Source organism: Chionomys nivalis, chromosome 3, assembly GCF_950005125.1.
Source record: "Chionomys nivalis chromosome 3, mChiNiv1.1, whole genome shotgun sequence".
NCBI classification, from domain to species: domain Eukaryota; kingdom Metazoa; phylum Chordata; class Mammalia; order Rodentia; family Cricetidae; genus Chionomys; species Chionomys nivalis.
Genome location: NC_080088.1, coordinates 94,997,207 through 95,064,640, shown reverse-complemented (window position 1 = coordinate 95,064,640; position 67,434 = coordinate 94,997,207). Strand labels below are relative to the sequence as shown.

The 67,434-nt window shown below is 47.7% G+C and overlaps 7 protein-coding genes across 9 annotated transcripts in view; 4 read left to right on the top strand and 3 right to left on the bottom strand.

The window, feature by feature from the left end:
• Znf3 (zinc finger protein 3) overlaps positions 1 to 11,206 on the bottom strand; it is a 13,677-nt gene extending 2,471 nt beyond the window's left edge. The window contains exons 1-5 of one of the 2 annotated variants that reach the window (XM_057763527.1): positions 11,094 to 11,206; positions 7,552 to 7,678; positions 5,267 to 5,358; positions 4,507 to 4,633; positions 1 to 1,253 (exon numbers count right to left, since the gene is read on the bottom strand). The exon at positions 1 to 1,253 is cut by the window's left edge and continues 2,471 nt beyond it. In XM_057763527.1, the coding sequence (XP_057619510.1) occupies positions 184 to 1,253; positions 4,507 to 4,633; positions 5,267 to 5,358; positions 7,552 to 7,606 (1,344 nt within the window). In that variant the 5' untranslated portion in view covers positions 7,607 to 7,678; positions 11,094 to 11,206 and the 3' untranslated portion in view covers positions 1 to 183. Of the gene's footprint in view, positions 1,254 to 4,506; positions 4,634 to 5,266; positions 5,359 to 7,551; positions 7,679 to 8,848; positions 10,005 to 11,093 lie in introns of those variants that run through there. The other variant, XM_057763526.1, reaches the window with a different exon arrangement.
• A 10,370-nt stretch (positions 11,207 to 21,576) lies between these two features.
• Cops6 (COP9 signalosome subunit 6) lies at positions 21,577 to 24,565 on the top strand. The gene is made up of 10 exons (XM_057763454.1): positions 21,577 to 21,682; positions 21,890 to 22,012; positions 22,204 to 22,335; positions 22,688 to 22,776; positions 22,870 to 22,932; positions 23,301 to 23,348; positions 23,681 to 23,795; positions 23,874 to 23,966; positions 24,062 to 24,162; positions 24,295 to 24,565. Exons 1-10 carry the CDS (start codon positions 21,619 to 21,621, stop codon positions 24,433 to 24,435), a joined length of 969 nt encoding a protein of 322 aa, XP_057619437.1. The 5' UTR covers positions 21,577 to 21,618; the 3' UTR covers positions 24,436 to 24,565.
• Positions 24,566 to 25,318: 753 nt separating this feature from the next.
• Positions 25,319 to 32,888, bottom strand: Mcm7 (minichromosome maintenance complex component 7). Its single transcript, XM_057763450.1, has 15 exons — positions 32,735 to 32,888; positions 31,374 to 31,453; positions 30,557 to 30,721; positions 30,347 to 30,471; positions 30,094 to 30,274; positions 29,695 to 29,832; positions 29,240 to 29,389; positions 28,943 to 29,057; positions 28,726 to 28,857; positions 28,408 to 28,491; positions 27,906 to 28,299; positions 27,546 to 27,629; positions 26,720 to 26,888; positions 25,852 to 25,961; positions 25,319 to 25,671 (listed from the first exon to the last, which is right to left on the bottom strand). The coding sequence occupies exons 1-15, from the start codon at positions 32,763 to 32,765 to the stop codon at positions 25,470 to 25,472; spliced, it is 2,160 nt and encodes a 719-aa protein (XP_057619433.1). The 5' UTR covers positions 32,766 to 32,888; the 3' UTR covers positions 25,319 to 25,469.
• Positions 32,889 to 32,994: 106 nt separating this feature from the next.
• Positions 32,995 to 38,695, top strand: Ap4m1 (adaptor related protein complex 4 subunit mu 1). 2 transcript variants are annotated; one of them, XM_057763452.1, is made up of 15 exons: positions 32,995 to 33,259; positions 33,351 to 33,439; positions 33,813 to 33,919; positions 33,999 to 34,095; positions 35,164 to 35,274; positions 35,358 to 35,438; positions 36,102 to 36,164; positions 36,247 to 36,313; positions 36,403 to 36,456; positions 36,563 to 36,669; positions 36,766 to 36,860; positions 37,154 to 37,198; positions 37,955 to 38,005; positions 38,101 to 38,212; positions 38,304 to 38,695. In XM_057763452.1, exons 1-15 carry the CDS (start codon positions 33,202 to 33,204, stop codon positions 38,526 to 38,528), a joined length of 1,362 nt encoding a protein of 453 aa, XP_057619435.1. In that variant the 5' UTR covers positions 32,995 to 33,201; the 3' UTR covers positions 38,529 to 38,695. The 2 variants fall into 2 exon arrangements, with proteins under 2 accessions (XP_057619435.1, XP_057619436.1); XM_057763453.1 differs by lacking the exons at positions 32,995 to 33,259; positions 33,351 to 33,439 and adding an exon at positions 33,636 to 33,652.
• Positions 38,693 to 47,581, bottom strand: Taf6 (TATA-box binding protein associated factor 6). Its single transcript, XM_057763451.1, has 15 exons — positions 47,534 to 47,581; positions 44,424 to 44,639; positions 44,106 to 44,192; positions 43,839 to 43,992; positions 43,592 to 43,648; positions 43,363 to 43,482; positions 42,651 to 42,796; positions 42,471 to 42,548; positions 42,271 to 42,372; positions 41,976 to 42,158; positions 41,187 to 41,261; positions 40,958 to 41,083; positions 39,853 to 40,026; positions 39,482 to 39,679; positions 38,693 to 39,232 (listed from the first exon to the last, which is right to left on the bottom strand). Exons 2-15 carry the CDS (start codon positions 44,577 to 44,579, stop codon positions 38,852 to 38,854), a joined length of 2,037 nt encoding a protein of 678 aa, XP_057619434.1. The 5' UTR covers positions 44,580 to 44,639; positions 47,534 to 47,581; the 3' UTR covers positions 38,693 to 38,851.
• Positions 47,582 to 47,920: 339 nt separating this feature from the next.
• Positions 47,921 to 54,832, top strand: Cnpy4 (canopy FGF signaling regulator 4). Its single transcript, XM_057765242.1, has 6 exons — positions 47,921 to 48,112; positions 51,390 to 51,516; positions 51,607 to 51,703; positions 52,568 to 52,690; positions 53,528 to 53,645; positions 53,729 to 54,832. Exons 1-6 carry the CDS (start codon positions 47,977 to 47,979, stop codon positions 53,866 to 53,868), a joined length of 741 nt encoding a protein of 246 aa, XP_057621225.1. The 5' UTR covers positions 47,921 to 47,976; the 3' UTR covers positions 53,869 to 54,832.
• Positions 54,833 to 55,310: 478 nt separating this feature from the next.
• Mblac1 (metallo-beta-lactamase domain containing 1) lies at positions 55,311 to 56,488 on the top strand. The gene has a single exon (XM_057765495.1). The coding sequence runs from the start codon at positions 55,380 to 55,382 to the stop codon at positions 56,160 to 56,162; it is 783 nt and encodes a 260-aa protein (XP_057621478.1). The 5' UTR covers positions 55,311 to 55,379; the 3' UTR covers positions 56,163 to 56,488.
• Positions 56,489 to 67,434: the final 10,946 nt, after the last annotated feature.

Below are 67,434 nucleotides of genomic sequence, written 5' to 3'. Positions count from 1 at the left end.
TTTTTCAAGACTGGTATCCACTCCTGGGAAATCTTGCTCATCACTGTGCCAGGATGTTTTTCCCAATCTGCCCCACTCTGAGTGAAAGGTTTGAGAAGGGAAACATCCTAAATTGGTGCTATTTATAAAGTAAGGCAAGAGCTCTTTAGACTCAGGAAGTGAGGAAAATGGTATATGGCTCTCTCATGTGGAGTCTCTGATGTTTAATTCAGCAGAAACCCTGAGGGAATTTCTGCTTACACCCATTACACTCAAAGGCTTCTCTCCAGTGTGAATCCTCTGATGGCGAACAAGAGCTGAGCTATACCTGAAGGCTTTCCCACACTCGCTACATTCATAGGGATTTTCCCCTGTGTGGATCCTTTGATGCTGAATAAGGCCTGAACTGTAGGTAAACTTCCCCCCACATTCCATACATTCATAGGGCTTCTCTCCAGTGTGGATTCTCTGGTGCTGATAGAGGTGTGAGCTCTGGCTGAAGGCCTTCCCACACTCATTACATTCATAGGGTTTTTCTCCAGTATGGATTCTCTGATGATGGATAAGGGTGGAACTCCGGCTGAAAGCCTTCCCACATTCGTTGCAAGCATAGGGCTTCTCACCAGTGTGGATTCTCTGATGGTGAGTAAGAGTGGAGCTCCAACTGAATGTTTTTCCACATTCATTACATTCATAAGGTTTCTCCCCAGTGTGGATCCTCTGATGTAGAACGAGAGCAGAGCTACAACTGAAGGTCTTCCCACAATCTTTACATTCATAAGGTTTCTCTCCAGTGTGGATTCTCTGGTGCTGAATAAGATGTGCGCTCTGGCTGAAGGCCTTTCCACATTCACTACATTCATAGGGCTTTTCCCCAGTGTGAATTCTCTGATGTTGAATAAGGTCTGAAGTTCGATTAAAACTCTTGTTACATTCATCACACTTATGGGGTCTGTGTCCCACGGGAAATCTCCGGTGTGAAATGAGGTTGGAATTGACAGTGAAGCTGTTCCCGAACTCATTATACTTGTCATTTCTTTGTCCCATATGGGTGAGCTTTTCCTCAGCTGTCGCTTGGTGGAACTCCTGTATTTTCCTATTCAGTCTTCCAACAGAGGAGTTCCCTAGCTGTCTCTTCAGACTGACTTCTTGTTCATAGGCTTCTCCAAACTTAAGACCCTGAGAACCATCCGTTTGGAACTGTCCCAACATCATCTCATGTGACCCCATGCCTTCAGAGATTACTTGGTCATTTCCAGTTTTAGATTCACAATCTAGCACAATAAAAAAAAAAAATCAAGTGTCATATGTTATTTGTGAGAAAAAGAATAAAAGTCAGAGAACAAGATAATCATGTGTCTGACATTTATAGTGCTAAAAGCACATGTCCCTTTGCTGGCCTGAAGAAAGGCCTTCCAACCTGTATGTATAACTAAAGCAAAGTAGGGCAAATGGGAAAAGGAACAAGGGAGAAAGAATATCAGGGAGAAAAGACGTGAATCCAGAGGAAGTCAAGGATGTGCTGGGGATGGAAGGAGATAGGCTACTTTGTTGGGAATAAAATCTAGGTAAGGGAGGCTGAAGAGTTGGCTCAGAGGTTAAGAGTACTTGTTGCCCTTGCAGAGGGCACAGGTTTGAGTTCCACTGCCCACATGGAGGCTCACAACTGTCTGTAACTGTAGTTCCAGGAGATTCAGTGCTCTCCTCTGACCTTTAGAGGCACCAGGATCACATGTGGTACACACATACATGTAAGCAAAACATTCATACACATAAAAGAATAAAATAAAACAAACCTAGGTAAGAAAGACTTGTTACTTAATAAAGCGCCAAAGTCTTCAGACAGGTCAGAGGCTGTGGACGTGTCTGGGAAGATGGCGAGAAGAAAAGGAGGAGGAGGATGGTGAAGTAATGAGTCTAAGAATGACAGGAAACTGAAGGGGGTGACATGTGTCTATTAATTGCAGCACACAGTAGGCTGAAGCAGAAAGACCATGAGTTTGAGACCAGCCTGAGCTACATAGGAGACACAATCCAAAAAAGGGGAAGAAGCCTGATAGGTGGAGCAAGTGTATAAGGAGCTTAACGGACAGCTGAAGAGAAAGGCGGGAAAAACACAAGGAGCAGAGGACAGACTAAGAAACCCCCAGGTGAGAACTAACCTGTCTGTAGTCCAACCCTGTATACCACCAAAAAAGACAAAACAGCTTTAGCCCAGCTCTGGGCTGTAGACCAGGAAGGTGATGTTATGTTGTAGACTATGTATATAAATAATCTCCATGTCTGCATTCTCATTTTCACTATTTACGGAGTTCCTACAGGAAACTCTAGGCATGGAGGATGATTCCACTTGGATCCATGTAGTATTTTTAGTTTGTCAGTATTTTGTAAAACAGGCAGGGTAAGGACACACTCGAACAGACTCCTCCCCTTCCCCCCAAAAGCCTTCTCTTTTCTCAGACCCCTCAGTTCTCATTCCAGCCAAGAGACTGTGGCAGGACTCAGAAAGAAGAACCCACTCACAGGCACAGACATGGCCATACTAAGTGTTCCCTGAGCACAAACCTAGCCCCCAGGTCTGCAGGCGACAGAAGGAAATGTATTGGGACATCTCAACTGGCAGTTAGGAAGATACCCTGGTACTGCCTGGAAAAAATGTTCTCACTGAAAGTGAGGTAAGAGGCAAGTAACTAACCCGAAGCATTAAGAAGGTAATTTCTACTTAAAACAAGTAATTGATTTTGTATGTTTATTCTGAAACAGGGTCTCAATATGTAGCCCTGGCTGTCTGTTCTGGAACTCACTTTGTAGACCCAGCTGGCCTTGAACTAACAGAGCTCTACCAGCTTCTGCCTCCCAAATGCTGGGACTAAAGGTGTATACATTTCCTTTAAAAAGTGTGTATATGTGTGTGTGTGTGTGTGTGTGTGTGTGTGCGCGTGTGTGTGTGTTACTGGTGGTGGTTTTTGAACCCCCTGCTGTCGCTGTTAGGAACTGAACTGTAGCCCTTTTAACTCCTGAGCCAGCTCTCCATCACCAAAACAACACATTTCTGTACATGGTACATAAGCTCCTAAACAAAAAAGTAGACCCCTCGAGTAACCCAACAGAGACAGGAAGAGTAGCGAGCTCTAGAATGTTCACTTAGACACAGAGCACCGCCTTCCATGTTCAGGAATCCCAACATATTATCCTTCAGAAAAGACCCCGAAGGATTAACATATTAAGTCCTAAAATTAGATGGCTAGAGCACCAGGATTGGTGTTAATAGGGCAGGGGCTCAGCAGCACTAGAGTAGCTGACGTGCAAGGATTACAGAGCTTAAGGCCATCCTGGGGCTACCGAATGGGTTCCAGGCCAGCACAGGGAGTGTGAAACCCGGTCTCAGACAGACAGACAGACAGACAGAGAGAGTTCTCCAAAGACATAAATAAAAAGAAACAACACTGGAGCTTAAGCTTTGTCATTCACAAGTTCTATCACCATGCAAAAAGTGTCTAAGTTTGCTTGATTGTTTGAGGTTGGGTCTCATGCAGCCTAGTGTGGTCTCAAACCCATAGTGAATATGTAATAACTGGTCGGCCTGCCTCTACTTCTCAAGAGCTGAGATTACAGGTATATGCCACCATTATATGCTTACCATGCCCAACTGGCTTCTAAGGATCTTTTTGTTTATTTCTTTTCCATATATGTGTTTTGCCTACATGTATATATGTGTATCACATGCATGTCTGGTGTCTGTGGAGGCTAGAAAAGGTCATCAGATTCCTAGGAACTGGGACTACAGACAGTTGTGAGCTGTTGTGTGGGTGCAGGGAATAGAGCACAGATTCCCTGGAAGAGCAGCCAGTGCTCTTAACCACGCAGCTGCCTCTCTAGCTCTGCTTCTGTACTTCCTGACCTCATGTTTCACGCCTATAAAATGAGGCTAATACTAACCACCTCAACTATGCGGCGACTCAACTATGAAGTTAAATGCATGGATATCTGTGAAATCTCCTTAGAAGAAGCAAGTTATGCTATAAATGTGAGTTATCATTCTTTTGTTTTTGTTTTTTCGAGACAGGGTTTCTGTGTAGCTTTGGAGCCTGTCCTGGAACTAGCTCTGTAGACCAGGCTGACCTCAAACTCACAGAGATCCGCCTGCCTCCCGAGTGCTGGGATTAAAGGCGTGCACCACCACTGCCCAGCTGGCACACGGCTTTAATCCCAGCACTCAGTAGACAGAGGCAGGCAGATCTCTGTTGAGTTTGAGGCCAGCCTGGTCTACAAAATGAGTTCTAGGACAGGCTACAAAGCTACACAGAGAAACCCTGTCTCAAAAGAAAACAAAACAAAATAGTAGTGTAGTGTGGGGGCTGTTGCTGTAGCGCGGTGGTAAAACACCTGCTTAGCGTACACAAAGCTGGGACTTTGATCCTCAGCACCGCCATGAGAAAAAGAGTATGGCTTTCATGAAAGCAGAGACTAGCAAACCCCGAAGCCTAGAGAAAGTAGATGTTGTGTTGAGAAGGCCCAGGTCCTTACCCAGTGAGAACACATTCCCATAATTCTCCAGCATCACATCCCTGTAGAGGTCCCTTTGTGCAGGTTCCAAACGTTTCCACTCTTTCCAGATGAAGTAGACAGCTACATCCTCAAATGTCACCAACTCCTGAAACAGTCATGTGGCCATAAATGCAATTTCATGGCAAGGGTCAGGACTGGCAGCACCAAAGAGCCACCAGCATGGGTTGAGTAATACCTCTTTGGGATGTGGACAGGTCTGAGCAATGCCAACATGAGCATCCAAAACAGGGTACATTACTGAAAGTACAGTGATGAGTGTAACTGCCTTCCAAGAGTCCATAATGGAAATAACTTTTTTATTAACGTGTATTTATTTGGGGAGGGTACTACTGCACACATATGGAGGTCAGAGGACAATCTGTGACAGTCAGTCCTCCCCTTCCAACACGTGGATCCCAGAGACTGAACCCAATTGGCAGGGTTAGCAGCAAGCACCATTTTTATTTGTTTTTCCAGACAGGGTCTCTGTGTAGCTCTAGCTGTCCTGGAACTCACTTTGTAGACCAGGCTGGCCTTGAACTCACAAAGATCCCCCTTCCTCTGTCTTCTGAGTACTGTGATTAAAGGCATGCACCACCACTGCCCGGCTGGCCGCACAAATCTTTATCCACTGAGTCATCTCACTGGACCCAGAACCAGTTTTAAGAATTAGAGTTTAGGGCACTAAAGGATACGTCACAGAACAAGAAGGAAAAGAATGAAGGGAAGCATGGCTTACCTGGGACTTGGCCTTCAGAAGTGCAGCAGCCAACACCTCATGTCCCAGGCTGTCCTTGTCAGGAAAGGAAGGGACTTCTGAAGAAGAAAGAGCTGAAGGACAATACCAGGGTCAGGAATCAATCTGCCTGCTTTCTGACCCAAGGTCACACGCCTAAAAACAACCACTCAGTCTCTGCTTTTATGAAAGCCATACTCTTTTTCTCATGGCGGTGCTGAGGATCAAAGTCCCAGCTTTGTGCATGCTAAGCAGGTGTTTTACCACCGCGCTACACCAGCAGCCACAGCGCTACAGCAGCAGCCACCGCGCTACACCAGCAGCCACCGCGCCACAGCAGCAGCCACCGCGCCACAGCAGCAGCCACAGCGCTACAGCAGCAGCCACAGCGCTACAGCAACAGCCACCGCGCCACAGCAGCAGCCACCGCGCTACACCAGCAGCCACTAGGACTGCTCATGCCTGCTCTTCAAGCGCAGCCAGGAACCAGTTCCGTCCTCATTCTCCTTGCGCTAACACAAACTCTCATAGGAGATCTCAGGCAGAGGAAAATAAGCAGCTTCCCTTAAGCCCTGACAGAAACACAACACCCACACCTCTTTCTTTGTCCAAAGACCAAACACACACACACACACGAGACAGAAATGTTTCCTAGCTCTGCACTTGACTACATACCTTTCCCCATCAGCCATAAGTTTTGTGCTTGTCTCTCAGGGTCTAGCCCACTACACATAACTAGATTTGACAAAACAGATTCTAAAAGCTTTTTCCTAGTAAACATGGAAACAGCCATTCAGGTTGAATGCTGTAGCTGTTAGCTCAGTGCTTAGTGCTTACCTAGCAAATGTGTGACCCTGGGTTCCATTCCCAGGAGGTACCCTGTAAGTCCTATTCCCACACAGCTTTCTAATGGTCAGGGAATTTTTGTGTAGGAATGTCTGTGGGAGGGTGGGTGCATACAAGCCACAGTGCACATGTGGCGGTCAGGGGACAACCTCAAGTGTCAGTCCCTGCCTTCCACCTTGTGAGACTGGACATTTTGTTGTTTTTCTGCTCCATGTGCTATACTAGCTGGCCTATGGCTTCTGGGGCTTTCCCTATCTCTAGCTCCCACCTCACCATAGGAATGCTGGGATTACAGACATTCTTACTATACATCTGGTTTCATGTAGGTTCTGGGAATTCAAGCTCGTTCTCATGCTTCCGTGGAAAGATCTTTTACCCACTGAGCCATCTCTCCAACCCCACAACTCTTTAATGTTTGAAAAAAAAAGCATGAAAACATAACGAAACCCAATAAATATCCTATATAATTACTGTCGATAATACAAAACATTCTGGGCAGGTAGACGGCTCAATGGGTAAAGGCACTGGAACAAAGCCTGACTACCTGAGTTTGATGCCCACCAGAAGCTCACATGGTGGAAGGAGAGAACCAGCTCCAGAGGTTGCCGACTCACCTCTGTCTGCATAGACTTCGGTGCACGGTGGCATACATGTCTATATGCATAACACACAAAATAAATAAACTTAATTTTTTTTTTAAAAAAAAAAGATACTTCAATAAAAGTTTGTTTTGGTTTGGGTGTGGTGCCACATGCCTTTAATCCTGGCACCCCAGGGGCAGAAGCAGGTAGATCTCTGGGAGTTCCAGGATAGCCTGGTCTACAAAGAAAGTCCTTGGTCATCCAGGGCTGCAGTGAGACCCTGTCTCAACACACACACACACACACACACACACACACACACACGAGGCAGGGCATGGTAACAGATATCTGTTTAAACCCAACACTCCAGATACATGTGAAGAATATAGAAAATTCAAGGCCAGCCTGGGCTACATAATGAGACCCTGTCTCAAAAGACAAACAAGAATACCAAGTGTGGTGGCCCACACCTTTAATCCCAGCATTCAGTATGCCAGGCAGCTGGATCTGTGAGGTTCAGACCAACCTAGTGTACATAGTAAATTTCTGGTCAGTCATGGCAACAAAGAGAGGGGCTGGAGAGATGGCTCAGAGGTTAAGATCACTGACTGTTCTTCCAAAGGTCCTGAGTTCAATTCCCAGCAACCACATGGTGGCTCACAACCATCTGTAATGAGATCTGATGCCCTCTTCTGGCCTGCAGGTGTATATGCAGACAGAATACTGTATACATAATAAATAATAAAACATCAAAAAAACAAAAAACAAAGAGAGACCCTGTCTCAAAGGAAAACAAAAAAACAAGCAAGTAAGCAGCAGAAAAAGACGAGAACAACCCTGTTTCCCAAGCCCACATCTTACCACTCTCCAGCAGGGGTGGAGGTTCCTGAGATGCAAGGTCAGCCTGAGTTTCCATAGGTAGAGTGAAATGTTCTGGTTGCTGCCCTCCCAGGTGTAGACGCAGCAGGAAGCAGGTTCTAAAGGAGCACTGCAGAGGCAAAAAGCCCACAGCTGAATTTTAAAAATGCCTCCTGACTTCAGATAGGGAATCGCAGCTCAATACACAGGAATCATGAGAGGAAACACAGAACTGCTCTCTCAGATCCCTGTGGATATGGACATGTCTGTGATGCGACCACACAAGGAATCCTGATTTCCAAATTTTGCCCCACCCACCCAGCACTTTGAGTGATAACTATTGGAGAGGGGGGGATGTCGTTCACCAGAATGAGATCTCCGACCTTGAGCCAGGTATGGTGGCAGGCACCTGTAACGCCAGCACTTGGAAGATGGGAGGGAAAGGATCAGGAGTTCAAGGCCAACCTGTGCTGTAAGAAACCTTATCTTGCTGGGCAGTAGTGGTACAGATCTTTAATCCCAGCACTTGGGAGGCAGAGGCAGATCTCTGTGAGTTCAAGGACAGTCTAGTCTACAGAGTGGGCTTCAGGGCAGCTAAGGCTACGCAGAGAAAACCTGTCTCGAAAGAAAGAAAGAAAGAAAGGAAGGAAGGAAGGAAGGAAGGAAGGAAGGAAGGAAGGAAGGAAAGAAAGAAAAAGAAAGAAAGAAAGAAAGAAAGAAAGAAAGAAAGAAAGAAAGAAAGAAAGAAAGAAAAGAAGCCTGATCTTGGGACTAGAGAGGTGACTCAGTGGTTAAGAGCACTTGCTGCTCTTCCTGAAGACCTCAGTTTGATTCCCACCATCCACACTGCAACTCACAGCATCTGGAACTCCAGTTCCAGGAAACCCAATGCCTTCTTCAGGACTTTGAAGGCATCAGGCACATACATGGTGCAGAGACATATATGCAGGCAAAACAGCACGCACATAATATAAAAGTAACTACTACACACCTCTTTTTTTTTTTTAAATCAGATATCATAGCCCTTTATGAGATTCTGTCTCACAAAACACACAAGGGACTAGATGGTCAGTGGGTAAGAGCACTGGCTGCTTCCAGAGGACCCAGGGTTTGATTTCTAGCACTCACGTGGTGGCTCACAACCATCAGTAACTCCAGTCCCGAGGGATTTGACGCCCTCTTTTGGCCTCTGGAGACACTGCATGCACATGGTATACAGACATACACACAGGCAAAACACCCATTCACATAAAAAAACAAAACAGGGTTGGAGAGATGGCTCAGCAATTAAGAGCATTACCTGCTCTTCCAAAGGTCCTGAGTTCAATTCCCAGAAATCACATGGTGGCTCACAACCATCTGTAATGAGGTCTGGTGCCCTCTTCTGGCCTTCAGGCATACACACAGACAGAACATTATATACATAATAAGTAAATATTAAAAAAATTAATAAATAAAAAACCCAGACCAATCTGGCAACACTATGAGACCCCATCGCAAAAAAGACAAAAACAACAAAATTATCTCCTTTTAAAAAGACAAATCAAAATTATCTCCTTTTAAAAAGGCAAATGAGTCAGGTGGTAGTGGTGGCACATGCCTTTAATTCTGGCACACGAAAGGCAGTGGCAGGCAGATCTCTAAATTTGAGGCCAGCCTGGTCTACAGAGCAAGTTTCAGGACAGCCCTGTCTGGGGCTTGGTAAAGATCAACAACTTGACATAGGTGGCACAGGCCTGAAATCCCCAGCACCTGAGAGACTGAGACAGGATTGTGAGCTCCAACCCAGCCCCTCTCTCCAAGAAACACACACACACACACACACACACACACACACACACACACGCTCTGCAAGGCTGACTCCAAAGTAAAAGGCAAGCTGGCATGGTGAACCCATGCCTTTGATCCCAACACTTGGGAGGCCGACTTTAAGGTCAGCCTGGTCTTACGTAGGAGTTGAAGGACAGCCAGGGCTTTGTACAGAGATCCTATCTCCAAAAACAACAAACATCAGAGTAAAAGGCAATGTTCTCCATTCAAGGCTGGGTTAATTGAAGCTGAAACTCAAAGGCATACTGTTGAGGACAAATCCCCAGTGTCTAAGTCAGTAAACAATGTTTCTCATAGAAACTCTGGTGCTCCTGCCATCTGGGTGTGGGCAGAGCCGTTCCCCTGCCATGTTGCCAACTCCACTCCCTCAAGCTGCTCAGCCAACCAAGAAAGACACATGACAGTGAGGACAGGTCAAGAGAAGCCTCCCTTCCAGGATCCATTCTTCTAAGAACTTAATCCCTGTAAGAGTAATGTAGCAAAGCAAATTTGGCACCTTTTGTTCTGCTCCTGGGGTTTTATTTATTTTTGGTCTTTTCTAACTGGGTAAGACCTCATGGCATATACCCCATACTAGCTTGGAACTCACTGTATCATACAGGCTGGCCTCGAAATTATATTCCTAATCCTGCTTCATTTGCATCTGTGCTGGGATTACAGGTGTGAGCCAGCAAGCTTCACTAATTGCAGGAAATTCATTTTAGGTTAGCAGTTTCCCAATGGGCGGGGGTGTCAAACGACCGTTTCACAGGGGTCGCCTAAGACCATCAGAAAACACAGGTGTTTACATTACAATTCATAACAGTAGCAAAATTACAGTTATGAAATAGCAACAAAAGTAACTGTCTGGTCGGGGTTTACCACATCATGAGGAACTGCATTAGAAGGTCGCTGCTTTAGGTGATACCAGTCCTGTATGATTAAGGGAGCAAAATGGAAAAAAAAAAAATCACGTGAAGTTTATTTCTAATATAGATGCTTAAGAGGTATGGAGGGAAAAGGATATATTCTAATAACTACCAATGAAGACCATCACATGTCTTTTCATTGCGCCCTAGGGAGCTGACAGGAACTGAACGTTCTGTGTACCCGATCTAGGTTCTTAGTGTCTTAGTCAGCCAATGCACTGGACATACTCAGCCACTTTCTGCAGGGAGTCTGCTCCAGCGTTGTACAGCTTTCCCAGGAAAGAGTATCAGGCAGTAAACTAAAACCTACCTACAGGACATTAGGTCTTGGTGAGATCCCCGCAGGATCTTTCCGAGGACCTGAGTTCGCACCTCCTACCAAGCCCTAGTTGTCAACTGCGACACAGAACTACTCTCACTCTCCAACCCAGCAGAGGGAAAACAAACTTCCTTCTCCTGTCCCAGCACAGAAAACGGTGCACTGAGAGTACCAAGTTCGGAAGGCTGGCTGTCATCAGCTGTTTTAAAGAGAGGGACCTCTTGCAGCGACGCTGGGAATTTCAAACACTGGGGCTGGCGGTGGAGGACACGAGCAGACCCGGAGTCCCAATCCGCGACACGCGGGAACCCGCTGCGCTCGTGGAGCCGGGGTTGCGGAGCTGGACAGCGGCCGCGGGGGCAAGGAGTGCCCGGGGACCCCACGGAGCCGGGCCGGGGACCCCGCGGGCCGCAGAGGCGTGAACACCAACCCCCTTCCCGGCGACCACACTTCCGCCTCACCGCGAGTCCCGAAGACGACCCACTCACCCTGGGGACAGGGACGTAAGACTTAGGGGCCGGACACGGACCAGGCCCTGTTGGAACCTGTCACAGACCCACACAACCGAGAACAGAACAAAGAACGGAAGTTGCCCCTCCCCCTTTCGTTTCCGGGTCGTCCTTCTTCACCACCCACTACAACCCCCGTGAACCAAACGCCCATTTGATCTCTCTAGGAAAGTGGGAGGTCTTCGTCTCTGATGGTTCGCTCACTCTCAGAGGACTGGAGTAGGGGAAAAACCAGTGTCCCCGACGGCGTCACCTGCTGGCCAGGTCGGGAAGGGACGATGAGCAGGTGGAAGAAGCTGGAGGCCCTGGGAATTCAGGGCACAAGTTCCTTGGCACAGAGTCCCGCGGCTCTGGGAGAAGGTCCAGTAAGTAGAGACCAGTGAACACCATCACGCAAACCTCCACAGCAAATATAAGAATCTGCTTGAAGCCGGGCGGTGGTGGCGCACGCCTTTAATCCCAGCACTCGGGAGGCAGAGGCAGGCGGATCTCTGTGAGGCTGAGGCCAGCCTGGTCTACAGCGTGAGTTCCAGGATAGGCTCTTAACGGTACAAAGAAATCCTGTCTCAAAAACAAAACAACAAAACAAAAACCAAAAACAAAACAACACGAAAAACAACAACAAAAAATGTACATCATGAACTGAAGGATTAGCTCAGTTTTTAAATTGTTATTTGTTTTGTTTTTCGAGACAGGGTTTCCCTGTATAGCTTCGGAACCTGTCCTGGAGCTCACTCCACAGACCAGGCTGGCCTCAAACTCACAGATCTACCTGGCTCTGCCTCTCGAGTACTGGAATTAAATGTGTGCCACCACCACTCGGCTAACACAGATTTTTAAAAGATCTGTCTGCCTGTCTATCAAGTTTTTCGAGACAGGATTTTCTCTGTAGCTTTGGAGCCTGTCCTGGAACTCGCTTTGTAGACCAGACTGGCCTTGAACTCACAGAGATCCACCTGTCTGACTCCTGAGTACTGGGATTAAAGGCCTGCGCCCCCACCGCCCGGCTAAAGATTTATTTTTTTCAGTATGTTTTCCCTGTTTGTATGTATGTACACCTGATGTAGGTGTAGGTCAGATGAGATCAACACATCTGGAACTGGAGTCACAGACAGTTGTGATTGGCCATATGCGTGCTGGGAATTGAACCTGATCCTCTGGAAGAGCAGTCAGTGCTCTTAACTGCTAAACCATCTTTCCAGCCCTTAGCTTTGCTTTTAGAATGCTTGCCTAACCTGGCTAAAGCCCTGGGTTCCATCCACAGCACTGCACAAACCAGACAAGATGTCACAGGACTGCATTCCTAGCATCTGGGAGGTGGTTGCAGGAAGATCAGGAATTTAAGATCATTCTTCAGTACATAATGAGTTCAAAGCCAGCCAGGGCTGCATGAGAGGTCTCACTTAAATAATAATTGATTTTGCACTTACTAACCTGGCCTGGGGTACACACCTATAATCCCAGTGCTTTAGAGGCTGAAATGGAAGGACAGCCAAGAGTTTGAGGCCAGCCCAGATTGCAGAATAAAACTCCATCTCAAAACAAACAATAATAATTACATTATTAACATGCACATATTTATAATGAGCTTCCTGTAAAGTCTCACATTTGGGTTCAAGTGGAATACTGAGACAGATTATGGTTCGGAGTAAATGGTTTATTGGAAGCGTTGTTAATGCTACAGAAACTGTGTGGTAGTTCACAGATTCCAGGCCCAGGAGACTAACAGGAGTGAGGAGTGGTGTTCCATCTTGCAAGTTCCAGGGCAGCAGGCAGTCCCATTCCATGTAACTAATGAACAGTCAATACTACCTGCTTGAGGACAGAGAGATGACTTGATGGTGAGGAGCACATACTGCTGTTCCAGAGGACTGGAGTTCGTTTCCCAGTACGCGTAACTGTAGGCTCACAATCACCTATAACCTCAGCCTCAAGGGAAGGAGAAAAGGTATGGCTCTTCAGCTAATGTGTGTCCATCATATGAGAAGTGACACCTGTCACCACTGATTACTAGAGATTGGTGCACTTCCTTAGGGAAGTGAGGATTACAGGGCGGTGCATGCCATTTCTTTTCATAGCTGCCGTGAGGTTGGAGAAAGAGGTCCTGCCAGGCAGCATGGCCTGACTAGTCCCAAGCCCAAGCCTAACATTTTAAAATAAAATCTTTTAGCTAACTAATTAATCTGTTAGTTGATTAGTTAATAATTAGTACTACTCTGGCTGACCTGGAACTTGCTCTGTGGACCAGGCTGGCCTGGAACTCACAAAGATCCTTCTGCTTCTGCCTCCCAAGTGCTGGGATTAAAGGTACGCGCTACCATGCCTGACTCAAACAAAATCTTTGTTTGACATAAGATGCTCTCCCTGGGCGAGCGTGATGGCTCAGGGAACGGAAGCTTTCGGGTGGTGCGTAACTGCAGTTGTCAGCTTCGTGAGAACGGGAGGCTGTAGCTGGAATGTTCTTTGGGCCAAATAAAGACACAGAGATTTATTATTAATTCTGAACGCTTGGACTTAGTTTAGGCTATCCCACCGGCTCTTTTAACTTAATTTAATAAGTTTCTATTAATCTATATTTTGGCTTGGGGCTTTTTACCTTTCATTCTGTATGTCCTGCTTTCTCCGTGTCTGGTGTCTTCCTGCCATCTCATTTTCTTTTTCTTTTAGCCTAAATTCCTCCTCCTCCTTACTTTTCCTGACTGGAAGTTCTGTCTATATCTCCTCCCTTGCTGTTGCCATTCAGGCAATTATTAGATCAATCAGGTGCCTTAGGCAGGCAAGGTAAAACAGCAACACATCTGTACATAGTTAAACAAATATTAAGCAACATTTCTCCCTTTTGTCTAAATAAAAAGAAAGGTTTTAGCTTTAACATAGTAAGACTATATACAATAAGAACAATTATCAAGTAAGAATTACACTTACATGGGGCTGGAGGGTGGCTCAGAGGTTAAGAGCACTGACTGCTCTTCCAGTGGTCCTGAGTTCAATTCCCATCAGCTACATGGTGACTCACAGACATCTGTAATGAGATCCAGTGCCCTTTTCTGGCATACAGACATGCAAGCAGACAGAACACTATACATAATAAATATATAAAAATTTTAGCCGGGCGGTGGTGGCGCACATCTTTAATCCCAGCACTCGGGAGGCAGAGGCAGGCAGATCTCTGGGAGTTCAAGGCCAGCCTGGTCTACAAGAGCTAGTTCCAGGACAGGCACCAAAGCTGCAGAGAAACCCTGTCTCGAAAAAAAAAAATTTAAAGATTTATTTATTTATCATGGATACAGTGTTCTGCCTACATGTACACCTTCAGGGCAGAAAAGGGCACCAGATCTCTTTATAGATGATTGTGAGCCACCATGTGGTTGCTGGGGATTGAACTCAGGACCTTTGGGAGAGTAGCCAGTGTTCTTAACTGCTGAGCCATCTCTTCAGCCCAAATATATAAATCTTAAAAAAAAAAAAAAGATTACACTTACAATATTCAGTTCATTTACATTTGGCAAATTCAGAGAAAATACTCCATTATCTGTCCTATCTTGGTGAATCCAAAGTCGTGTACCTAACTTACTTCCCACTGTAGCTTCTATTACCAACTCAAAATTATCTTTTTAGACCTCAAACCATTTTCTTAGATAAACAATATAAGCTTTTATGTTTCTCAACCTTATAAACTTTACATCTCTTTTATTTTTCTGAATTTGGTAACCAGAAAAACTGTAACTATCTCATCTTTACCTCCATCAGGGACCAGAGAAGGATATAATATTACCTGAGTAAACAAGAAATGCAGAGCAAGCAACTTCCAAAACTATAGAAATGACAGAGACATCTGCCTCCCTGGACAGTCACCCAAGGTTCCTCTGTACCATTGGAGCATCCCATCCACCTTCAGCCTATGGGCCTAGAATATCTGATGGACCTTTCTGTGAAACAGGAATTTTGAAGGACTGTTATACCTTGTCTTGGCAAAGTTTGGCAATCTTTTTCCTTTGTGTCCTGCTTGTCCAGTTTGTACAGCACACTGTTAGCAGTTGCCACAATGAAAGCGAACTACATATGGAGGTTCTTCAACACCCATCATCCTTTAATGAAGTAAATTGGTATAGCCAGGCCGGGCGGTGGTGGAGCATGCCTTTAATCCCAGCACTCGGGAGGCAGAGGCAGGCAGATCTCTGTGAGTTCGAGACCAGCCTGGTCTACAAGAGCTAGTTCCAAGACAGGCTCCAAAACCACAGAGAAACCCTGTCTCGAAAAAAAAAAATTGGTATAGTCAGGAGCAGACATCACTCACTGTCATAAAAATCTTAAGTTATTAAACATCTTAAATGCCATATTTAAAGGCTCTGAAACATTTGAAGATCATCTATCTATATAAAAATATTTCTGTTTAACCTTGAAAACATACCTAGCATGACTACAAGTTTGATTGTCATAAGTGATGTAGTCAGAGACTGCACGTTCATTACCTGGCCTCCTAAACTTGAATAATCACAGAGAAACTATATTAAGGGGTTGGAGAGATGGCTCAGTGGTTAAGAGCACTGTCTTCTCTTCCAGAGGTCCTGAGTTCAATTCCCAGCAACCACATGGTAGCTCCAAACCATCTGTAAGGAGATCTGGCGCCCTCCTCTGGCGTGTGGGTATAAATGGAGGCAGAAAGTTGTATACATAATAAATATTAAAATCTTAAAAAAAAAAGAAACTATATTAATTACAATACTGTTTGGCCGATGGTTCAGGCATATTCCTAACTAGCTTTTACATCTTAAACTAACCCATTTCTATTAGTCTATTTGCTACATGGCCATAGCATTACCTCATTTTCTACATGTCTTGTTTCCTTGGCAACTGGCTGGTATCGGCTTGACTCCACCTAGTCTCTCTATCCCTATCTCTGTTTAGATTTCCCTCCTGGTATTACTCTGCTAAGCCATTGGTCAAAACAGCTTTATTCATCAACAAATAAAAGCAACATATATACAGGACATCCCATATTATGGTGACTAATTACTAACCCGCATTTCTTTATTATCCTAAATAGTTTGTAATAATAACTTTCAAGGACTAGAAGTTTACAAATAAAATTACATTGTTAAATGAGCTGCATAGGTCCAATACCTTAAACAAGAGTAGCAATGTATGTGCAGTATATTCTAGCTAAGAAAAAAAACCCTTCATTTTGTATATGTACAAAAATCATACCAATGTAAAATATTTGAGATGAATAGTTGTCCTTTTATCCTATATTTCTATATCCCCATTAAATGATGACAAACATTTATAATCCACCAAATGATCAAAAACCACCCACCCCACTTGTTGGGAATGTGGGCCTTATGTTCTCTAGATGGCTTCCTGTTGTATGGGGGCAACAGCATCTCCAGAGGACCCTGAGAAAACTGAGATAATGGTCAAGTTCCAAGAATACTAGCTATAACAATTGTTGCCCAGTCTCTGTGTAATGGGAAAGTACAAAACTTTTTATTTTTTTATTTTTGAGACAGGGTTTCTCCGTACCTTTTGGTTCCTGTCCTGGAACAGCTCTTGTAGACCAGGCTGGCCTCGAACTCACAAAGATCCGCCTGCCTCTGCCTCCCGAGTGCTGGGATTAAAGGCGTGTGCCACCACCGCCCGGCTCGGGAAAGTACAAAACTTATCTGAAGTCCTGGCTAGAATAGTCTGTGAGCCTGGACCATCTCAACTGGCAGCCTTGAAGCTGTTCTGAATGCAGAACCCCAAGGAAACTGCACAGAGGCACTCTGAAAGTCTGGGTCACCTGGACCACTCATTTTCATTGGTGGCTGGTCCCCTTGCTCTGAAAACACAGGAACTGCCAGGCGGTGGTGGCACACGCCTTTAATCCCAGCACTCGGGAGGCAGAGGCAGGCAGATCTCTGTGAGTTCGAGGCCAGCCTGGTCTACAAGAGCTGTTCCAGGACAGGAACCAAAAAGCTATGGAGAAACCCTGTCTCGAAAATCCAAAAAAAAAAAAAAAAAAAAAAAAAAAAAAAATGAAAACACACGAACTTTGGACGTATATATCTGCATTAACACAAATATGGACTATGCATTGTTAAGTCAACCAAAGATACTTTTTTGTTTTATATATTTGAACAGGTTAAAAGAGCTCTGTCAACTTTATAAGTTTGTTTGGACTGTATAACCAAACTTTTCTGTCCATGCCATATGAAAGAATGGCATGTAAAATAACAAGTCATAAGGACTCTCTAATCAACAAGATTTATCATGTCTCATCCAGTCTCGAGAGGAAGTTTATTCTAAGTCCTAGTTGAGTGATCAAGGTCCAGGAACACAGATTTAGGTTACCCCAAATTCCATGTTCCCACATGGAAGCAGTTTCATGTAATGTTCTAGTTGGACAGAACAATGAAAGTCACACATTATGGCCAATTAAAAATACATTGATGGGTACATTAGAGAGAGGACTACAGCAAGCTGTAGCAAGCTTTTCTATAGGCCTCAGAGGCTATCTGATGCTATTCTTAGCTTTTGGGATTGTGGCATCTTGTAGAATATTATGTGTTTCATTTGTTTATATTGTGGAATATTTGTTTAATGATGCAAAGATATGTTCCATTCTTTTATGTTGCATTTCTTAACTCTGTGAAGCTGTGTTACTTTGCCCGTCTAAAACAACTGACGGTCTAATAAAGAGCTGAACGGTCAATAGCGAGGCAGGAGAAAGGACAGGCGGGGTTGGCAGGCAGAATAAAGAGGAGAACTCTGGAGGAGAGGAAGCAGCAGCAAGAGAGAACAAGGAGAGATGTCAGTTACAGAGCAAGCCACAAAGAAAGAAGTAAAGAGAGCAGGGAAGTGATGGTGCAGGCCTTTAATCCCAGCACTGGGGAGGTTGAGGCAGGTGGATCTCTGTGAGTTCAAGGCCAACCTGGACTACAAGAGCTAGTTCCAGGACAGGTTCCAAAGCTACAGAGAAACCCGGTCTTGAAAAATCAAAAACAAAAAAACAAAAAAAAAAGAAGAAGAAGAAAAAGAAGAAAGGTATACAGAAATAAAGATAAAAGCCCAGAGGCAAAAGATAGATGGGATAATTTAAGATAAGAAAGGCTGGTTAGAAACAAGCCAAGCTAAAGCTGGGCATTTATAAATAAGAATAAGCCTCTGAGTACATTTATTTGGAAGCTAGGTGAAGGGCCCTGAAAAGAGACAAAGAGTTAAAACAACATCAACAAAAAAAAGCAAAAATAAAAAAAAACCCTACAGTGTCATGCCTGTGTGTAAGTGAGTATTCACACACACAGTCAAATAAATAATAAAAGGTTCTCCTATACATACATACTAAAATCTGAAAAATTCATTATGAGACAGATGCAGGGGACCCAGTTCTCCTTGGGTCCTACACTGGTGTTAAGCATTGTTAAAATAGTGCTAAATTGCTGTTAGTGTTAACTTTTCTTTGACTTGCTTTTCTTTTTTTTTAATATTTTTTTAAAATTCATTTTACATTCCAAACAAGGTTCTCCCTCCTATCCCTTCCCCTGCCCTCCCCTCCCCTCCAGCCCAATCTCAACCCACTCCTCCCAACAGGTATGGCCTCCCATGGGGAGTCGACACAGTTTGGTACATTAATTTGGGGCAGAACCAAGCCCCTAAAAACTTCCCAATGTTTATTTTCCTGTAAGTAACCAAAGCCATAGGGAATAGGACAATTTAACTCTCTAATTAGCATCTATTGTACTCCTTCCCCTTACTGCCCAGGCTGCCCTGGGCAAAGGATTATCCACCTCACAGTTAGCCAGATTGCTTTATACCAGCATTAGCTGTCTGGGACACTCAACAGAGGTTGAGAAAGGTGTGTAAAGATTGCAGCTGCTTTCCCAAGCTTCTGAAGACTTAGCCCCACTTGTGTGTTTGACAGTTGCCACCAGTTAGTTTGCTGCCCTAGGTCCCAAAGAACCTGCAGTCCTTTCCACCTTGACAGGAAGGCAGAAGGACTACTGTGAATTAGTACAAACTCAGATTGATCAAAAGACCCCCTTCAGTGGCTGTGATTGGTAAACAAATGACTATGATGGCCCAACATGAATGGCTGGGCCAAATACTCTTCCTTGGCTATATAAGCAGGCTGCTTAGCCTTACTTAATGGTCCAACTAGGATGTACACTTGTCTTAGTCCCTGTTCTATTGCTGTGAAGAGACATCATGACCAAGGCAACGCTTATAAAAAGAAAACATTTAGTTGAGGTCTTGCTTACAGTTTTAGGTCTGTGAGGAGGGTAATTTTAAAATAGAGAGGCTTGTGTTAAGACTCTGCACAGTCTAAGGCATGAACTGTAGATGACTCCTCTGTTTTGAGAACCCTGCCAGTTCTCAGGATTGAGAACAGGGAGTGTTTTTTGTTTTAAGATAGAGGTCTGTTGCTGCGATTCGCGTCCTTGACAACTGGCCAATGTCTGGGAGTGGACGTGCATAGTGGACCAGGTGTTTGGACGATTGCCGATGACTGGGCAATGAGCCCCCCTTGTTCCTGAGGCTTAAAAACTTGCCTCGGAATGCCTCTATCTGCTGCTGTTTCAACCCGGGAGAGACAGGCAGTCAGACGAATGTAAGCCTGTTCCCGTGATGTTGTACTGGTGATGCGTACTTCCATGTTGTTCCCGTGATGTGTAAGCCTGTTCACGTGATGTTTACTGGGATGTGTATTTCCATGTTGTTCCCGTGATGTGTAAGCCTGTTCACGTGATGTTTACTGGGATGTGTATTTCCATGTTGTTCCGGGGCCTAGTGGTAAATTCCCGGGTGAAGCCCCCTCTCTTGGGGGCTTCCCACTCTTCTTTGTTTCAATTAAGCTTCCTTGTAGAATAAATCTCTCCTTATTAACTAATTTCATGGCTTGTGGAAGTTCTTTCTCACGGATCAAACTGAAATAAAAGTCTGTGCACAGCAAAGTGGCTGAAATCATTTGCCCTTAAAAGGGGCCAGTCCTTTATCATGGCTGGGAGAGTGGCACCAGGCAGTCGCTGGAGCAACAACTGAGCGCTACATCCTGATCCTTAAGCTGAGAGAGAGACTGGGCTTGGCATGGGCTTTTGAAACCTCAAAGTCCAACCCCAGTCACACACTTCTGCCATTAAAGTCACACCTCCTAATATTTCTAACCCTTCTAATCTTTTCCAATGGTGCCACTCCCTGGTGACTAAGTATTCAAATATATGAGTCAATGGGAGCCATACTTTTCTTTTTTTAAAGATTTACTTCTATGTGCATTGGTGTTTTGCCTGTGTGTATGCCTGTGTGAGGGTGTCAGGTCCCCTGGAACTGGAGTTACGAATAGTTGTGTACTATCATATGGGTGCTGGGAATTGAACCCAGGTCCTCTAGAAGAACAGCCAGTGCTCTTAACCTGAGCCATCTTTCCAGCCCTTTGGCGGCCATTCTTATTCAAACCACCACGACACTCCACCTGCCCTGTTGGTACAATCAGGCATGATAAAGGCTTCTCACGTGATTTGCTGGTGGCGTCTTGAAGGCTAAAGCATCCTCTGCATGAGTGCTTGACTGTTGAAAAGATGGGGAGACTTCTAAGAGGTTGATCGATCCCTTAAGAGGTTGTGTTAGTAAGCAGCAGATGCCCATACCAAAGTGACCCCAGATTTACTTGGCACCCATACCATTGTGTACCCAAAGCCCTCCCAGTCAGTAGCAGTCACTAGGTGGCGTTAGGAGTCAGGTTGCCATGCAACTGAAGAAGCATCTGCTCAAGAGCAGTCAGAGCTGGGGAGACGACCCAGTGAGTAAAGCGTCAGGACCTGAGTTTAAATCCGCAGTACACACATAAAAGCTAGGCGTGCTGGGCGTAGTGGTGCACACCTTTAATCGCAGCACTAAGGAGGCAGAGGCAGGTGGATCTCTGTGAGTTTGAGGTCAGCCAGCTCTAATAGCAAGTTCCCAGGCAGCTGGGATATACAGGGAGATCTTTTTCTCAACAAACAAGCGACCAAATGCCTGCATACAGATTATATGCAACGCGAAAACTTTTAGTATCTTGAATAAATTGTCTTCCCCATTCTCTTAACAGCCTTGTTTTCTTTTGGTTGCAATTTTCTCTGTCTCCAGTATGTAAAATACATCTCTGAACCCTGGAAACTAACAGCCCTACTCTCCAGTGACTTCTGGCTGACCCATGGCTTAGTGATTCAGAATCTCTGGGCTTTGAGCATGAAATACCAGGGCTTGTTGTGCACACCTGTAATCACAGCACTTGGGAGGGATGACAGGAGGATCAAAGTTTGAAAGTTCAAAGTCATCCTCCGACACACAATACAGAGTTGAAGGTCACGGTGGGTTACGTGAGAACCAGTAACAGCAACAGAAACACAGTACAACACACATCCAGGGCTATCAAGTACTGGCAGACGCCCCGCCCTTCAGCAGTGTCAAGCACATACTGAGCATGCGCTGCTCGCCTACAGAAGCCGGGAAGGAAGGGGGCGGGCCGTGGCTGGCGGGCGCGGGGAAAATGGCGGCGGCGGCGGCGGCGAACGGGAGCGGAGGCAGTAGCGGCATGGAGGTGGATGCAGCAGGTAACCGGCTGTGCGGAGCGACATCTGGAGTCGTCTTTGCGGAGTATCTTTAGTACTTCTTAAACCCGGGAGAAGCGACATCTCTCCCAGGATAACTTGCGGGCAGGATGGACGGCCCGGCTCTGCAGGTCCCCTACTCCCATGTCTAGGAGAGAATGTGTGGGCCTGAGCTTTTCACCCGCTATGTTTTCCTTTCACCCTTAACAGTCCCCAGCGTGATGGCCTCCGGAGTGACTGGGAGTGTTTCTGTCGCTCTTCATCCCCTTGTCATCCTCAACATCTCGGACCACTGGATCCGCATGCGCTCCCAGGAGGGGCGGCCTGTGCAGGGTGAGTGTTGCGTGTAAGTTTCAAACCCTCCTCTTGGAGACCTCCTCCAATCACTTTTCCTCTGCCTCGCCTTTCTTCCAAATTAGTTTCCCCAATCATTGATTCACACTGACCTCAGAGCCTCGGGTTATTAGGAGAGGTTTGGAATGCCTGTCCCTCACCAATTTTCCGTGTGCTTCTCTCCCTCCCAGTGATTGGGGCTTTGATCGGGAAGCAGGAGGGGCGAAATATCGAAGTGATGAACTCCTTTGAGCTGCTGTCCCACACCGTGGAAGAGAAGATTATCATTGACAAGGAATATTATTACACCAAGGAGGAGCAGTGTGAGAGGGGAATAGAAGTGGGTGGGAAAGAGAAGTGGGAAGATTTTTTGTTTGTTTATTTGGTTGTTTGGTTTGGTTTGAAGATAAGAGGGCAGGGGATGTAGGACAGTGGGTAGAGTGCTTGCCCTAAACATGCAGGAAGCCCAGAGTTCAGTCCTCAAGTACCATATAAACCAGGAGATAGAGACAGGAGGATCAGAAGTGAAATATAACCTTCAGTAACTAAAGGATGAGTGATGGCAGACTAGAAAGGTGTAGTTACTCTAAACTGAGCCAAAAGAAATACATCAGGTCAACCAAACTAAGGAAGAGCGATTTAAAGAAATATTGTTTACTCTGGCCCCTTCTCCAGTTAAACAGGTGTTCAAGGAGCTGGAGTTTCTGGGTTGGTATACCACAGGGGGGCCGCCTGACCCCTCCGACATCCACGTCCATAAGCAGGTATACAGGCTCAAGTGTGTACATGTTGGGGAAGAGGACAGAAGATGAGGGGAAGAAAAGTGGACTCTTTCTGGGTTTTGTCTTTTCTTCCAGGTATGCGAGATAATTGAGAGTCCCCTGTTTCTGAAGTTGAACCCCATGACCAAGCACACAGACGTGAGTATTGCAGACTCCAAGTCCCTTTTGTCTTGATCAGCTACCACTGTGCCTGGTTTTTCTCCTCATGCTCTGCTCTGGTTTACTCTGTGACATCATCTGTGTTAGCGAATGCTTCGGTTGCATTTCTATGCTGCTAGTTACCCATCAGTTGTAGGACTTAGTCTCTTAAGGGCCATATTCATATGTAATGTGGGTAAAATCGACTCCAGTAGGTTCTGGGGAAATCAGAGAGAAAATGTGAGCCAAGCATTGTGACACACTTATAATCCATCTTACCTCAGGAAGTTGAGGCCAGCGTGGCACATGTGTAAGTTCAAGTGCATTTGCTCTTAGTAAGAGTTGTTCTGTCTCCATCTGTTTTACAGCTTCCTGTCAGCGTTTTTGAGTCCGTCATTGATATAATCAATGGAGAGGTAATACCCACCCTGTAATGTTCAAATCCTATTTCCTGCATGTCATACACATGTGTGCAGTCACAGGACAACCCTGGATGTCCGTCCCAGCTTTGCCTTGTTTGCCAGGCTGGTTGTCATGTGAGCTCCTGGGAATTCTGTCTCCACTTCCCATCTTGCTGTAGGAGTGCTGGGAGTCCAGACACATGCTATCACATCTAGCTTAGTGTGGGTTCTGTGGCTCTAAACACACATCTCAGATTTGTGCAGCAAGTGCTCTACCCGCTAAGCCATCTGCCCAGTCCCATTTCCCAATTCTCACTCTCCCTATGTGGGAATCCTTTACTCTGCAGGCCACAATGCTGTTTGCCGAGCTCACTTACACGCTGGCCACTGAGGAAGCTGAACGTATCGGTGTAGACCATGTGGCCCGGATGACAGCAACAGGCAGTGGGGAGAACTCCACGGGTAAGGGAGGTGGGGTCTTTGGAAGCGTGGGGAGGTTGTGGTCGCGTACCTTCTTTCATTTGCCCCATTCCCCTGCAGTGGCCGAACACCTGATAGCTCAGCATAGCGCCATCAAGATGCTGCACAGCCGCGTGAAGCTCATTTTAGAATATGTCAAGGCCTCTGAAGCAGGTAGGACAGGTGCCTCTCTGTCGCTTTTAACCATTTTCCCTCCCTCCTGGAGAAGTGACAGCATCCACATCAGTGCAGCCTCATTGTACCCTTAGGAGAGGTTCCCTTCAACCATGAGATCCTGCGGGAGGCCTATGCCCTATGCCACTGTCTTCCGGTTCTCAGCACAGACAAGTTCAAGACAGACTTTTATGATGTGAGTGTTAATACCTGTGATGGGGTGGTGGGGTTCACAGCATCACTCTTACAGGCAGGAGGTGAAACTCAGTTGTCCTTGGCCCTAATGTGAGGGATCCCTGGGGAACTGGTTCTTTCTGTTCCCTCCCAGCAATGCAATGACGTGGGGCTCATGGCCTACCTCGGCACCATCACCAAAACGTGCAACACAATGAACCAGTTTGTGAACAAGTTCAACGTCCTCTACGACCGACAAGGCATCGGCAGGCGAATGCGGGGACTGTTTTTCTGATGAGGGTTCTGGAAGGGATGATGTACAGGGCTCAGATAACTGTTCACTGGGACTGGGCACTACATTCCCCTTAGAGAAACTGTCATTAATAAAAGAGCAGCCCCTTAGCAGCCCTTCCATGGCTTTGTCCTACCAGTACCACCCTGGTTTTTCACCTTGGAATTCTCAAGGCAGCCTTGCTCAGAGGCGAAATCCAATCATCCGCACTTACCCACCTTTTAAGGATTTGAGGTAACCCCTTGTCTAGGTAGGCAGAATGTGGTAGGACTGCCTGTTTCCAGTTCTGTGATAAATCAACTTAAATAGGCCAACCCACAGAAATGAGAAATGACTGCATTCTCAAGCTAGAAAGGGGAGGGATACCAAACCCATCTTTGTAATTATGGATAATGCAAATCCTTGGTCCCGTGGACACCGGAAAGTAGCAAGGGGCAATGATTTCTTTGCATCTCGGCTTTAACATTTCAACCCAGCTATGAGTTGTCCACTTTAGTCATTTCTTGTGCCAGGTGCTACTTTTTATGTTCTCCTTCACCTGCCATTCCACCACCCTGAGTTAGGCAGGGATTCAAAACATTTCAAGAGGACTGGAGATGGCTCAGAGGCTAAAAGTACTGATTGCTTTTCCAGAGGTCCTGAGTTCAATTCCCAGCAACCACATTTCAAGAAAGGAGTGGGCAGTGGGCCCCTGGACCTCATCCTGACATATAGATAGGGGAAGAGAGATCCAAGAGCTCCACAGGCTCCATTTAGCCCCAGTTATTGACTGGGGATATGGCAGGGCAGCATAGAAACTTGCCTTGGTAGAATAGAATATGCTCAGAAGGATCTTAGCTCGTTCCTCAATCAAGCTATCTTAACAGAACAGAGGCCCAAACATAATCAAAACACTTTATTAACAAACACAATTAAAAAGTGCAGCATGGGGAAATGGGATCTTCCCCTCTGGGGCATCAAGCACACACTCCTGGGGTGGTGGGTGGGCAGCAAGGCCCTAAAAGCTGGCCATCGAAGGTGAGCCTCAAAGGTAGCCATCAGACAAAAGTGATCCTTGTCCGAGAAGTATTGACTTGCCAGACATTTAGCTCCTCATATTCATCCAGAGCTGCCTGGAATTGGGCTGGTGTGAAACCACGTGATATGCAACGCTGCTCAGCCTCAGAAAACCGGACACTTCGTCCCCCTGAGACCAATTCACGGACGGTGGCAAATATCACATCTGCTGGCCTCTGAGTCCTGAAACATGAACGGGAAAAAAAAAATCAGGGTACAGGGCTGAGCAAACAGAATAGCAATTAGCATCAAACTCTGAGGTCAAATTTTTGAGCTTATGAGTGCAGAAGCCACAAAGCCAGTGACCAGCTCACTATCAATAAAGTCAAGCGGCCCAGTTTCATTCTACATTAAGACACGCACCTAGCTGTTTGTCCCTTTTCACCCAGAAGGGAGTCCTTTGACATCTCCATCAACCTTATGGCTTCATTTACATCTTCCTTTTCCACGATGTCTACCATTCGGAGGCGAGCCTAAGGGGGGAAGGCAGGGAAAAGATTGGGATAGGAGGGGAGGAAAGGGAATAAAAGTCAAGAATCTTCCTTGCTCCAGCTTCAAGATTGGGCAAGCTATGTTTGCCTACTAAAAACAAAAATGGGGACTCCTCCCTGCCCCCCCACATCTGCAGTGTTGGGCCGGCACTGTCAGACCGAGACAAGTGCAATGCCCAGGGCAGCTTCCAGCAATTGCCCAAGTCTCCGCCTCTCAACACTGGCCAGTCCCGGTGGGTGTTCAGCTGTCCTGTGAGGGAGACCAAACCCTTCTGAACTCCACTAGGTTCCCCATCATGACAAATGGAGCCTGGGGAGCTCAGCTAGGGTCACTGTCAGAGAGGTTGTGTCTTGGGGGCTCGGGAAGTGCTAGCTCAGCAGTAGGTCAGGTAATTACACTACCTGCACGAACAGCACTTTGGAGCCCCCATGACTAAGATCCAAGAGGGACGGACAGAATGGAGATTTCTAAGACCGTATCTAGGACATCAGGAATTCAACAAGTCCTTCTGCCCCTCTTGGATTTAAGTAGCAAGCAGCCTTTCCCTCCATGGGTGCTGTATGTGCCCTGCTGGAGCAGCAAGTACCCACAGTGCGGTAGCACAGAGAGGACCACTATCTGCACTGTCAGCACTTTAGCCCCAGCAGGGCTGGTGGGAGGGAGCAGGCAGCCTGAGGGCCATTAAGGTGAGGTGGCAGGCAAGGGTCAGCCTTCCAGATGATAGGGACACAGCACTTACCAGAGCAGTAGAAAGTCGGAGAATGGCCAGCAGGGTCCGGGCAGAAGTATAGGTGGCATCCTTACTGGCCCGGGCCTCTCGCCTCATCTCCACATATGCTGCTGTGATGTAGTCAGCCAGAGATTCAGGCACCGTGGGCTGCCTCTCGCGACACATGGCTATATAGCGTCTGTGGGAAAGCAGAACACAGGTATGCTTTATAGATTCTCTACTTAATATTCTGTGCAGGAAGTGGACAGCTATTTGCTTGGGCATCACTGAGGGACTTCTCCAAACAGGGCTACAATTGCTTAAGCAACTTCCAGCTTTTCAGGAAAATGACATTTGCAAAAGCAATAGAAAACCACCTGTATTGGTTCTGAACTTGTCACAAAGGAGAAAAACTTCAGAGACCCGGTGGGGGGGAAAAAACAAACCCGAAGATCACTGAGATACTCAGGACCTCTGGAAGAGCAGCCAGTAGGCCCTAAGGTCTATTTTTTTTTTGGGGGGGGGGGCGGCGCCCCACCCCCACGGTATAGCTCTGGCTCTTAGAACTCACTCTGTAGACCAGGGCCTTGAACTCGGAAATTTGCCTGCCTCTCCCTCCCAAGTGTGGGATTAAGAGCATGCGCCACCACTGCCCAGCAAATAGTTCTTTTATGTATAGGGAGGGGTAATTTTTGGAGACATTCCCTAAAAGATCTCAGAAGATCCTCCTATCTCCATGGTAGCTAGGATTATAGTCCTGCTGCTCCATCACCCCAAACCAGAAAAAACTTCTGATGATGCCCTGCCTTGTGTGGCTAGGTTACAAAGTGAGACCTGGATTCACTCCCCACCCTACCTCATAAGCTTCATGTCCAAAGGCTCAAACTGGGCAGGGGGCTGCCGGCTGTGCTGGTGAACATAGGTGATATGCTGCGCCAACCTGGAGAGAACAGGCAACATTCTTAAGAGCTACTACACACCCTGAGGTTCTGGCTCAGGATCCCTTCTTAGCCCCACCTCTTCACCACAGCACGGCAGAGATAGGCCTCCAAGGAGACCCTCAATCTCAGCCCCAGCCTTCCATCTCCCTAGGAACTGTGACAAGAAATAGTGGCTGATGTGTCCATGCAAACAAGTTGAGCAGCTTTGGGATTTTACTTTCCTCCCCCAAAACCACTAAAATGGGCTGTTTCTATGGGTATTGTACTTCATTCACCGGAGGTCATTGTCTCGGTCAGGCCGGTCCTGAATCAGCCAGAGAAGGTCGAATCGGGAAAGCAGAGCAGCAGGAAGCTGTATGTTCTGCTCCAAGCTCCGCCGGGGGTTGTATCGTCCATAGGCAGGATTGGCAGCAGCCAGGATAGAGCATCGGGCATTGAGTGTGGTGAGAATCCCTGCCTTGGCAATGGAGATAGTCTGCTGCTCCATGACCTCATGGATGGCTGTGCGGTCAGCTTCGGCCATTTTGTCAAACTCATCAATGCAGCACACACCTTGGTCAGCCAGCACCAGGGCACCACCCTCTAAGGTGAGTTCCCCACTCACAGAGTCTCTCAGCACAGCTGCTGTGAGCCCCACCCCAGAAGAGCCCCGGCCTGTTGTGTACTGGCCTGCAAAGAGAAACAGTAGACCATTAAAGGAAGGAACCACTTTCCCAGGCCTTCCAGAGGCCTCAGTGTTTCAAATAAACACTAAGCCCCATTCCTGCCCATACTCACTTCGGGGAGCAAGACGATCAATATAAGATAGGAGCTGAGATTTGGCCACACCAGGATCTCCCATAAGGCAGATGTGGATGTTTCCTGGAAAATGGGAAGGAAGCCTAAGTGACATGCTCAACCCAAGCTGCCTACCTGGTTCCCCTCCTAAACCCCAAACTATTTCTTCTAAGACACAGACAACCATGATGAAGCCAAATCATCCATTCTTTACAGAACACTTAGTCATGTGATTCCTTTTACCTCTTTATAGAACACTTGGTCATGTGATCCCCTTTCACACTTCCAAACAATCCCAAGTCTCTCCCTTGTCCTTACCCCTGATCTTCATGCCTTGAGGAGACTGGTCTACCCCACCCACTAGGAGCAGCAACAGCGCTTTCTTCACATCTTCATGCCCATAGATCTCTGGAGCAATAGAAGCAGCCAGCTTTTCATAGAAATCCTCCTCTGCAAAAAGTTAAGCCACAGCGTTTACCTCAGGACAAAAGCTAGGTTAAGTCTCAACTCTCACCTTGACCTTGCAGCCTCTCACCTGCAATTTGCTTTAGTTCCTCCCTGCTCAGCTCTCCGGCCCCAGCTGCATCATCCTCACTCTTTGTCATCTTCACAATCCGGTGGGCTTCCAGAAAGGTCTCTGACAGTAAACCCTGGGCAGAAGAATGGCAGCATGGGAAAGGCTTCTCTTTAAACTGTCATCAGCAGAACCCCTAAGAATTTTTTTACCAACCACAAGTTCCACCTTATAGGTTTTACTTTTTGAAGGGTGTGAAGAGAGTAAGTGGGTGAATGAGGCGGAAAGGGAACAACTTCCTCATTTCAAAACTCTCACCTGTGCCATCTGTTGGAACCCTGTACGCAAGATTGGCAAGAAGATACCAGTGACACTGACATGGTCCCCGGGCTGGGCAATCCTTGTGTTTTCTCCTTGTAAAACCACTGTGATGCTACGAGGTATGTTTCCCACAGGAACTTGATCACTCTAGGAGATCCGGGGACAGAAACATGAGACCAGGAGAAAGAGAGGCAGACAAGGACCATTTTATGGTAAGACTCAGCTAGTCCAACCTAGAAGACTTCAGGAGGGAAGCTGAGCTCTTACTTTCCTCCCAGCTCAACCTGAAAATTTCAATTAAATCATTTCTTGACTTCCTGCCTAAAAGCAAGAGTACAAACTTCTAGTTAAACTTTATTCCCACTATAGATGACTTTTCCTCCCCAGCTCTTCACTTATCTTTCTTCCTGCCACTTATATCTGACTGCAGGGTTCACATCCCCCAAACTCACATGTTCTTGAATCTTCATTTCCTGGAATTTAACAAATTTGGAACCACGAGTCTGCAGGTATAGCCGCCCTCCTGAGCGGTTGGTTTGGCACTCCTGGCTGGGACACATGATCAAAGGCATGAAAGTGGGAGACTGGATCTAGACATGAGAAAGGAAATAGGAAACCAAAAACCCCTTACTATCACCATAGGAATCATTTCTGCTCTGTAATGAGACATTCTGAAGGCACAAGAACCCCTTGAAATATTCTGAGTTAAACAAAAACACTGACCAGAGAGATCAGACCACTACCAAAGAATTCAAGAATGAACACCACAACACTTTTTACAATAGTCAGAGAGAAAGTGACCGATACAATGAACCCAGACAGTATTTTCCTATTCCCTACTATATACATACCGGTTGATAAGTCTCTGCCCCACACTGATCACAAGTGTATGTGGCCACCACCATCCGGGGCTTGACTTCAGAGACACGAGTGACGATCCCACGCACAGTTACCAATTTCCCCACAGAATCAGCCCGTACTTCCCGGATCACTCGAGGCTTGCTGCTACTTGGGCCTTGGAAATACAACTCGCTAAGAGAAGGAAACATTTGTCAGCAAGGTCCTGGAGAACAAGTCCCTGGCCTTACCCACAAAGACACTCACAATCTACGCATGAGTTCAGAAGGATATTGGTTTTGAGGGTTCCGGACTGCTCCAGGGTCTCTGCTCCGCTGCTCCATCATCAGCCGGTGCTCAATGTACACATCCAGGACATCTTTACTCACCACCTGAAGAAAGGGAACGTGAGAGGCAGGAGAGAAAAGAAGAGTACAGGGGAAACCAGGCAGGAGAGCTCAGAAGCCAGCAACCCACCTCCTTCTCCTTGTACTCAGGCAGAAGCTCTTGCACAACATCAGCAAACAGCTTTGAGTAGCGCTTGGCATTCTCGCAAATAGAGTCGACCAACTCAGGGTCGTCTTCAGCTACGTCATCCAGGTCCACGTATAATGCCACTTGTTCCCGATGAGCCAGATGAACCTGAGCAAGGAAAAAACAGCAATCTTTAGGGTCAGGTTTTACCTCACCCACAAAAGTTCATCTAAGTCACTGGCCACCCCCCAGAGAGGAAAGAAACACAGTAGAGATACTTTTCAGCTCTGAAAAGAACTTCCTTACTACTAAAAACATTTTTGTTTTTATGAATGTGGCGTCATACCCACGTATGAGGCAAGTACTCTGCTAAACTAGCTACTTGGTCTAGCAGGGTGGTGTGCCTGTAACCCCAGGACTTGGGATGCACAAGACAGGAGAATCAGGAGTTCAAAGCTAGTCCAGGCCACACAAACAGTATCTCTAAAACCCAATAGCTAGGAATGGAAGAGATGGCTCAACAGGTTAGGTACTTGCCAACCAGCCTGAAGAACTGAGTTTGATCCCAGAACCTACATGGTGGGAAAATGGACCTCCACAAACTGTCCGTTAAACCTCCACGCTTGCTATGGCATGTCCATGTAATTCCACACACATCCAAATAAATATAACACCCACACCTAAATAAAAGTAAAAATCTTTCTACAAAACAACCAAACTCAAGCCATTCTCCAATAGCCATACTTGCTGTACACGGTAGGCCACCCCTGTAAGTTCTCACATTCCACCCCAACTCCCCATAACCAACCCTGGGACTTACCAACTGGGTCCCATACTTGAACTGCTTCTTTCCAAGTTCATCGTCATAATAAAACTCTTGCAAGAACTTCTTAACTTTTTCTGTAAACAAACGTTAGAATCAAAAATAAGTCTTCAGGGACAGTGAGTTGTAAAGATCACTGCTACCAACTCTCATGATCCAGAGTTCAATCCCCGAGGCCCACCCACAGTTAGAAGAGAACAGACTCCCGCTGCTGTCCAACACACACGTGCGCTCGCACACACAATAATGTACCAACTATTTCAGACACAATCTTTCTTTTGGGTTCTTCACATTCTTAACGCAAAACTAAGAACCCGGTTTCATTTAAGATGGGACCTGTAAACTCATCAGTTAAATGAGCATTCAAAACAAGCCTACCTAGTTCTCCCCCAAGTAGGGAGAACAAATCTGCTCTTTCCCGGGTCAGAAGATAGGTCCCCGGGCAGTTACAAGAGTCTTACTCCAACCTTCCCCCTAGAGATTTTTCGCTCACTGCCTTACTTAGTAATCTGTTTCTTTAATTCTCTCAGCTCGCACACAATCGACTCTCAAGACTCGGCTCTCTTCCATCAGGACAACTCTTTTTCTTCTGCTCCCGCCAGGACGTCCGCCTCTAGGCCTCCTCGGCACCCCACACCCCGCTCCCGCCACTGCTTCCGCTCTTAGTAAACAAAGAAGCACATGGGCCCGGATTCCAGCCGCCTCACAGCCCAGGATTCCTCCGCTCGAGGCGGGTGGCCGCACGGCGATTGGCCAGCACGCCAAAGGGCCACTCGAGTCCACTTCACTGCCATCTCTCGCCGCCGGGCGCTCAGCCTCAGAACCCCAGGCACGCCCCTACCCACGGCAGCTATCGCTGAGGCCACCGCGCGGAAGGACACTGTTTACACACGACACTCCCTCCGACGGAGCAGCGCCACTTCCGCCCGCCTCTACTTCCGCTTGGAGGGCGGCCTGAAACAACCAATCCCGGCGCGTAGCGGCCTGGCAAGCCCCGCCCCCGAACCCCGGCGCGTCTCGAGTGGGCGCGGGAATTCTCTAGCGCCCCAAAGCGCAAAGGCAGGCCCGGTTTCCCGGGGCCTCAGGCCACGTACGGAAGGTTCCACGTCAACCAGTGTCTCCCTGGAGCGCCCCTCCTCTCCGCGGCCTCCGCTGGGTCCTCCCCGTCACACCACCACATCACCTTCTCCAAGCAGGATTGCTCCCGTCCTGATGCCCCCTACACTTGTCCCAGGCGCGGTCCGCCTGTCCCCAGAGTCACAGACCCCAGCTGCCCGCAAGACCCCAGCACCTCTCAACAGGTGCAGGTAGAGAAGTTTCCCTCGAAGAACGCCGCTCCCCGTCCTAGAGCATCTCACCTTTCTCGATCGCGTAGTCCTTAAGCGCCATCGCTGCCGAGGACCGTGCGACAGGAGCGGGCGAGCTGAGAACTCTCACTCCGGGGAAGCAGAGACCGAGCGCGCGGCGGGATGTAGCCCGACCAACCGAAATTGGCGCGAAACGTCGTCACTCACGTGACCCATGCCGCTGCGCACCGGCCAATCAGAGGGGTGTCCCCCCAACCGCTGCCGGCACCCAGTTTTAACCAATCACTGTCCGAGAATGTGTTGAGTGACAGACGACAAGAGGGCGGGCCGGAGGAAGATTGCCAGGCTCTGGCGGGTTGGGCCCCGGGTTTCCCGCGGTTCAAAATTACTGCTTGCCAGTGTGGGTGTGGGAGGAGTGTTTCTTAAAGCGCCAGCCTCCGAGCGTCCTTTTGTTCCGCGACTGCTGGGCGGAGTGGCTTCAACTTTCACCGTCTTCTTGTCTGCCCTCCAGAACGGCCATGATTTCCCAGTTCTTCATTCTGTCCTCCAAGGGGGACCCGCTCATCTACAAAGACTGTATCCTTGACCCGCGAGACAGGGAGGAGTAGCTGGTAGAAATCGAACCCAGAGTCATCCTGTGTCGCCTGCTCCTTAACCACCCTTGCAGTTCGCGGGGACAGTGGTGGTCGTGATGTGGCCGAGCTCTTTTACCGGAAGCTGACGGGACTGCCTGGAGGCGAGTCCCCGGTTGTCATGGTAACCACTCGTGGCGGGCGACCAGGGGTTTAGGAGTGTGGAGTGTGGTGGGTGCCTCATCTCTCCCCTTCAAGGGCTGCTCGATAGAAAGCTTCCAGGAAGGGGAGGGGAGGGGGTGCGTTTCCCCAGGTAAGAAAAATGTATTGAGTGCTAACAAGACGCCAGAAACGGAGCCTTGCTCCCCCATCTCGCGACTGTCAACAACTCTGCGAGGTAGGTTACACGTTAGGAGGCCAGGTCTTTGAGAGGTCTCAGGGATCGCCCAAAATCGCACTTTCTACATCACTAGTAGAGACTTTAGAGTGCCATCCCGCGGACCACATTACTGCAATTCTGGTCTTTTAATTCTGGTCTCTTTCCAACTCTGCCTCAGTATCATGACGATCGTCATTTCATTCACATCAGACACAGTGGTCTCTATTTGGTGGCCACAACCTCCGAAAACGTCTCTCCTTTCTGTCTCCTGGAGCTGCTTTCCCGGTGAGTACGGCTGGGACGGACACCTAAGGCGGGCCTGCGAAGTTTATTAGTTCACACGTTCTCACCTGTGTTTCCTTAGGTTAGCCACTCTCCTGGGGGACTACTGTGGCTCACTCAGTGAGGGAACCATCTCACGGAATGTGGCTCTTGTCTACGAACTCCTGGATGAAGTGCTGGTAAAGCCCAAAGATTGTCCTCTTTTTCAAACTTTATGTATGTATGTGGTTGCATGTGTGTGGAGTTCAGAGGATAACTTGCTGGAGACAGTTTTCTTCTACTCTCTGAGTCCCTGGGATTGAACTCAGGTTGGCTGGCTTAGCAGCAAGCACCTTTATCATCTGAGCCATCTTACAGGGTCCTTCTCTTTCTCTCTCTTTCTGTTGGACAGTTTGGATATTGGCCCTTACCTTCTACCTGTTCAAGACAAAGTCCTTTGCTAGTCATCGTGGTGCATGCCTTTAATATACTAGCACCCAGCCAGGCAGTGGTGCCGCATGCCTTTAATTCCAGCACTCGGGAGGCAGACGCAGGTGGAGCTCTGTGAATTTGAGACCAGCCTAGTCTATAGAGGGAGTTCCAGGATAGGCTCCAAAGCTACAGAAAAATCTTGTCTCGAAACACACACACACACACACACCAGCACCCAGAAGCAGATGGATTTGATTTTGAGGCAAACATTGTCTACATAATGAGTTTGAGGCCAGCCAGGGTTACATAGTGAGATCTTATCTCAAAAAAATTGGAAAAAGAAGTCAGGTGTGTGCGGTGGTGCACTGGAAGGCAGAGGCAGGTGAATCTCTGAGTTCAAGGCCAGTCTGTTCTACAGAGTGAGTTCCAAGGCAACCAGGGCTACACAGAGGAATCCTATCTGGAAAATTGGGGGGAGCTGGGGAGAGAAGAAAGGGAAAGACAAAAAGAAAAAGGCAAGGTCTCTTTGTTCTGCCATGCACACACACTAAACTAGCCTGCAAGCTTTCTGGAGTCTCCTGTCTCTGTCCTCACCCCTAATGAGAACACTGGGATTACAGAGGCTCATTATGTCCAGCGTTTTTTAACTTGAATTTTGGAGATTGAGTTCAGGTCTTCACACTTGTTTAGCAAGCCCTTTACCACTGAACCATCTCCCCAGTCCCAAGGACTTCCCTCTTGTTCCCTGCCACCCCGAAGAAATGTCCTCTCTTCTATCACAGCGTTTTGTGGTTAGGAGGTTAAATCCACTCCATTTCACTCTTTCTGCCCATTAGGATTATGGCTATGTGCAGACTACATCCACGGAAATGCTGAGGAATTTTATCCAAACTGAAGCTGTGGTCAGCAAGCCCTTCAGTCTCTTTGACCTCAGCAGCGTCGGATTGGTCAGTGGCAGGGAAAGAGGGGGGGCCAGGAGGGTGGCTATGAGCATCAAAGCTGAGGACTGATTGCCTTGGATGCCTTACAGTTTGGGGCAGAGACACAGCAGAACAGAGTGGCCCCAAGCAGTGCTGCCAGTCGTCCAGTCCTGTCCAGTCGCTCTGACCAGGTAAGAGACAGATCAGTGGGGCCAGAACTGTTTTTTTTTTTTTTTTTTTTTTTTTGTCCTAACACCTCAGAGTCCAAGAACTTGCTTATCTTTTCATTCCTTTGACATGGTATTCCTTCCATTATCCCTGGGTTTCTGTTCCAGGACTCTACTTCAACTACCCTGTCCCTTCTACTGCCTCTTTTATTTTATGCATGTGTGTATATGTGCGGTGTATGCATTTTGTGGAGGCCAAAGGACCAGACCTTTGATGTCATCCTCAGGAGCGCCATTCACCTCCTTTGAGGCAGGATTTTCACTAGCCTAGAGCTTGCTGACTAGGCTGGGCTAGCCGGCCTGTCAGTGAGCCTTGGAGACTGTGTATCTTCACCTCCTAGTGTAGCTATTATAGGTTCACATCCCCACACTTGACTCTCACAGGGATTCGGAGGATCAGACTCACATGGCAAGCGCTTTACGGAGCAAACCATCTCTGTAGTCCCTGTTCTTTTGTTGAGACGTCTGGTAAATCGTGCTCTCACACTGTAACCCAGGCTGTTCTTGAATTCATGGCAGCCCTCCTACTTTGGCACTGGGATTACAGGCATGTGTGACTGTGCGTGGCATTGCCTATCCATTTTAGGACAGGTTTCCAGTCTCTACTACTTACTCCCTCTCTTTTAGAGCCAGAAGAATGAAGTGTTTTTAGATGTGGTCGAGAGGCTGTCTGTATTGATTGCATCTAATGTAAGTCTGGGTTTTCACCCCTGGAGCTGAAAGGCCATGGTACTCGGAGAAGACGAAGTCTTAACTTCCTTCCCACCCCCAGGGCTCATTGTTGAAGGTGGATGTTCAAGGAGAGATACGGCTCAAGAGCTTCCTTCCGAGCGGTTCTGGTGAGGATCCATAGTTAAGCGTGGTACAGGCTTCCTGGTGATGTGTGTAGTGGTATTTGATTCCCTTTTCTCATGTCCTTTCTTCCCAGAGATGTACATTGGCTTGACAGAAGAATTTTGTGTGGGAAAGTCAGAACTGAGAGGTAAAAAGAGCATGAGTTTTTTTCTCTCCAAAAATATGGGAAAACGTTGGAAATGTCTCTTCCCTTCTGAACACAGGTCGGGAGAGCTACCTTCTTTTTTTTGCAGGTTATGGGCCAGGAATTCGAGTTGATGAGGTGTCATTCCATAGCTCTGTCAATCTAGATGAGTTTGAGTCTCATCGGATCCTCCGCCTGCAGCCACCTCAGGGCGAGGTCAGGTTCAGGGTGGCCTGGTGTATTCCACTCAGCAGAGGGGAGGGAGGCGGTGCCAGTGCAGGGTCACGCTGACCTCTTCCTCTCTGGCCTCAGCTGACTGTGATGAGATACCAGCTCTCTGATGACCTCCCCTCACCACTCCCCTTCCGGCTCTTTCCCTCTGTACAGTGGGACCGAGGCTCAGGCCGGTGAGACTAGTTCCTGTGTTTTCGAACTCCTCTAAGCCAGGGCTTAATCTGGAAGGGTTAGGTTAATCTGGAAGGGTTAGGTTAATCTGGAAGGGTTAGGTTAATCTGGAAGGGTGGCAGTAGAGATGATAGGACACAGGCTGGAAAAAGTATTGGCTAGTATTATTGGGATGGCTCTCAGCCCTTATTCTTCTTGGGGTACAATTTATACAGCCTCCCATGGAGGCCCTGGATAAGCAGTGATGGAATGCCAATAGGGTACAATGTAAGTAATTGTATGCCACCTTTTCCAGGCTCCAGATTTACCTGAAGTTACGGTGTGACCTACCCCCAAAGAGGTAAGAGTTAAATTGGGCATGGGGGCACACACTTATAATCCCAGCCTTGGGAGATAAAGACAGAAAGATCAGGAGGTTTTTTTTTTTGTTTTTTTTTTTTTTTGGTTTTTCGAGACAGGGTTTCTCTGTGGTTTTGGAGCCTGTCCTGGAACTAGCTCTTGTAGACCAGGCTGGTCTCGAACTCACAGAGATCCGCCTGCCTCTGCCTCCCAAGTGCTGGGATTAAAGGCGTGCGCCACCACCGCCCGGCGAAAGATCAGGAGTTTAAGGCCAAATACAAATATGTAAGGAGCAAGGCCCAGTTAGTTCTTCCTGCAGATGGACCCACTAAGAGTGTGGTGTGTGTCTGTGATCCCATCAGTTGGGAGGCTGAGGTGAGAGAATCACCAATGTGAAGCCAGTCTGGGCTTTACAGTGAGACTCCATCTCAAAACAAACCAGTGTTTGCATCCACCAACTTTAAATTCCACTTGAGTCCGAGGTTGTGGCATTTGGGAAAGCATTAGAGAAGGGACTGCATCTGTGCTGAACTCCTGTTGGGACATTAGGAGGAACAGCAGGAGCTAGGGATGGAGATGGAAAGCTCTGGTCCTCAGCACTACACCAAGTGTAGTGGTGCATACCTGCAATCCTCGCACTGGAGGAAAGAGAATCAGAAGTTCAAAGCAATCCTCAACTGCATAAGACTGTCTCCAGTACAATACAAACAGGGTAAGACTGCCATTCTGGGGCTGACTCTTTTTTTCCTCTTTGCAGCCAAGCTCTCAACATTCATCTGCACCTTCCCCTGCCTCGGGGGGTAGTCAGGTCAGCATGCTTGCTGGGAAGATTTCCTGGGTGGAGCCTCTGCTCTACCAAGGAAGTAGCCACTTAGTTCAGCATCTTCCCTGTCTACCCTCCAGCCTGTCTCAGGAATTGAGCAGCCCAGATCAAAAGGCAGAACTGGGAGAAGGAGCTCTCCACTGGGACCTGCCCCGGGTACAAGGAGGCTCTCAACTCTCAGGCCTGTTCCAGGTATGCATTTTCCATCCTCATGCACCTCTGGCAATAGCCTAGTCCTGGTACCAGGTAGCTATCTAACCTCACATCTTCTCTTTACTTACAGATGGATGTCCCTGGCTCACAGGGGCCTCCCAGCCATGGGCCTTCTCCCTCGGCAGCCCCCTTGGGGCTGGGTCCTGCCAGCCTCTCCTTTGAACTCCCTCGGCACACATGCTCTGGCCTCCAGGTTCGCTTCCTTAGGCTGTCCTTTAGCACCTGTGGTAGTGCCAACCCTCACAAGTGGGTACGACACCTGAGCCACAGCAATGCCTACGTAATTCGTATTTGAAGCTCCCCAAACAAGGATATGGACAGCAAAGTCAGCAGCGGGCAGTTGAACAGGAAGAGGACATTTGCTTTCTTGTGTTTTTGGATCTGGAGAGAAGAATCCCAAGACCAGGAAGGTTCCACGGACTCACCCTTTCTGTTGTATGTGACGCACAGAGGCTCACAAACTTACAAATCCAGCTTTTATTCTGAGGAACTTACTGTACAGTATCTAAAAAGAAAGTCACTGGGGGAAACAGCCTACTACTCCCTCCTCCCTCACGCATTCTTTGTGCGTGTAGGACTCCACAGAAGAGGAGGTCAGCAGATAGGACCTTATCGTTATCACAGAGCAGGTTGAGGGGAGCCAGGTCCAGTAGACTGGGAGCCATTAGCCTTTGGAGTCCCTGGAGCTGGAGGAGGGCTGTCTCCAGCGTCCTGCTTCCCCCCACAGAGGGCGCTGCCCCCAAGTGGGGATGGTGAGGAAGATGGAGGAGGGACTGGAGAAGGATGAGAAGGGGGGCCTCCTTTGCCTTCCCCTGTCGGGGGAAGGGATACCACGATGTATTTCTGAACACTGCCAGGACCAGCAGGGGCTGTGCTTGGGGGTGCAGTGGTGGCAGTGGAGACCAGCTTGACGATGGGCTGCACGCTGGGAACTGTGGTGGTGACAGGAGAGGTAGTGGTAGAGCCTGAGCCAGGAGCTGAGGTGCTGAGGGACAGGACCTGGGGTAGAAAGGAAGGCAAGGTGATTGTAGCAATTGTGTGCTGTCTACCTCAAACCTGGAAGGCCTTGGTCATTCTGTTCTTGCTTCCCTCTGCTCCCAATGAAGGATCAAGATCCAGGAGAGTGTTGCTAGCTTGAACCCTCTAAGATCCTGACCAGACTCCCTCCTACCTTCTGAGTTTGGGCCTGAAAGCCACTTGGGAGGCTTTCCCAGGTGTCCCTCACATCCTTCACCCGGCCCCACATACCTGCTGGGTCGATGAGGCACTGGAAGATGAGGACATGACAATAAACTTGGTTGGAGGAGGAGAAGGCTGAGGAGGAGCAGCAGCTCTGGCAGACACCAGTGTCTGGACAGGCAAGGCAATGGAGCCAGGGACCTTCAATAAGCCAGGGGTACGAGGGCCTGGCTGAGGGGCCTGTGAGAGGGTCAGCGTGGGCCGAGGCTATGAAGAGAAACAGGAAGAAAATGTCAACATTGAAGGCAGACCTGGGTTGTGCTTGCTCTTAGCTCTTCACTGGGGGTAGGAGTAGGGTCAAGCTCCCTGGACTGCTGGCTGTGGCAAGTCCTGTCCCAAACCTGCACAATCCTGTGCAGCCTCCTCCCTCAGCAGCTGACCTGGGTGATGGTGAGTGTGGTCCTGTTGACTTGCTGGGCTTGTAGAGCAGCCTGGGCCCTGGCCTTCACCACATGTGAGCAGAGAAGGGGTCCAAGGGACCCAAATTCTCCCCGGTAGGCATCCTGATTGTCAGGTGGAGGGCGCAGCTTCGCCAGTACTGGGGCACAGTGTTTCTGCAGAGACGGCAAAGTGAGGCTGGTACTCTGCAGCAAATGTACTCGCCCACCGCTACAGTTAGAGGCCACATTGAACTGAGCTGGGTGTGGTGGTTCCTGCCTGTAGGCCCAGCATTCATGCTGAAGCAGGAGGATCACTGAGTTTTAGGCTAGCCAAAGCTGTAAAGAGAATTTCGGGCTAACCTGGGCAGATGGAATGTCTCAAAGTTGTGTGTGTTGGGGGAGGGGGACAAGGAGAATATAGCTCAGTGGTAGAGCGTTGTGAAAATAGGCATGTGGCCCTAGGTACAATTCCCAGCAGCACACACAAGACACAAAAAAAGAAAAACGGGGGACTGGAGGTGGGGTTCAGAGGTTTAAAACACTTGCTCTTCCAGAGGTTGGTTGCTCACAACCACCTGGAACTCAAGGCATTTTGTTGCCCTCCTTTGGCTTTTGTGGGTACCTGTACACATGGTGTACATTCATAAAATAAAGGAGTGATTTCAGTGGGTGTGGTGGTGCACTCCAGTAATCTCAGCACTCAAGAAAGCAGAGGCAACTGGATTGTCACAGGGCCAGCATAGTCTACCTCATAAGTTCCAGGCTAGCCAACACGACTCTATCTATTGGCGTCAACAAAAAACTAAAGACTGTTTCCTGCATAGGGATCAGCTGGTATGAAGAGGATTTGCTGTATCTAGTGACGACCTACATGGGGTGCTCATGAGCCTTGTGTAGGGTGAGACAGCAGGATGAGGGCAGTGAGGTCCAGAAGTTAGGCGTCTGTTTCTATTTGTGTCTAGCTTTTCATGTGCACCACAGTGCTGGCCTCTGAAGAGTAAAAGAGTTAAGATGTGCCTCGTGCTTGCTAAACACTGTAGCTGTGTTTGTGGGAGCTGGGAGTGGGACTGCTGGGAAAGGGGAGGGTATGGCGGGGGTTCGTCACCAGGAGAAGGCTCTGCACATGGTCTGCTCCAATACGGTCAATGTTGCTCAGCACAGGCCCATCCAGGACACTGCGGATCCGTTCCCCTTCCTGTTGTAGCCTTGGCAGAATCAGTGTCTTAATCACCTTGTGGGAAGGAAGGGGAGAAGCCAGACTAGAAGGTCACCAGGGGGCTCTCCCACTCCACATGTAACCGCCCCTCTCCTAGCTCTTCGCCCTGGGTACTAACATCATGCCCCAGCTCTGCCAGGCCTGCAATGGAGCCATATCGAGTTGTCCATGGGGTCTTCTCATCTACCCAGCTCTGTAGAGAAAGAAGAAAACTCCAGATGAGAAGATTTGAGAAGACTGCTAAACCAGGCCTGGTGGTACATGCCTAAATCCTGGCAATAGGTACAGACAGGAAGATGGGAAGTTCAAAGCTGCCAAGCAGTGGTGGCACACACCTCTAATCCCAGCACTTGGGAGGCAGAGGCAGGCAGATCTCTGAGTTGGAGGCTACACAAAGGAACCCAGTTTCAAAAAACAAAGTTCGAAGCCATCCTCAGTTATACAGAGTTTAAGGCTTGCCTGGGATACATGACAACCTGTTTCAAAAAAGAAAAGGCTAATTGCTAAGGACTAACATCACCTATCAGCACTTATAAAGCACTAAGACACAGATAGAGGCTCAAGTCCCTTGGACCCAATCACCCTGGCTTCAGTTTCTGCCCCATGTTCTGGGTATCTTTCTTTTTTCTTTTTTTTTTTTTTTTTTTTTTTTTTTTTTGGTTTTTCAAGACAGGGTTTCTCTGTGGCTTTGGAGCCTGTCCTGGAACTAGCTCTGTAGACCAGGCTGGTCTCGAACTCACAGAGATCCGCCTGCCTCTGCCTCCCAAGTGCTGGGATTAAAGGCGTGCGCCACCACCGCCCGGCTCTGGGTATCTTTCTACTGCCAGATAGATGAAGTTCTTTCCTGGGGATAACCTGAAGGATAGATTTGCATTATCTGAGCATCTGATAAATTTTTGGCACTCACCTTGGTAAAGGTCTTGGTAATCCGAGATTGGATGTTGTTGGTGGTTGTGCTGAAATGCTTACAGATTTGGGCCACTAGACGGGCAGCAAAATCCCGGAGTGCCCAGTGATTGTCCACATCCGGTCGTAGGCACAGCTGTCTACTCACAATGCAGGTCATTACTGCTGGAATCAGCTCATGCACCTGATTGAGACCAGGCAACGTCAGCCAGTTTTGATACCTGACCTCCTGTGGAACAGTCCGCAGAAGGGGGCTCTGGCCTTGGAAAAGACAGGAGCTAGGCAAGACCACTCACATATTTCTCTAGATACAGCGTGGGGTTGTCCATCAGGGCCTTCACCATGCGCATCAGGTAGATGAGCAAGGCCAGGTTATTCTGAACCACATTCACACGGACCTAGGAGAGGCAAAAGTGGTGGTGGTGGGGGGCCCAGGGAGACCCCTTAGACAGACTCCCCCTGCCACCCCCTTTCTGGCCTTTTCCAGTTCTCTCACCCCCTCAGAGATGAAAGTACTGAACCGTGGTAACATCTGATAGAGCCCTGGATCCGTGGCAATGCTCTGCAGAGCTTCCTGTTGGAGGGGCAATGAGTCAGGTGAGACGGTTTACTATGGGAAAACTACCAGTACTCCAGGATTCTCCCTCTGTGAAGGCAGGCCAGAGGGCAGGCTTACCGCTCTCTTGGCCTCACAGGATCCCACGCAGGCTTCTGTGATTTCCTTGTAATACAGCTGCTGTTCCACAGACAGCTCATGGATGCTGCGGGGTTTCAGGCGGAAAGGGGCTCCCTCCAGCAAGGGAGGTGCTTTCTTCTCTTTTCCTGTGTGAATTGGGGACACAGGCTTAAAAAAGAAAGCTCAGGCTGGAGAGTTGGCTCAGTCAGTAAAGTGCTTGCCTTATAAGCACAAGGACCTGAGTTCGATGCCCAGAACCCATTAAAAAAATAAAAAAGGCTGGCCATGGTAGTGTGTGCTGGTAATCCCAGCGCTAGGGAGGTGGAGTCAACAGGAGGATCCCTGGGACTTGCTGGCTAGTCACCCTAGCATAACTAAAGACTCCCAGGACACTGAGACCCAGTCTGAAAAACAAACAAAAAACCCAAGGTAGACAGCACATGAGGACTGACAGCTAAGATGATCCCCTGGTTGGTAACACACATAACTAACGCCTGACACAGCAACACACATACACATGTATACACACATGTACCAAAAAAGTAAGCTCCAGAAGAGGCTTCTGTACAGGACAAACCCTCACTGTAATATGTAGCCCTTCTCTAGGCTTCTAGGCCTTTCTGGGGTTCATTCATCTGTGACCTCACCCCCTTCACTGAGGACCATCTGGTTCTGGGGTAAGAGTAGAAAGAGGCCTGGCCTGAATCCTGACCTTTGCCATCAGCAGCAGCTGCCCCTTGACCTTTGCCTTTCAGGGGTCCATCTTCTTCTTGGCCTGGCTTTGCTGACTTCAAGGGTTCTGTGGCCTCAGCCTTCTGTTGTTCTTTGGGTGCTGGTGGGAAGGTGGTCACAGGAGTGATGAAAAGGTAGGAGGAGCCCCATAGGACCAAGGATGAGGGAGGAGAGTTAGGAGGCTTGGCGCTGGGCATGGAAAATGTTACCTGGGGGTGGATTCTCTGGTATAGCTGGCTGGCAGCCTTCAATGCTCAGCCAATGGGCTGTAAGGAAGATGTGGAGCTGAGTTACTGGGCATGGACACTGGGAAGTCACCCCATACGACGGAAGGTGTGTGTTCCCTCCTGGTCCCCTTCTTGCCATTCACCAGGATCTCACACTGGATGTTTGTTCCTCCCAGTCACATGCCCCCTTTCCCTCCTCACTGCGCACCCAGCTCTACCCTCCCTCCACCTTTGAGGCAGACATCCAGAGGCACCCGAGGCAGAGGGGTGTTGATGATATCGCTCAGGTCCACTTCCTTCTCCTCATAGAAGTAGAGCTCGCGGCCCCCACCAGAGGCAAAACGGAAAGGGATGAATTCCTGAGCATGAAAGCCATACAGTGGCTATATTGGAGAGACAGAGAAGGACATGAGAAATAGCCAAGGGAGGCATGGCTACATGTGCATTGTCTCCTCACTCTGAAGCCTCCTGTCCCCTTTGAGTTCCTCCAAATCACCTCCACATTCTTTAACTTCAATGCATAGTCAATGTCACTGGTAGTGAGCTTCTGTCGCTTCCCCATGTGCATGAACTTCAAAGCATCCTAGGGGTTGGGAAGAGAAGAGAAGTTAATCTAAGACCCTCGGGAATATAGCTCAGTGAGTAAAACACAGTGACCTGAGTTCAATGCCCAGCATCACATAAACGACATGGTGGCACAGCCTGCAATCCCAGCAGTGGGAGGTAGAGGCAGGAGGATCAGAACTTCAAGGTTAGCCTCAGTAACTAGTAAGCTGAATCTTTAACACAGAGCAAGGATGGGCAGAAGGATTACCTGAGCAATCTCCTTGATGCGGTAGCTGACCTCATCCGTCAGCAGCTGGCAAGTCTCCTCCTGAATCTGGGCAATGCCCATGGATTCTGCCACCACCTTCATCGACTCAGAGGGCAACACAGTATTGCTGAGTTTCAGCTTCTTCTCTTCGGCCATGCTGGAATTCCAACTCCTGTCCCTGGAAGGATGCCACCCCAGGGTGGAGAGGTGGAGCCTCTGGTAATGGGATGAGGCAAGAGAAAAAGGAAGACAATTCAAAACCTAAACCTGAGCTCCCTTCCTACTTGCTTCAACTTCAGCTCATCTTCAAAACATTGCTATCACCCAACAGCTTCGTGCTTCTGCCTTTCTTTTCTTTTTCTTCTCTCTCTCTCTCTCTCTCTCTCTCTCTCTCTCTCTCTCTCTCTCCGAGACAGGGCTTCTCTATTTAACAGTCCTGGAACTTGCTTTGTAGACTAGGCTGGCTTTGAACTCAAGGGATTGACCTGCCTCTGCCTCCTGAGTGCTGGGATTAAAGGTGTGTGCTACATCCATCTTCCACTTCTGCTTTCAAGCACTACTATGACTAGTGACATTTTGGTTTGTCTTACTTTTAGGGATAGAATTTCTGTAGCCTAGCCTAATCTCAATCTCTGCAACAAAAGATAGACTTGAGCCTGGATCCTTCTACCTTTACCCTCCTAATGCTGGGACTATAGATATGCATCTTTATACCCCGTTTGTGTGGTGCTGGGGATGGGACCCAGGGCTTTGTGTCTGCTAGGCAAATACTCTCGGCAACTGAGCTACATCTCCACACTAGTATTTTCTTTTCTTTCTCTGAGGCAGGGTTTCTCTGTGTAGCCCTAGCTGACCTGAAACTTGCTCTGTGCCTCCTGGGTGCTGGGATTAAAGATATGGGCCATCACTACCTGGCTTTTTTTTCTTTTAAGTAGGACCTCTTGTAGCCCAGGATGGCCTCCTACTCCAAGGTTGAAATTGAACTCCTGATAGGCTATCTACACCTCCCAAGTGCAGGGACTATAGGCATGTGTCATACACCCAGCACACCTCATTCTCATCTGGACCCTTGAGTCAAATCCACCATGTCAGGGCTGGAGGATGTGGCTCAATGGTAGAGCACTTGGCATGCACAAGGACCTGGGTTTGATTCCCAGCACTGTTTCAAAATGAACCAGGCAGCCCAACCAAACCCTTTTTGGCCCAGGTGACCATCACCTATCACCTGCTGAACTCTAAAAGTCCCTAGACAAGGTGTTCCTGTTTCCATCTGAGCCTCCCTGCATTTACTCCTTAAAACCAAAGTGCTGCTGTCGAAATATACTCTAGTTTACCATCTCTTTGCTGTAATTGTTGCCTCTTTGCCATAAAACCCTTCCAAAACCCTCCCCAAACCCTCCCTTCAAAATGTCTTCTGTCGCTGGGTGGTGTGGTGGCGCACGCCTTTAATCCTGGTACTCGGGAGGCAGAGGCAGGCAGATCTCTGTGAGTTCGAGCCAGCCTGGTCTACAAGAGCTAGTTCTAGGATAGGCTCCAAAGTTACAAAGAAAACCGATCTTGAAAAAAAACAAAACAAAACAAAAACCCAAAACACCATCTTTTAATTTATACTATGACAGAAAAAATGAAAACCAGCCGGGCGGTGGTGGTGCATGCCTTTAATCCCAGTACTCAGGAGGCAGAGGCAGGCGGATCTCTGTGAGTTCAAACTAGCTTGGCCTACAAGAGCTAGTTCCAGGACAGGTTCCAAAGGTACAGAGAAACCCTGTCTCAAAAAAAAAAAAAAAACCAAAAAACAAAAAAAAAACAAAACAAAAAAACAAAATGTGTTCTGTCCAGGTGTTGGACTGCCCTACCAGGATATGCTTCAGAGTGAGACCCTACATAGTATACACTTGTAATCCCAGCATTCTGAAGGCTGAAGTAGGGAGACAGGAAGTTCGAGGCCAGCCTGGGCCATGCAGTAAGTTCCTGTCTAAAGTGTTTCTTTTTCTTTTCAATTTTTTTCCTCTCATCATATCTCTGATTATCTATCCTTCCTTCTCCCACTGATTCTGTCATACCATTCTCCTTGCTGTCCTTTACATCTGACAGACATGCACTTGGTTTTATAGCTTTTGCTGATGTCTTCACAAATGAGTTTGGCTACATGACCCCACCCCTTTAGGGACAGGGTCTCATGTAGCCCCGACTGGCCTACAAATTCACTACGGAGACAACACTGATCTTAACTCTCTCATGACGCTTGTCTGGAACTCTTTCTGTAGTCTTGAAATTGAGATTCTCCTGCCTTTTACAGCTGTGCAGCATCAAGTCCAGCTATTATTTCTTCTAATTTATCATCCTGACCTCACCAGTGGACAGGTCTGTTATGTTTACTGACCTATTTGGTACCTGGAACATGGTTAAAATAAATAGGTAAGTCTTAAAGGTGTAAGTGTTCTCTAAATACTTGGTATAACAATTTCCAAAATGAAAAAGACACAGACTGAAGCTTAGAGTTTACTCTGTGGCCAAAGGAAAGGGCGCTTGCCTGACACTAGACATGAGGAAGAGCAACCTCAGGAGTGTTCAGAACTGAGCGCTAGGGAGACGGGGGAAAAGAGGCCAAAGGGCACCAGTTCTTTTCAAGCCATCCCATGTCTTCTCAGACTTTTGTTAACTCTTGTCTACAGGGAATACAATTACTCAGCACATACTCTGTACCTGGTGTCAGTATACAAGAAGTAGTCGTGTCCCAGTCCCCTGCGGTACCCTCTGCCACTAGGGTTCATAAAACACTCTAACAGCCTCAGGAGCGTCTCAGATTAGTGGAAGCGACAGGAAGACTTCTCAGAGGGCGGATAATTTGAGCTAGATCTGTGCACCATTTTCCTCAGAAGAGAACTGATTCGAAGACTTCCCCCGGCAGCGCTACAGGAGGTTCACAATCCACTACATCTCCCCAACATCCTTCCAGTGCAAACACGCACAGAGTCCCCACGAGCACGGACACACAACCAACCGGCCTCTTCCCAGTTCTCACATGGGCCCTTTCAAAGGGTCTCCTCACGGATACACTCAGACCTTCCCCCGCCAGCCAAGCACTGGGAGCAGTAAAAGCCTCTCACCGCTGCCAAAGCGCCGCTCACCCGGCGCTCGGCGCCATCTTGGCCCCGCCCCCTGGCAGGAGTAGGTCCTGGCAGAAGCCAAGAGTTTATCGCTGCTCTTCCGTACGTCAAAATAGATCATATCGTCTCACAGTCTTAAATGATACAAAATTTACATTCTACGTAGATGTGTAAAGATGATATTATTATAGTCTAATTACTTAAATCTGTGTCTTCAATACCCAGCTGCCAGGACCTGCAGGAGGCGCCACAAAATTGAGGCGGGGAAGTCCTGAGCCATGACGCTCCACCCACTTTCGGGCTAGCTCTGAGCATGCGCTGAACGTTCCACGGTGGATTTTTTTTTTTTTTAAAAAAAAAAAAGCTTGTGACCCGCTGCGACTAAATTTAAAGGGCCCGCTCCCTCCCAGAAGTTAGTCGGAAGGGACACGGTAGTTGTGTGTATGTGTGGACAGCGTTTTGTCATGGGACCTGTGAGGTTGGAAATACTGCTTTTCATCCTGGTAGCGTACAGTGCGTGGACTGAGACGACGAAAAAAGAGGATGATGATACAGAACGTTTGCCCAGCAAATGCGAAGGTATAGAAAAGAAGCTGTTCTTATTTGCATCTGTCTGTCCCACCTCCTGCCTCTCTAACTCTAGGCTGGATCAAATGGACTAAGATAGATGGGTCACTCGACCCTCTTGATAGAAGTTCTTTTGGAGCTTGGTAACTCTTGAATGGGAACAAGGGATGGGGGGGAAAAATCTGGGTTCTGGTGACACTACATTTCCCAGGCGGCATCCAAAAGGAGCCAGGTTTTTCTTGCAGGCTCGGGCCCAAATGGATTGTGGGAATTGTAGTTCCAGAACCTGTAGCGCGGATCCTACCGAGCATCTTCCTCGGTGTGTTTCCCCGCTTTGTTAGCCAGACCTAAATCTGGACATCCTGCATGGGTGGGGTGTAAGGTTCATACCTTCTAGACATCCTGTGCCTCGCCCAGGCAGAGACGCTAGCAAATTACAGGCTTGATGACAGGGGTTTAAAGGTGAGTATGTCAGTGGCTGACGCTCATAAACAAAAGATGGAGACACCACACCACTTAGAAGTTACCCATCGGTGTGAGGCTTTGCAGTTGGGGTGTACTGAAGGGATTTTACAGCAAGCAGCATGGTCTCTGGCTGTATTAGTCAGGAACCAAGTCACTGAATACCCTGTAGTTCCCTAGCTTGTTTTCTCCCCGACATTACCTTTTTTTCTTGGACTCTTTTTCTCTTCACCTTACAGCCAACTGCATTTTATCACTGTAACTCATTATTTGATTCTAATCTTTCATTTCTTTTTGCATCTGTGCACCACTCTTCTCCTGGGACTTTTTTCTTTTCTTTTTTGGTTTTTCATGACAGAGCTTCTCTATGTAGCGCTGGATACCTTGGGACTTTCTCTCTAGACGAGGCTGGCCTCAAACTCAGAGATCCGCCTGCTCTGCTTTCCAAGTGCTGGGATTAAAGGCGTGCGCTACCATGCCCTGTTCTCCTAAGACTTCCTCTTCTTCTTCTTCTTCTTCTTCTTCTTCTTCTTCTTCTTCTTCTTCTTCTTCTTCTTCTTTTTTAATATTTATTTATTTATTTATTATGTATACAATATTCTGTCTGTCTGTATGCCTGCGGGCCAGAAGAGGGCACCAGACCCCGTTACAGATGGTTGTGAGCCACCATGTGGTTGCTGGGAATTGAACTCAGAACCTTTGGAAGAGCAGGCAATGCTCTTAACCTCTGAGCCATCTCTCCAGCCCCTCTTCTTCTTCTTCTTCTTCTTATTATTATTATTATTATTATTATTATTATTTTATTTTTTTTTTTGAGATAGGGTTTCACTTTGTAGTCCTCGAACTAGCTCTTGTAGACCAGGCTGGCCTCGAACTCAGAAATCCGCCTGCTTCTGCCTCCTGGGTGCTGGGATTAAAAGCGTGCGCCACTACCGCCTAAACACAGGCATAATGTTGGCCTCTTGATTTATCACTTCTGTTGTCAGAAAAAGACCCCGTGTGTGTGGCTGGGTGATATACATGTAGAGGCCAGAGGACAACCTCAGGTGTCATTCCTTCAGGAGAGACGTCAACCCTTTGTTTGAAACAGGTTCTCTCAGTCCCCTGGAATTTAGGTACAGAAGTCAGCTGTCTTCTCAGAACACTGGGATTACAAGTGCTACCTTGCCCAGCTTTTTCTGTAGGTTCTGAGGATCTGAATTCAGGTACTCAAGCTTGCAAGCACTTTACTTGCTGAATGGTTTCCCAGACCCTAAGCCAACCTTCTTCTGGGGTGGGGGGTAGGGTCTGTAAATGTCTTGTATTTGTAAATGTCAAACATCCGCACATTTTCTTTTCTTTTTCTTTTGTTTTTGTTTTATCGCGATGGGGTTTCTCTGTAGCTTTGGAGCCTGTCCTGGAACTAGCTCTTGTAGACCAGGCTGGCCTTGAACTCACAGAGATCCACCTGCCTCTGCTTCCCAAGTGCTGGGATTAAAGGCGTGCGCCACCACCACCCGGCCCACCCTTACACTTTCATACTTCATTCCCATCCTAAAATTGACTATGCTCCAGGCACACCCAATTTCTCACAGTCAATGAGTATACCTTGTCTCTCCCTTCGCTGTTTTGTTTTCCCCCTTTTCTGTGTTCTTTCTTTCTTTCTTTCTTTCTTTCTTTCTCCTTCCTTCCTTCCTTCCTTCCTTCCTTCCTTCCTTCCTTCCTTCCTTCCTTCCTTCCTTTTTTAAAGTTTTTCAAGACAGGGTTTCTCTAACAGTCCTGGCTATCCTGGAACTCCCTTTGTAGACCAGGCTGGCCTCAAACTCACAGAGATCTGCCTGCCTCTGCTTCCTGGGTGCTGGGAATAAATTCGTGCACCCCACCCCACTCCCCTGTGTTTGCTAAGCTCCTCTCCATTCTTGTGGAATTTAATGTCTCCTTTGGACTCCTTCCTTGCTGTCACCTGCTGTGTCGTGTCCTAGGGAAAAGGGAGTGCCTGTGTGTCTCAGGTTGTAGCAGGGTAAACACTATTGTTATTTACCCGTGTAGCTTGTCACTTCTAGAGGAGACTCTTACTTTTGAGAACCCAGTCTACTGTGCCAGATAAGGTACTGAGGAAGACAGCAGTGGAAAAGACATGTCTATCCTTATTGAAATTACAGTAGAGGAGGTGGCCTTTGATGAATTCTGCATTTTTCCATTTCCTGTGAGATTAAGTCTCTTTGTTTGTTTGGTTGGTTGGTTATATGTGTGGGTAAACATGTGCAGTGTGTGCGGGTCAGAGACTAACATGGAGGAGTCGGTTCTCACCTTCCACCATGTGGGTCCTCTAGGTTTAGCAGCGGGTTCCTTTACCTGTCGAGCCATCTTACCAGTCCTGGAAACAGGTTTCTTGATTGTAACCCTGGAGCACCACCGCTGTATCATCGTTGTTTATGTGACAGCCCCAGACTATACTGGCAGTTTTGTGGACACGTCATGATGGGTTTTATGCTATCTGCACTCTAGTATACATAGAAAAGTAGCTCAACGAGTAAGGTCAGAGTGACACCACGTACTTACACAGTGCTCACTGTATGCCAGACACGACTCTAGGGGTTTTCCATATGCTGATGGACCTAAATTTTCATCACACGGTTATAAGGGGCACAGTCTCACCCACGTGTTAGAGGTGAAGAAGCTGGGACGCAGCAAGTGTCACACCGCTACTGAGGTTGAGTCAGTATCGTCTTCCGGTCTTCCTGGCTCCAGCATGTTTGCTTATGTGCTCTGCTGACTTGGAGCATGGGTGGAACGACGCTGGTGGGGTCACTTGTCTTCAACCCTTTGGGTCTCTCCTTACTACCAGTGTGTAAGCTGCTGAGCATGGAGCTTCAGGAAGAGCTGAGTCGCACGGGTCGATCTCGAGAAGTGCTGGAGCTGGGGCAGGTGCTAGACACCGGCAAGAGGAAGAGACACGTGCCCTACAGCCTTTCGTGAGTGTCTGCTTACCCACCTTCTAACCAACCTCGGAGCAGCTGCCAGCTCCTGACACGTCACGGAGTCTTATTTCCTTGTTCCCACAGCGAGACAAGATTGGAAGAGGCTTTGGAGAATTTATGTGAGCGGATCCTGGACTACAGTGTTCACGCTGAGCGCAAGGGCTCCTTGAGATATGCCAAGGTCAGGCGTTTCCTAGGAACAGCCATGCTGCTTTTCGTTTCTTTCCCCCAAGGCTTTGCATGTGCCCTTGAGTGTTCATGTATGTGCGCACGGGCATGTAGAGAGGCCAGAGAACAGCTTTGGGCATTTTTTCCCCAGGAGCCATCCACCTTGTTTTGTTTTTCCGCAATTATTTCATGTGTGAAATGTATCCCAACACGCTTGTGGGAGTTGGGTCTCTCCACCATGTGGGTCCTGTGGATAGAACTCAGGTCACTGGGCTTGGTGGGAGACACCTTTACCCACAAAGACATCTTGCCATACCCAACTTGTTTGTTGTTTTTTTCGAGACATGACTTCTCTGTGTAACAGCCTTGGCTGTCCCGGAACTTGCTCCATAGACCAGGCGGGCCTTGAACTCACAGGGATCCAGCTGCCTCTGCCTCTTGAGTGCTGGGATTAAAGGCGTGTGCCACCACACCCAGTTCCTACCTTGGATTTTTTGAGACAGGGTCTCACTGGCTTACTGACTTTCTAAACAGGCTAGGATGGCTAGTCAGAGAGAACCCTAAGAATCGACCTGTTTGTTGTTCTCCAGTGGTGCAATTATAAGCTTGTGCTGCCATGCCTTTTTTTATTATTATTAAATATGGATTCTGGGGATTGAACTCAGGTCCTCGGGCATTTTACGAACTGAGCTCTCTTCGCCAGCCCAGGACCCTGTTTCTCAGACACAGAGACCTATATCATCAAAGATCTTCGAGGAATGATTGGCAATCAGACTCCCTCACAGAACACACTATGGAGACTCCAGCAGTTGATAGGGCTGATGTAGTGAAAATGGAGAAGGTGGGTGGGACTGATACCAAATTTTCCATCCCGCAGGGTCAGAGTCAGACCATGGCGACACTGAAAGGCCTGGTACAGAAGGGGGTGAAAGTGGATCTGGGGATCCCTCTGGAGCTGTGGGACGAGCCCAGTGTGGAGGTCACATTCCTCAAGAAGCAGGTAGGATGGGGGGCTACTCTGGCCAGGGAGGTGAGAAGAGCTACATCCTGGAACTCAATGTAGGGGATGTCTACCTTTGAGCAGGGAGGAGACAAAGAGTGAATTAAGGCAGTGCCATTTATCAAGTTATATTGCTGGGGGCTGGAGTGATGACTCAGTGGTTAAGAGCATTGCCTGCTCTTCCAAAGGTCCTGAGTTCAATTCCTGGCAACCACATGGTGGCTCACAACCATCTGTAATGAGGTCCGGCGCCCTCTTCTGGCCTGCAGACATACACACAGACAGAATATTGTATACATAATAAATAAATAAATAAATAAATAAATAAATAAATATTTTTTTAAAAAAAAGAAGTTATATTGCAAGGCTGATAATATATCTCACTGCTTACTGGGCGCCTACTATGTTCTGGTTTCTGGGCCACACACTGCTGCCTTGTGTTACTCCCATGTCACAGGTGTGATTGATTACCAGTTCCTACTTTACAGGCTAGAATTGGAGACATACTGAGTTTCTGAGACAGGATTACATGTAGTCCAGGCTGGTCTGAAAACTCGCTATGTAGTTGAAAATGAGTTTAAATATATGACCCTTCTGCCTTCACCTCCCCACTGGGACTACAGACATGGCCACCTAGCTGCGTAGATATACTGTGTATCAGATAGTAATAGATCCTGACAAATGTTGAATGAAGAGAATCACACATCTAGTAATACAGGTATAACCTTCTGGCTGCCTGCCTCCCGAAAGGCGGTCAATGGAGAGGGAAGACAGGGAATGAAGAGCAGAGGTCTCCCAAAGCCCATCTGAGCAGATCCTCTTCCTGCTCTTCCCCAGTGCGAGACAATGCTGGAGGAATTTGAAGATGTTGTGGGAGACTGGTATTTCCACCATCAGGAGCAGCCCCTGCAGCATTTTCTCTGCGAAGGCCATGTGCTTCCAGCCTCTGAGACTGGTAAGTGTAGAGGTTGGGCCTCTCCTCTCCTGCTTCCCATACCCCAGCATTACTACTGAATTGTCTGCTCTCATTCCACCTAGCTTGTCTACAGGAAACCTGGACTGGAAAGGAGAAGATCAGTGATGGGCAGGAGGAAGAAGAGGATGAGGAAGAAGAGGAGGAAGAAGAGGAGATCACCAAGGCTTCAGGCAATTCCAAGCGTGACCCAGAGGACCTTTGAGCCCCCAGGAGGGGTCACGGGGAGTGTTCTAAACTCACTCTCCCTTCCCCATGCCAAGGCTTGTAACCGTCCTTTCCCTATGATCTCAGACGTGATCCTGGGGACCCAGAACAGCAACATGAGAGGAGAAAAAGGTGCAAAGAAGCTGGGGCAAGTTTGCCTCAGAGATGAGCCACATGCCGCCACGTAATTAACCAAATGCGTGTGGTGACGGTGTTGGAGTTTTTCTCTGTATTTTTTGGTCCTCACCTGCACCAATTGGTCAGTGATGGTATGAGCTGTGGGAAAGTCTCTTTGCTTTTTAAAAGGGGGTCTATTTTGACCTGTTCAAGAGGCCAGAGGACGGCTACAGATGTAGCTCAGTTGGTAGAATGTCTACCTAGTCATGGACAAGGATGTGAATTGGATCACATAAAACCTGATGTTGGCAAACCCCTATAATCTCAGCACTTGAGAATTGGAGGCAAGAATATCAGTTCAAAGCCATCATCCAGCTACATGGCAGTTCAAGACCAACCAGAACTACATAAGTCCCTTTCTCAAAATAAGAAGCCAAAAAGGGACGCTCACCAGCCTACATACACAGCCTGCAAACATGAGACTACACCATCAGTCTGGGAACAGGGCAGTGGAAGGAAGCAATGCCGATAGGTTAGGTGGGTAGAGAGATGTGATCTATTTCGTATTTTACAGGTGCCATATTTTCTATATCGCAATTAAATCTTGTCTGTATGACTTGACTGAGCCCCATTTCAAACATGTACACATTATCCGAGCACCCAAACAGTGGAGTCTTTGGCCTGCTGTCTATCAGCAGCTAATGGTGCTGATAATTTCGTGCCCCAAAGATACTGGCAGGGGTGTGAAGCAACCGTACCAGAGTAGAGGTACACGTTTATAAGTCTAGCACTTGGGAGGTGGAAACGAAAGGATCAAGAGCTTAAGGTCTTCCTCAGCTACATAACAAGTTCAGGACCATCCTGGGCTACATGGGCTACATGAGACCCTGTATCAGAAAAATACAAAAAAAAAAAAAAAAAAACCAAAAACCAAAAACTCGAAGTTCGTGCAACACATGGTGTAAACTGTACAGAGATTAGAGTTAAGCAACGTGGCTAGCGCTTCAGCTGCCAAAATTTGTACGGGAGCCTGTGAAGAGCAAAATTCCTCCCGTTTTCCCGACTTTTGAATTTTCCCAGAGTAAAAAAGACTTAAGGACAGCGATAGTTTGTTCCAAATTAGTCAACGGATAGAGCTAGAGCGAAGGGGTAAAAGGTATCCTTCAAATGTTGATGGGTGAAGAGCTACCGACTACAAGCCTAATGGGACCCTGGCCAAGAAGTCTAGGTAGGCGAGGTCGCGTGGAAAGGCGGGTTGGGCGATACCATCTTAGGCGAGGGGTGGAGGGCGATACCACTTTAAGTACTGGGGGTGGCAACGAGTCGAGAAGGAAAGCGTGGCAGGGCTTGCCGTAGGAATTGAGCTCTACTGGGCAGTCGTCCGTGTCTGCCATGAGCGGTCCAGTGCGAACTGAGCCTCTGCACGGTGAGACCCCTCTGCTGGCGACCAGCGACTCCTACTCGGTGATGGTTTTGCAGCGCGGTTATGCCGAGCCGCAGGGGACGGGCGATGCGGTCCGTGCTGATGGCAGTGTGACCCTCGTCCTGCCCCGGGCCTGGGCTTCGGGTTCCAGCCGCCCAATGGCCCCGTCCGCAGACGGCGGCACGAAGACTGCCCTGGAGGAGGCGGTGCGTGGCCCCATTCTCGTGGACACCGGGGGCCCTTGGGCTCGGGAGGCGCTGCTGGAAGCCCTCGCTAGGCAGGGCGTGGCCCCCGGAGACGTGACTCTGGTGGTGGGAACCCACGGGCACTCAGATCATATCGGGAACCTAGGGCTGTTTCTCCGGGCGGCTCTGTTAGTGTCCCATGACTTCTGCCTTCCCGGGGGCCTCTATCTGCCTCATGGGCTGTGTGAAATGCAGCCCTTGATACTAGGCTCCGGATTGCAGGTGTGGGCCACGCCGGGCCACGGAGGACAGCGCGATGTGAGCGTCGTAGTGGAGGGCACCAGCCTGGGCACCGTGGTGGTGGCTGGCGATGTGTTCGAGCGCCTTGGGGACGAGGACTCTTGGCAGGCCCTGAGCGAAGACCCAGTAGCTCAGCAGCGGAGCCGGGAGAGGATCCTGGGTGTGGCTGATGTGGTGGTGCCTGGTCACGGACCCCCCTTTCGGGTGGTCAGGGAAGCAGTGAAGAGAACGGAGGATTTGGTATGTGAAGACAAGGAAGCTACTTAACTGGACTCCCATTAGGAAAGTCCTTCCAGCGAGGAACTGGAGTCCAGGAAACCGAAAGGACAGAGGCAGAGCAAGCAAGGCTTGTCATGTTCAGCCTTTGCAGGAGGCAGCTTCCAAACAAGACGGAATGACTGACATCAACCACCTTTATCACTGTCTGCAACCTAAGTAGGACGAAGGACTAGGTCAGCCCTGCATCCTCTGTGAGCCTCTGTAAAACACGAGAAAAAAAATTTTTCTTTTCTTTTTTTTTCAGAGAAAATATTTTTTTTTAAATTAAAATATTGATTTGGGGTGTGTGTGTGTGTCCGTGAAGGACTGAAAGCAACTTGGAGGAGTTGGTTCTCTCCACCCTGTGGGTCCTCAGGATTAAGTTCAGGTCGTCAGACTTGGCGGCAGGCACCTTTACCCACTGAGCCATCTTGATGAATATTCTTGTAAGATCTACCAAAAAACCAAAACAAAACCCCAAAACTAGACGACACACTGCCCTGATGTAAATGCAAAATACTGATAACAATGATCATTGGGGGACTATAACCAGAAACTGCAAGAGAGGAACATTGTGGCCAATGGCTTGTCTCTCCCAGGATGCTTGCTGGTGAGAAAGTGCCAGATACAGAGATGAGATGACCCCTTAGTCACCTGACTCTCTCTCTCAAGAGTCTCCTGTACTCCAGTCTGCTTCCTGATTCTCTTACCTCCACCTCCCAAGTACTGGGATTTCAGAGTTACAGGCATGTGTGGTGCCACCTGGCCTTCACATGATGTTCGTTCATTCACTTATTCATTTAATTCACCCGGTGGACAATTATTTAACACCTGTAATGTCTCAAGCACTGATATAGGTCATGTGAATCCACTACAGTGAGCACGTGGCAAATCGCTGCCTCACACAGAAGTCATGTTCCATTCAGAAGACAGATGAGTAAACATAATAATAGTAGCAACCAAATAATTACGGGTTGAGGACAGGATGGAAAGCAGGGCTGGGGGAGGCTGCTTGATGTTGAAAAGCCTCTGAACGATGCTGCTTCTTTGTTTATTTTTACAATCATTTAGTTATTTTAGAGGGTGTATGTGCAAAAATTTGAGCTATATATAGCTTATACATGGATGCCAGGACAAGTTGCAGGAGATGGATCTCTCCTTCAACCACGAAGGTTCTGAGGGTCAAACTTAGGCCGAAGATTCTGAGGGTCAAACTTAGGCAGTCAGGCTTAGCAGTAAGCACCTTTATCAGCTGAGCCATTTCTGTGGCTCCTGGGTTTTGTTTTTGTTTAGGTTAGGGTCTTTTGTAACTCAGGCTGGCCTTGAACTTGCAGTAGGTAGAGCTGAGGAAGACACCCTCTTACCTCTACCTCCGAAGTGCAAATGAATACACTCGCAGGAAGTGCAGGTGAGCACTCGCAGGAAGCGCAGGTGAGCACTCACAGGAAGCTCAGGTGAGCACTCGCAGGAAGCACAGATGAGCACTCGCAGGAAGCACAGGTGAGCACTCGCAGGAAGCACACGTGAGCACTCACAGAAGCACAGGTGAGCACTCGCAGGAAGCACAGGTGAGCACTCGCAGGAAGCACAGGTGAGCATTTGCAGGAAGCACAAATGAGCACTTTCAGGAAGCACAGGTGAGCACTCACAGGAAGCACAGGTGAGCACTTGCAGAAAGTACAGATGAGCACTTGCAGGAAGCTCAGATGAGCACTTGCAGGAAGCGCAGGTGAGTACTACCAAACAAAACTTTTTTGTTTTTGAGACTACCTTGCTCTGTAGCCCAGGTTCACCTAGAATTTACTATGTAACCCCAAATGGCTTCAAAATTGTCAATCCTCTTGTCTCATCTTCCTGGTTGCTTTGGTTTCAGGGGTAAGGCACCACATCCAGCTTGTGAGAAGGAGTTTGACTAAAGAACTGAATGGGGAGAAAGCTGCCTCCCTGAGGATCTGAGAGAAAGGTTTCCGCGGCAGCAGTACAGTAGATGTAATTCTCTGAGCCACAACAGCTTGACCGATTTGAGCAGCAAGAAGACCTGTGAGGCCTTGGGAAGTAACTTAATACAGTGCTTGCCCAGCATGCATGAAGTACCTGGTTCAATTTCCAGTATGGCATACAAATATAACCCCAGTACTTAGGAAGTGGAGGCAGGGGGATTAAAAGTTTAAGGTTATCCTCAGTTACAGAGCAAGTTGGAAGCCAGCTTGGGCTGCATGAGACCTAATCACAAAAATAAAAAGGAAGAGTCATGGGGCTGGCGTGCAGTGGGACTGGGAAGTGTTAAGGAATGAGGGTTCACATGGGCAAGCCTGGGTATCGGGAGCTATTGAATACCAGCCTCAGCACTCCCTCGGGGTTCAGAACAGGACTTCTAGGGCAAAGGAAAACTGGCTTATGAACTGGATCCGAGGGGTAGGACAAAACTGACTGACTTAGGCACATTTTTTTCCTGCATGTTTCTTTATTCCTTGGGGGAAGATGAAAGAAGGGAGAAGAAAAAGTCGAAGGCAGAAGGGATAATCTCTACAAAACTTTTGGTTTATATAGGCGTACAGACAAGTTAGCAGTTCCATAGGTGGTAACAATAGTATCAGGCATGCATTTTCTTTTTCTTTTCTTTTTTCCCTTTTGGCATAGTCGAAGTAATATCAAGCATGCATTTTCACAGAGTCACAAAACCATTGGATTTGGCAAGGAGACACCTTATGTTTCAGAAAGGGTGTGGCTATGAAGTTCCCTGGCGGCTGGGAACACAGCATTGGTAGCTATACTGACCTGTGGGCATGATTTGCATGAGAGACTAGTTGGTTGAGTTAAAAGGAAAAAAGAAATCTCTTCTGGGGACCCAGTTTTTTTTTTTTTAATATTTATTATGTATACAATATTCTGTCTGCATATATGCCTGAAGGCCAGAAGAGGGCGCCAGACCTCATTACAGATGGTTGTGAGCCACCATGTGGTTGCTGGGAATTGAACTCAGGACCCTTGGAAGAGCAGGCATTGCTCTTAACCACTGAGCCATCTCTCCAGCCCCCTGGGGACTCAAGTTTTTGACTCCAGCAGGGTGCCCAGGTGAGAATTTTTCATTCTGAAGCTAGTTTTAGTGACTCAGCCTTTTCCCAGTTAATTTCCTGGGCTATGAACTTATGTTAGTTGAAATTAAGGTGAAGGGTAAATTCAGAATATTAGTAACTTGTTTAGAGTAAGGGCCAGTAGATTACACCTTCCTGAGTCTGCTGTTAGAACAGATAAAACCTCCTGTAATATGAGGCTCCTTTCTTATCAGTGACCACTGTCAGTAAAGATAGTGGTGGGGGACTATTTTTATGTAGATTTTGGCTATAAAAACAAAGGCTTGACTGAGCAAATCCTTTTCACACCATGGCTTCATGTTCTGAGGGCAGGTATCCAGTTGCCCTACAGGAAAAGTCAGGTTTATACACTGCTGGGATACTGTAGAAGGGGGAAATGCCATGATTTCACAAGATTTCCACAGAATTGACAGTGGCTTATCCAAAGGACAGGTGTTCCCGTAGCTCTGCAAAAATGGCTTAGTCTAAGTGGATATGTATGTGTGTGTACACTTCCCGCGGATAGTCCAACCGATCTGCCAGCTGTACATTTACTGTATAATACTTGTGGATTCACCAGACCTGGGAATCATTGTAATGTGGAAGCCACTGGCTTAGAAACAGGCTAGAACAACTTGTTTTCAAATAATCATTCTTTCAGGGCTCTGTGGCTCACTTCTCTAATCCCAACACTCAGGAAGTAGGGGCAGGGGGATCAAGAGTTCAAGGCCGTCCTCAAGCTGCATAGTGAGTTTGAGGCCAGCCTGGACTAGGTCTCAAACAAATAAGTAAAACACAAATAACCACTTGATCTGAGTGGAGGAGATCTTAGTGTGGAGCAAGAACAGGATTGGATGGATTAGTGGGAAGTGTTAGAGCAGTGCTTCTCAACCTCTGGGTCTCGACCTCTTTTCTTGTGGGAGGGGTGGGGGTCGAATGACTCTTTAACAGGGAATGCCCTAGGCTATCAGTAAACACATATTTACATTATGATTCATAACATTAGCAAAATTAGAGTTATACAGTTGCATCAAAAGTAATTCTATGGCTGGGGGTGTGTCTCCACAACATGAGGAACTGTATTAAAGAGTCTCAGCATTAGGAAGGTTGAGAACCACAGTCATAGAGTGAGAGAAGTTATAGGTACCCGTCCTTATTCCAGTTTTATTGTGGCTGTGAGTGTAATGGTTTGTCCTGTCCCTTTAAGAGACAAGCCCCACCCACCCTCTCCCTGGTCGGCCAAGGCAAGCAGATTTTCCTTCTGCTTCCAGCCTGAGTCCCTCTCTGGAAGAGGCAGCTTCTGCCTCTCTCCCTTCCCCCCAATTCTCCCCCTTCCCCCCAATTCCTTTCTCTCTCCCTCTGTTTCTCTTTCTCTGTCTCTCTCTCTGCTCTTTCCCCTTCTCCCCTTTCCCTTTCCCCTGCATAACCCACTAAATAAATATCCAACATCACTCTGCATGACTCACACCTACTGTCTCTGTCTTTCACCCACCACGTGGCTCCCTGCCTGGGACTCGCTGCCCCTCGTGGCCTGCAGGCCTCTTGGGGAATGGTGCCGTTTTACTTTTACCATAAAATTTGGTGCTGATGACTCAGCCAGGCTCTCTCCATGTTTCCTCCCGCCTGCTCGTGGGCTGGCTGAGGACATGTGGAACCCTGGGCTCGGGAACCAGTTTTTTTTTTTTTTTTTTTTTTTTTTTACAACAGCTCTGCATTGTATTTGCCTCTACACACACCAGCACACCAGCAGCTTCAGTGGTGAGTTTTCCCCTTCTAGCCCCCAACCACAGCCTTCATGGCTATGGTTAACCCTTCACTGACACTCATCTCAGGTTGCTTCCCATAGCTAAAATTGTGATCGGACCACTCAGGGTTGGTTCTCCCGCGCTAGCACTGTACACACTGTGTGGTGCATTCACTTTGGGGTCTGGGGTCCCTCGGATTTTTCTTTTTCTTTCTTTTTTTTTTTTGGACCACTTGTAAGTGGTCCCCGCTGTGAGAGATCACTTGGAGCGGCCTCTAGCCTCTGGCTTCTGAGTCACCCAGACTTGAGCCAGTCAGGCTTTAACACCTGCCTGTAGAGAGGAGATGTCCTTCTATAGGCCCTGTGGTGTTTGTTCTCTGTTTTCACGTTTTCAGCTATGGTATATGTAATGTTAAGTTGGGAGTGTCACCCTAGACCCTGGCATCCATCCCAGCCCCCTGGCCTGGGAGTTGTATTGGTCTGGACTCCAAATTCCAGAATGGCAGGTCCTGACCCCTCCCGGGGAAGGGTCAGGACCACTCCCACAAGGTATTTAAGTGGTTGCCCAGAGGAAGAACACATGGTCCTGAGTTTTGCATATGCTCCCGTTTTCTGTCTCCCCTGCCATGGTCTTGGTCACCCGAGAGTGCTCTATTTAAGAAAACATGGGCATTTAATTTGGTTTGATTTGACCTGATTGGATTTCTTTGTGCCTACGGAGCGACTCATCTTAGGATTTTTCCTAATATGTGGAGGTCCCACCAAGATTTCCCTTCCCACATGCTCCACCAGGCACATTGTCTTCACTCGATAAGTTCTCCTTTTTAAACTGCATGTGGGCAGGGTTTGGGGGTAACCCATTTGCTTTTCAGGCTTTTGTTGAAGTCTTGGTCATGCCAAAAGCCTGATCCCTGCTGTAAAAGCCAGAGCCTTTCGCTGAGATGGGATTTGGTTGCAGGGAGGCGTCCCTCACTCATTTCCCATGCACCCCTGTATTTGACTCAAGGACTCTGTTTGATGGATGCATTGCAATGGGCTCGAGTTATTCACACATGCATTTAAAATGGGTTTCTTGTAATTCCAAGCTGATTTCAAAGCGCCCTTAAGCAGCCATTTACAAAATCCTTTTAAATTGGGACTATCTAACTTAAAGCAAACTACGCTCCAAAAGCCCACATTTTTCTAAATGCGCGCTCTCGCCCCCCCCTTCCACCTGTCTCTCTTTGCTGGCTCATCATCAGCACTTTGTCATCCCCCTTCCACCCTTATATAGCCTCTGGAACGCTCCACCACTGCGCACCAGAAAGCACAGCCATTTCAGAGATCTAAAGCCTACAAGGCTCCAACACCCTTAGGATCCACCTTAAACAGGTCAGATACACCCCTCTCAATTCCCTGGTTCTAAATTTTTTTCCCCTAAACTTAACTTTGTCTTCTATTCTTCGAGTACCTTAAACAGGTATAAGAGACACCAGACATTTTCATACCACAAACACTGGACAGGAGCAAAGAGACCAGCTTTGCCAGGATGTGACCAGTCCCAGCTTTCTCAAGTTCCCCCCACCCAGACAACACCCACAAATAAGCAGGAAGCATTCTTGGGAATCTGCCATCCCAATTTCTTTAACCTGTTGTGCCTAATCTCCTACCTTTTTTATTATAAAAAGAAATGGGAATGTAATGGACTGTCCTGTCCCTTTAACAGACAAGACCCACTCACTCCCTCCCCCATCCACTGAGGCAAGCAGATCTTCCTTCTGCTTCCAGCCTGAGTCCCTTCCTTTCCATCTCTCCCCACTTCTCCCCTTCCCCTTCTCTCTCTCTCTCTCTGTTTTTCTTTCTCTCTCTGCTCTTCTCCCTTCTCTGCTTCTCCCCTTTCCCCCTTTCCCTCTATAACCCACTAAATAAATATCCAACCTCACTCTGCATGGCATGCCCATCTGTCTCTGTAACATACTTTTTGACTTAAATATTGAAGTCAAGGCATTTTCAAAATATTTATGTTGTATTAATCCAGAAGCATTTATAATCGAATATTTTTTAGAAGCTTTTGCTCCTTCCTCAGCCATCAAACAATTCAAAGACAACACAATAACATACAGTATCCAGACACTCTGTATATTTTTCATCTTTATGTGTCTTTATTTTAAACTCTATTTCTTTTATTTTTATTTTTAACTTTTGACTTTTTGAGACAGGATTTCTCCGTGTATCTTTGGCTGTCCTGGAACTCACTCTGTAGATCAGGTTGTCCTTGAACTCACAGAGTTACTTTGGAGAAGAGGTTTAGCTTTTGTTTCCACAGCAAATGAGAAACTGGATTTATTCTGGGCTAAGAAAAATCAGGTTTGACCAAGGAAGAACCCCTAAAAGAATCTCCAATAGGAGCAGATGGTCCAGATGATCTAACATTTCAGAGGATCTCTGTTGGAGTTTCCTCTGGGTTTTGCATCCAGAACAGTTTTAAGACTGTTGGCTGAGATGATCAAACCTCACATAATATTCCATTTAGGACTTAACCATAATTCAAAATTTTCTTTAGGTCCACATAAGATTATCAGCACCCCCAATCAGCAGGAAGTTGCTTAGAAAACTATGCTCACATTCCCAAAAAAATGGTTTATGGGTGCTTGCCTTTGTTTAGAATGTTGGTTACAAGTTGTTATGGATAATGGTCAGGAGAAAAGCTAACCAAAGGAGATTTGATTCAGAGTTCTTTTTTTTTTTTAAAGGGAGAAGTGCTGTGGGACAATGGTCTGTACCCTGTCAATTGTATTTTAATAAAACACTGATTGGCCAGTAGCCATGCAGGAAGTATAGGCAGGGCATTGAGAGCAGGAGAATTCTGGGGAGAGGAGAGGTTCATTCTGCAGTTGTCACCAAGATGCAGAGGATTTAAGATGTGACTGCCTCGTTGAAAAAGTTACCAAGCCACATGGCTAACACAGACAAGAATAATGAATGGGTTAATGCAAAATGTAGAATTAACTGATAAGAGGCCTGAGCTACTAGGACAACCAGTTTATGATTAATGTAGACCTATAAACGACTGTGGGTCCTGGTGGGATGTCAACATCAGTCTTAAATAAAAGTCTGCCCCGACCCGTGGTTAAGTCAATGGAGACCCTAGAGGGAGTGAGAATGGAAAAGGACAACAGACACAAGAGATGGAGACAAGACACAATGCTGATTAAGTCCCATTTATTTAAGGGAATAAGCAAGGTAAATATAGGGTAAGGGAAATGAGAAAGTTCTTCATGTGTATATGGGTAACTAGGCAACTTACTAGGCAACCTAACCATGGTCTGATGGTCAGGCAGAAAGTCCCTAACTGCAACATGCAGAAAAGTCAGCATGTTCAGAACACAGGAACAATGGAGCAATAACTCCTTGCAGAGACAGATCAGAACAGCAGGAGAAGCCAAGCACAACAGGGTAGGCGAAACTGACCCAGGGAGCAGTGAGTCTCCCACAGGTAGGGAGCAGTGAGTCTCCCACAGGTAGGGAGCAGTGAGTCTCCCACAGGTAGGGAGCAGTGAGTCTCCCACAGGTAGGGAGCAGTAAGTAAGTCTCCCACAGGTAGGGAGCAGTAAGTAAGTCTCCCACAGGTAGGGAGCAGTAAGTAAGTCTCCCACAGGTAGGGAGCAGTAAGTAAGTCTCCCACAGGTAGGGAGCAGTAAGTAAGTCTCCCACAGGTAGGGAGCAGTAAGTAAGTCTCCCACAGGTAGGGAGCAGTAAGTAAGTCTCCCACAGGTAGGGAGCAGTAAGTCTCCCACAGGTAGGGAGCAGTAAGTCTCCTACAAAAGTTGTTTTGGAGAGTCTGGTTTTATCCCATGCTTTTTCAGTCACAGTCCAGCTGGCCTTGGTGAGCTCCCAATAGATCAGCCCCACTGTCTCAGTGGGTGGGTGCACCCCTCGTGGTCCTGACTTCCTTGCTCATGTTCTCCCTCCTTCTGCTCCTCATTAGGACCTTGGGAGCTCAGTCCGGTGCTCCAGTGTGGGTCTCTGTCTCTATCTCCATCCATCGCCAGATGAAGGTTCTATGGTGATATGCAAGCATCAGTATGGCTATAGGATAGGGTCATTTCAGGTTCCCTATCCTCAGCTACCCAAGGAACTAACTGGGGACATTGCCCTGGGCACCTGGTAGCCACTCCAGGTTCAAGACTCTTGCCAACCCTTAGGTGGCTCCCTTAACTAAGATATGTGCTTCCCTGCTCCCCTATCCAACCTTCCTTTATCCCCAATCATCCTGTTTCCCCAAGTTCCCCCCATCGTCTCCTTCACACTTTTCTCTCCCCATCTCCCCTCACCCCCATCCCACCCCACCCCCATTCCAATTTTTTGCCCGGCAATCTTGTCTACTTCCCATAGCCAGGAGGATAACTATATGTTTTTCCTTGGGTTCACCCTCTTATTTAGCTTCTTTAGGATCACAAATTATAGACTAGAAATAATGGCTAGAAACCAATTATGAGTGAGTACATCCCATGATCTTCTTTTTGGGTCTGGGTTTGATCCTACTTCATGTTCTGGGTTTGTGGGAGCCTAGACAGTTTGGATGTTCATCTTCCTAGACCTGAATGGAGGGGGGAGGACCTTGGACTTTCCACAGGGCAGGGTACCCTGACTGCTCTTCGGACTGGAGAGGGAGGAGAAGAGGAGTGGGGGGAGGGGGAGAGGGGCGGGAGGAGGGGGAGGGAAATGGGAGGTGGGGAGGCGGAAAATTTTTTTTCAATAAAAAAAAAATTTTAAAAAAAGTTGTTTTGGACTTTCTCTTTTTGACTGAAATTTCAGCTTCTCTTTTTATACACACAGTAAAAAGTACATAAGTCTTTTAATCTTGGAAAGGTGTGTGGGAATGATTTATCTCCCAGCTATGTTCAAGGACACAATGTTTTTATTCTGCCAATTATTCTCCCTTTGTTCTGAAGGATGTGGCATTTTCACTTTTAGGCTATTTCCTTTGCTGTCTCAAAGTTAGGGGTCAGCCCATCTGTAGACAAGGTGGACACTTCTCAGTAAACATGACTGAATCTGTAAAGGGGTAGGGGCAAATTTGCTACTACTCTGATATTTGAACACTTGATCCCCAGTGGATGGCACTGTTTTGGGGGAATGTTACAGACCCTTTAGAACAGTAATTTTCAACCTTCCTGATGCTATGACCCTTCAGTACAGTTCCTCATGTTGTGGTGACCTCAACCATAAAATTATTTTCGTGGCTATTTCGTAGTTGTAATTTTGTTACTGTTAGGAATTTTAATGTAACTATCTAATATTTCCGATGGTTTTGTGTGACCCCTGTGAAAGGGTCATTCAAACCCCCAAAGGGGTCATGACCCACAAGTTGAGAACCACTGCTTTAGGAGGTGCTGCCTTGCTGGAGGAAGTACATTATGAGGGGAGGACTTGGAGGGTTTATAGCTTCAACACGCTTCCAATTATATCTCTATTTCCTAATGTAATTTCTCCGCTTCCTGCTCCTGCTTCCATGCCTGCAGCTTGCTCCACCATTTAGATTCTCCCTCTCCCACTTGGACTCTTTTTCCCTGAGATGCTTTCATCACAGCAAAACAGAAGAAGCTGACACACCAGTGCACCCGTACTGATAGAGCAGCTAGAGCTGTGAATCACCAAGTCATCGCTCCTGAGCCAATCGGTTACTCTTTTCCTCTAAACTTGTAGTTTGTTGAGGGCTAGTTAGATTAGTGCATGCTAGCAGGGTCCTCGGGTTTCTGTTATCATTGTTGTCTGGACCTAAGCTGTCGCATGTCTCCTTTGGAAATGGACCATTCTTCTTTCTTACATACACAAGTGTCCACAGTGCAGCCACACTGGAGTCCAGGAAGTGTTCTCATTTTATCTTTTGTGTGGCTTTGCTTGTCTTCCTAACTTTAGACATCGAAACTCTAACCACTGACAGGACTGTGTTTGGAAATCCTGACTTCGAGAGGGTATCTGCCTGTCTCTGCCTCCCGAGTACTGGGATTAAAGGTGTGAGCCACTGTCGCCTGGCGATTTAACTTAAATCTTAAGTAAAGTTAAATGAGATGTTTTGTTTTATTTTTCTCCTTTCTAATTTGGTCTTGAGTTCTTTCCAGAGAGTCATTAGTACTTTAACCCTGCTTTGATGCAGCTCATGTGTATTACATACCCATTATACTCTAGTGAGGGGCTGAGGTGTGACTTAGTGGTAGAGCCCCTGCCTAGAATCCCCCAGTGAGGGGCTGGGGTGTGGTTCAGTGGTAGAGCCCCTGCCTAGAATCCCCCAGTGAGGGGCTGGGGTGTGACTTAGTGGTAGAGCCCCTGCCTAGAATCCCCCAGTGAGGGGCTGGGTGTGGCTCAATGGTAAAGCAGTGTCTACCATGTACAGGTGATGGAGGAAGGTCATTGGTTAAATAATAAAGAAACTGCTTGGCCCTCATAGGTTAGAACATAGGTGGGTGGAGTAAACAGAACA

Bases quoted from the DNA above. Each gene is read 5' to 3' on its own strand.
- Cops6 (XM_057763454.1), top strand. From the start codon at position 21,619: ATGGCGGCGGCGGCGGCGGCGAACGGGAGCGGAGGCAGTAGCGGCATG. The intron at 21,683-21,889 runs GTAACCGGCTGT...CACCCTTAACAG, and splicing joins CATGGAGGTGGATGCAGCAG to TCCCCAGCGTGATGGCCTCC. The intron at 23,967-24,061 runs GTAGGACAGGTG...TTGTACCCTTAG, and splicing joins TGTCAAGGCCTCTGAAGCAG to GAGAGGTTCCCTTCAACCAT.
- Cnpy4 (XM_057765242.1), top strand. From the start codon at position 47,977: ATGTGTGGACAGCGTTTTGTCATGGGACCTGTGAGGTTGGAAATACTG. The intron at 48,113-51,389 runs GTATAGAAAAGA...CCTTACTACCAG, and splicing joins TTTGCCCAGCAAATGCGAAG to TGTGTAAGCTGCTGAGCATG. The intron at 51,517-51,606 runs GTGAGTGTCTGC...TTGTTCCCACAG, and splicing joins CACGTGCCCTACAGCCTTTC to CGAGACAAGATTGGAAGAGG.
- Taf6 (XM_057763451.1), bottom strand. From the start codon at position 44,579: ATGGCCGAAGAGAAGAAGCTGAAACTCAGCAATACTGTGTTGCCCTCT. The intron at 43,993-44,105 runs GTGATTTGGAGG...TCTCCAATATAG, and splicing joins TGAAGTTAAAGAATGTGGAG to CCACTGTATGGCTTTCATGC. The intron at 41,084-41,186 runs GTTAGTACCCAG...CCTTCCCACAAG, and splicing joins TGGCAGAGCTGGGGCATGAT to GTGATTAAGACACTGATTCT.
- Ap4m1 (XM_057763452.1), top strand. From the start codon at position 33,202: ATGATTTCCCAGTTCTTCATTCTGTCCTCCAAGGGGGACCCGCTCATC. The intron at 34,096-35,163 runs GTAAAGCCCAAA...TCTGCCCATTAG, and splicing joins AACTCCTGGATGAAGTGCTG to GATTATGGCTATGTGCAGAC. The intron at 38,006-38,100 runs GTCAGCATGCTT...TCTACCCTCCAG, and splicing joins CTGCCTCGGGGGGTAGTCAG to CCTGTCTCAGGAATTGAGCA.
- Mcm7 (XM_057763450.1), bottom strand. From the start codon at position 32,765: ATGGCGCTTAAGGACTACGCGATCGAGAAAG. The intron at 30,472-30,556 runs GTGGGTTGCTGG...CCCTTTCTTCAG, and splicing joins CTGAGTACAAGGAGAAGGAG to GTGGTGAGTAAAGATGTCCT. The intron at 26,889-27,545 runs GTAGGGTGGGGA...GCTTTCCCACAG, and splicing joins TTGGACATGAAGCTTATGAG to ACGCTATATAGCCATGTGTC.
- Mblac1 (XM_057765495.1), top strand. From the start codon at position 55,380: ATGAGCGGTCCAGTGCGAACTGAGCCTCTGCACGGTGAGACCCCTCTG.